Source organism: Pinus tabuliformis, chromosome 2_2 (assembly GCF_031772625.1).
Source record: "Pinus tabuliformis cultivar Carrire ecotype Pingquan chromosome 2_2, CPIR1, whole genome shotgun sequence".
NCBI lineage: Eukaryota > Viridiplantae > Streptophyta > Pinopsida > Pinales > Pinaceae > Pinus > Pinus tabuliformis.
In genome coordinates this window covers 64,970,854-65,042,942 of record NC_142300.1, presented here as the reverse complement: position 1 = coordinate 65,042,942, position 72,089 = coordinate 64,970,854, and positions in this window count along the sequence as shown.

Below are 72,089 nucleotides of genomic sequence, written 5' to 3'. Positions count from 1 at the left end.
TACTATATGCATCATCAAAAGAATCATCCATAAATATGATCAGTAGCATCAAAACAACTATGTGGCTCAAGAAATATATAAGTATCATCTATGATTTCATCATAGGCAACCCATGACCGCAACATAGCATGATGCATCATTTAAACACTTCAGCAACATAAGCATCATCACCATTGATAAGAATCATTACATACCAAGGACTTCTAAAGAAAACATAATGCCAATAATGCATTATTAGAAGCATAGAAAATGCTCCCCCTGAACTTGCACCAACTGTTCACTGTCAGATCTGATCATTTCATATATCAGTAAGAATCATCAAGGCATCATCATCAACTAGTTATACATCAAGTCATCAACAACTTATGAGGGCCAAAATAAATTCTAAATAGCATCAACAAATTGTAATCATCAACCATCAAAATAGAAAAGATAATTGATAATTTACTAAACCATATCAGACCCTTTTCTTGAGTTTCTCCCATTGTTTCTTCATCCAACCAAAGTATACATGACTGTGTAGTTTAGAACTCGTGTATACACACGACATGTCTTCATAAGATCCGTGTACATAAAGTGAAATGCTGAAATTTCACCCTTTCAACTCCCCCTTAGTCTATTATGACTGTACCATGATGGTTCTTCATGAGAGACTCCATTTTACTCATATCTCCAGTCATGTGATGAGAACATCCACTATCTATGTACCATTCCTCTTCGTCTTCAAATGAGCAGAGAGAAAAACCACACCTTTTTGTTCTTCCTTTTCTTGCTTATTGGTGGATCCATCTTTTTCATATTTTCTGATATCAATGTTCTTTTTTGGTTTCTTACCATATTTTCTACGACAATCCATAGGCTTGTTCCTGCATTCTTTTACTACCTGACCAAAATTGTTACACAGATAACATCTTATATGTTTCATATTCCTTCTATTGCAATCAATGGCTTTGTGACCAAACATATTGCAAGAAAAACAATATCCCTTAAAGTACCTGGAAGCTGATGATCTTTCTGTGAGACGGTTATTAGCTTGAAACATTATACTTCTGCAAATAGCTGCAACATATCCAAAATTATGACATATAGAAAATTCAACATTATTGATCATAGGAAAAAATCAATTAACACTTCTATAGTTAGGAGTAAATGATTTCCTTTGAAGACTTTCTTTCCTTGGTTGTTGATGGGGTTGACTTCTTATCTCCTTGTTGAGAATTTCAAATTTTTCAATAGAATTCCTTGCCTCAGATTGTGAGCTAGATTCACCTTTAATGGTTTCATGAAAACCAAGACTAAATTTTGCATTAGAATTCCTTGCTTTAGCTTGTGAGCTAGATTCACCTTTAACAGTTTCATGAAAACCAAGACCAGATTTCATGGCAAGAGACCTTTGAATACTAAGAATATTATCCAAAATCTTAGTACTATCTTGAAATCACAAAAGTTTATCCTTTTCTTCTAATTTATCTTTTAGGATGTTTACCTCAACTTGATATTGTTTTTCTTTTTCTAGATACTGCTTCTTCATGATATTTCTTCAACCTTTCTTCCTTCCTCCACTTGTTCTTTTAATTTGAAAATCTCGTTTTCTTGTTCTTCAAATGCTTGAAGTAGTTATTCATTATGCTTATTTGATATTTCAAGATCTTGTTTTAGAGAGACAACCTTAACCTCAATACCTTTACAATAACCTATTCTTCCTTTAAGTTCCTTAGTTGTTGTATCCTTTTCATTCACTTGATTTCTTAATGATGTTACTTCATCCTACAACCTTTGACAATGATCTTCCTTTTCCTTGTACTACTTCCTTATGTTGTTTCCTTCCTCCAATTGAGTTTTTAACCTAGTAACCTCTTCTTTGTAGGTAAATTCCCTTTTATCAAATAGATCTTGTTGATCTCTAATTTTATCTGTGACCCTTTTAACTTCTACTTCTATGGTCATTAGATTTCTTTCACTTTTACCCATAAGAGAAACTTCAGTTCTTTGATTTTCATATTCATTATCTTCAATATTGCATGAACAGGGAAAGGTATCACCACAGGACCAAAAATCAGTACCTCATAATTCTTTTGCTTGACCATATTCATTTTGAGGTGATTCTAAATTTGAATACTTGCTTCCATCTAATAGCCAATCATCTCTATCTCTGTCATTGTCTCTTTGAGATGTCTTCTTCTTTTGAGGTGATTTATTCTTTTTCTTCTTTCCCATTGTCTTGATGGATCTCCTTCAAGTGATCAAGCTTCTGCCAAATGACATGCTTGGATTCCAATTGTTGGGAAAAAAACTTAGAAGGGGGGTGAATCAGTATTTTAAAAACTCACAATAATAATTTTCTTTTCTGAAATATATAAGTGACTTCATTGAACCCAACTCATTTATGTATGTGATTGTTGCAAAAGAAACTAGTGTATGCTTATTAAAATTGTAAAACAACTAATTATTTATATGTTAAACTTAAACCAGAATGTAAGAGTTTTATTAGGCATTTCATAAGAAGTAAGTAGGTGCAGTAAGAATACAATAAAGTATCACACATAAGAAACACACATGAACACCAGGATTTAAGGTGGAAACCCAATGCGGGAAAAAAACCACCTATTGTTGTCGTCTCTGACTTATTTTTAATATAAAAAAAAAATATTTTTACAATCTTGTACTATGCAGACTCATACCAGTACGCAGGCACCCACCTGCAGAAGGCTACAACCTTTGTTCATTCTCCAGCTCCTACTGGAAGGGAGCTCCAACTCCTTGGCTCTTGTATTGGCGTAAACCTGTACTAGTACGCATGCAACAACCTGTAGAATGCTACTACCTTCACTCGTTCTCCAGTTGCTACTGGAAGGGAAATCCAACCCCCTGATATGATTTACCAACTACCACTAGCAAGAAGCTTCAAATTCCTCATTCATGGCTCCAACCCTCAACAACATCCGTAGACCACATTTCATAAATTTTCACCCTGGATCCACTTGCTACAACACATCATAACTTGTAGGACACATTTCATCAAATTTTCAGACTGGACCCACTACCAACACTTAAGCTCAATATCAATAATGAAACTGTAACTCATCAATGTAACACCATTAGGGGAATTTTGAGGTCTAAAATGGGCCTCCTAAGGAAATTATAAAATAATAGTGGAAATAATAAAATAAGATTAGATTACATCATCAAATTTTACAGGGAAAAAAGACAAAACTATCTTTTCAACTCGTATTTTCAACTTATCTCCTTATGGGTTTACTCAAATTTTGAGTGGAAACACTCGTTGGATACAAAATTTGATTCCTCATCAAAGTATTACCCATGTTGCATACTTTCAATGGACCTTGCTACACAAATAATGAGAAATACATGAAAAACGTGATTGCAATCACGTTTTTCATGCATTTCTTATTTTTCGTGTAGCAAGGTCCATCGAAAGTATGTAACATGGGTGATCCTTGGATGAGGAATTAAATTTTTCATCAAGCGAGTAATCCCGCTCAAAATTTGAGTAAAACCTTAGGGAGATAATTTTAAAATACAAGTTGAAAAAGTAGTTTTATTATTTTATTACTTTTTTTACTCCAAAAATGGTGAATCATCCCTCTTGGTTGAAATCATCATCTTGAATCCTATTGGTTATTATAAATATTATTTTGGTTGTACATTTTTCTTAGGAGGCCCATTTTAAACCTCAAAATTCTCCTAATGAATCATCAATCTCTGACACAACTGAATCAACCAATCACTGAAACCCAATCAACTGAAACTTAATCAAAACTAAATGAATCAACTCGAACAGTTAGATCACTATTTCCAGAATATCAAACATCATACTGCACATCACAGAAACCAAATTCTATTACTACAATTCCTAATCAACCATCTGTCAAAATGTATACGCTACTTTTCTTAAGGCAACCCGTGTGTATATGCGTATTCATGTAGAGAAACCTACGTACAAATCTCAATATGCTAAAAACTTGTAATTCTGAATAAAAAATAGAGTTGACCATAGTTATTATGAAATATTCTGTTATCTTACAGAACCCTCATACAGTTAGCAACATCAATAATATTATCAACCAATCAACATGTAACGAAATTCAACTTCATCATTCAATCAGTTCTACTTTAGACATTATCACTCAACCTAGATCAACATGAGAACATCATTGACAAAAAACAGAGATACAACAAAACCAATAAGGTTGATCATTCATTTATGAAAAAAAAAACACTTCCTTTATAGACGCGACTTTGAAGAAACGAACTGCGTGTATACGCGACTTCATTGAGACCAACCTACGTACAGATCTGCAAATTTTGTAGAAACCCTTCCTTTATGTACGTGAATTTGAAGAAATGAACTTGTGTGTATATGCGACTTCACCGAGACTAGCCTGCATACATATCTACAAATTTTGCAGAAACCCTTCCTTTATGTACGCAACTTTGAAGAAGCGAATTCACGTGTATACTCGACTTCACTGAGACCAACCTGCGTACAAATGTGCAAATTTTGACCTACAATTGCGTAGCTCTTTAGAACTTTAGAGAGACCTAGATCATAATATTCTGAGATAAAAAAATGTGTCAGTACTTATATCTAGTCAATCCATGAGCAGATCATACAATGGAGAGTCATTTTAGGTCTCATGATCCCGATCCATCATTGTATTCATCGGTGCATAATTATTTTAGATCTATGTGCCAACTATGGCCCTTACAATGCAAATATACTTCAGATTGAAGTATTCATCAAAAACCCTTTCACATGCACACTTAGCACTTTGATCTTCACCTCCTTATATAGTTAGAGCCTTAGCCAATACCATGGGTCAAACCCTTAGTTATGCCGATGGTATTCTTTGACAGGATCAATATCCATTGTTGCACTCATTACTATGGGCCAATACCATGGTAAAGACCCCTGGTATTTAGAATACCATGGTGAAAAAACTGTACGCGACTTTTCTTCACCAAACCTATGTGTATACGTGACTTGGCCTTGACGAACCCACATATAGATCTTCAAATATTCACCTTTATCAAACTTCTGATTCTGATCTATAAACGTTTGTTACATCACTCTGTTATTCTGTTCCATCACTCTGTTACCTCAAAACTAACCTGTGGATTCGTCTAGTTACCGTATACTTGTTCCGTTACAAGTGATTTGCCATCAAGGACAACACATGCATCATAATTCCAATAGATATAGACGATGACGATGATGATGTTGATATGGTGAATCCTTTGTACATGAATTATGAACTGGATGATACAGTTGATGAGATTGATGAGGAAGAAGATTAATGATATCAAAATGTTGAAAAGTATGAGATATTTATTTATATGTTTTTAGTTGGTTTGTTCTCTTTCGTTCACCTTAAATTTTTATTTTCCTAGTTTTTATGTTTGAATGTTATTGTGATTGTTTCAAATATATTATAGTAGATAGATTACATATGGGGAATTGAGAGCAATGTGAGGGGGAGGGGGTGGGGGGGGGGGGGGGGGGTTTGGGAGAGAGGGGCCATATGAGCTTCCACCTTCATGTGGTTTTCCTTGTTAAGTAGAGAATATATTATTCTTGAAACGAAGAGAAGCTCATTTACGTTTATACCATAATTTCCAATTTTCACTTTAATGGTTCATTAAGCAGACGTACTAGATGAGTTGGGTGATGGGTGAACCAGGTGATATGGCGGTCGGGGAGAAATGAGAAGTAAGGTTGGCCCATGAATGCCCATGAATTGAGTTCCCATCACGGTGTCTCATAATGAGTTTTAGAAAATTGACAAAATTAATGTTTAGGTGTTAAAAATCGGTTTATAATTGATTGATTTTGCAACATGGATGTACTAACAAATGATAATATTTTGTTTTCATTGATGGGCTAATGATTTTCTTTGATTGATTTACACAGTAGGGTGAATGCCCATGCCCTAGATGCACTTGCATGGAGGCAAAGTGCTCAGGGTCCCCTGGGGGTGTCACGAGTTGGTCACGCCATGACATCCTCCCGGTAGGGGCACCAACATAAAAGAAGTAAGTTCGGCCCATGACTGCCCATGAACAAAGTTCCCACCAATGGGTCTCATAATAATTTTTAGAAAATTAACTAGATTAATGTCTGGGTGTCAAAATTCGGTTTATAGTTGATTGATTATGCAACATGGTACTAAAAAATTATAATATTTTGTTTTCATTGATGAGTGAACGAAGGCGGGGCACTCGAGCGCCCATGGGGGCATCTCGTATTGGGCATGCTATGGTGCTCGACATCCATGGGGGCGTCACGTGCTGGGCATGCTACGGTGCTCGACGCCCATGGGGGCGTCACGTGCTGGGAAAACAAGGGCACCTGATGCCCATCATGGCATTGCATGCTGGGCACGCCAGGGCACCTATGTGATGTGTTGGCCTAACTTGGCAAGGGGCGCCCACATAAAAGAAGTAATGTAAAAGGGGCCATGACTACATACAAAAATGTAGGTTAGTGTAAAAAATGTAACAACTAAGCACCAACGACCAAAGATATTTGGATGCAAATGAAATTGGGTTAGTGTAACAAATGATAATATTTTGTTGTGATTTATAAGCTAATGATTTGTGTTGACTGATATATTTGTTGCTGTACTACCAGGAGGTGTCACCATTATTCTCATTGCCATCATCATCATCTGAAAGTGTTATCAATTGATTATATCATTTATTATTTTGCACTATCTATTCTTTGCAAGTTTTAGTGAATTGATTTCCATAGGGCTGCAAAAGTCTCTTGAGCTAGCCATGATGTGACTTGAGAATGAGGCCAACGTTGAATTTTTTTCCTTCAGTTTTTGCCTATCTGCACTGAATGAAATTTGACATGGTTATGTTATATTCATGCATTGACGATATGGAAGCGGGTGATAGCAACACTGTTATGCCAATCATTAATGATTTATTTTTCATCTTGCTCATTCTTTATACCAATCTTGTTAATGAAATTGGAAACATATACTTTGTTGGGCCGTGCAATAGGTATAAATTTACTCTTGATTACACTATCTTTTTCCTCCTTTTTATGCATTTGTGCCATGATGTAATAAGGTTTTGATAGAATTTCGATAAGAAGTGAACGAAACTTCTTTTGATGTGATTTGGCTGTCAAAACTAACTTTCATTGCTTTTTATGCAGAAATTAGCGAATGGAACAACTGTTTTTCAAACTATTGAACAACAAAGGCTAAACAAGGAGAAAAGAGCGCAATCAAATCGAGAAGCGAATCAGGAGGATCAACACAAGATGGAAGATTGTTTGATAATAGTATTTGGTTGCGAATTCCTCAGGATCTCCTTATCCTGAGGAATCACATTTATCTCTTTTCCTCTTTGACTATAAGAGGGGAAAAACGAATAGAATAGAGGGACTTAACTTTTCGCCTTTTTACTTCAGTTGTAATTTTAATATACAGAGCGTTATTTTGAAGGATACATCGTGCTGTAATGACATTTGGATTTGATGAATAATATATAATTCATGTTGCTGTTCATTCGCGATATTTTGAAGTAATTAAGCAGTAATCACTGGCATCTTGGGCCCGGTCACTGGTGGATGTCATTGCTATTCCCTGTGTTATATTTTTACCTTTCTTTTACTGCAAGTTTAATTGCTCTATTTTATAGCTTTACGATTGATTTACTTTCACTAGTGTTGAGTTTTTTGCATTAATTCTTATTTCTGTTGATTGGATTCATTTATTTATATCGTAGATTGATTTGATTGTTATATAAGAATCATTTATTGTTAATTGAAAGCCAGACTGTTATTGATTAGATCAAGTGTATTACATTTATGCAGAAGTTTAGATTCAATTGAAAGAGCTCTGTTATCGCTACAGTGCACTCAGTTGATGTAATTGCAATTAGAACTTTTTGATTAAGATTGAGTTTTGGTTTTGATCAAGATTGAGTTTTGATGCTTGAATAGGTTAATTTCCTTGAAGTTACAAGCTTGATATTTATGGTTTGATCCGTTTACTCTTGTATTGAAATTAATAAGATATTTTAAAAGCATTACTCTCTATAGATATAATGATTTCCATCACTTGCACATATTGTGTACACTCTTGAAACAAAAAGACTTACCCAGGTTGATAATTAATGTGAGGCATTTAGGAGTTCTAAAAGACACCTTATATGCGCCCAACATTTTGGCACCATTGTCAGGGAGAGTGTTTCCATTTCATAGAAGGTGATGTATGTTTGATAATTGTTTACTGTGAAAGAATTGGGTATTAAAAATGGAAGGTAAGAACCTGCGTACGAGTAAGTAAAGTGCTTGCTCCCTTGCTCGCTTTTCAACACAATTGCGTAGGGATTGAAGTAGAAATATATGTTTGATGTTTGTTTGCTGTGAAAGAATTGGGTATTAAAAATGGAAGGTAAGAACCTGGGTATGACTAAGTAAAGTGCTTGATCCTTTTCCCGCTTTTAAGCAAAATTGCATAGGAATTAAAGTAGAAATAAATGTTTGAATTTTTGTATGAATGACTAAGAAGAAAAGAGTAGAAAAAGATATAATTCCTCTGCCCAGATCTGAAAAATATAAGGGATCGGTGTCCCTTGGACGATCAACCTTCATTGATGAAATCATCAGGAAAGCTGAGTCTCAGTCATTAGTAGGATCCCGAACCGTTTCTACAAGTAATCCTACTGTAACCCTTCAGGCCACAGGATCACCATCTGTAGCTGACGCTAAGATTCACAGTGAGATTGAAGGGTCTGAACAGATTCTTGCAACCTCCATGAAGGATAAGGAGAAATAGGTAGTGCTGAAAAGATTAAATCATCAGAACCCAAATCTCCTGAAGTAGTAGTTGAAGAGAGGACACCCAGTATTCTGGACCAAGGTAGTTCTATTAAAATCATTCTAAAAGTCTCTTCTGAATCCCCTAGAAAGAAATATCCAGCTCCGGAAATCCCTGAAGAATATTGGCATGTTTTTGATCAAATGGCTAATAATCAACAATAACCTTAGACCTATACATTACAATACTCTATGGTTGATACAGATGTCAATGCTCCCATGAAAGCTATTCCATTACAAAATATTCCTACCTTTCATGGGCTAACTTCAAAGGATCCTAAGGCATTCCTTTTCGAATTCGATGTTTTATGTAGGGGGTATGATTACACTACCGACCCCTAGAAGCTGAAGTTGTTCCCCTCTACTTTGAAGGGAGAAGCTCTGCGTTGGTTTATGGGGCTTGGTGGAGGTACCATCAATAATTGGGACCAAGTGAAAACAACCTTTCTAAAAAAGTACAAAGATTATTGCTGAACTAGAGAACTGAAGGATGAAATCTTTCAAATGGTATCTAAGACTAATGAGACTCTTGAAGAATATGTAGAACGTTTTCAATATAATCTGCAAAGATCTCCTTATGCAAATTTTCCTCTTGAAGTTCTTAAAACTATGATGATCAAAGGTATGAAAGACCAATAGGTAGAAACACTAAATTTAATGGGGAAGGGTGATATTTATCAATAGGATTTTGACAATATTATACAATTGTGCTTCAGGTGTTCCAGAGGCAGTACAAGGCTGAAACCAACTAGACGTGATGTGGTCACCAGAGACAACAAAGCCTCAGGAGGGAGCATTACACGAGTTGAAATCGGTAATTTTCTGGAAGATTTCAAGACCGATATCTTGGGGACCCTGACGACACAATTGGATATCATGCAGGCCAAACAAAAGCAGGCTAAAGCAGAACATAATATGGCTATTTTCTGTCCACGTTGCAAAAAGAAACAAAATCATAGAGAATGTCCATTAGATATGATACAAACGTGTGCCATTTGCACTAAGGATCATGCTACGGAAAGTTGTCCATCGCTTCCTGGATTAAAAAAAGTTTGCAAGGAAGCAAAAGAGGAAGTGGAACCAATATATTTGCTGAACCAATGCTGTCAATGGCAAACACATCCAACATGTATGCCTATAGAACCATCTTCGTTCTTTCCTTCTTCACAATTTAATTCTCAGTAGTATTTAGGAGTAGCATGGCAGAAGCAACCACCTTTCTCTACTTGGCCACCTCAAGAATTTTCTATGCCACCTTTGCCCAACCAATCAAATCCAAATAATAATTGGCCAAATTCCTCTTACCCTCCACCATTCTGCCTAAACACCCCCTATTCCTCTCAATGGTCTCCTTCTACCTCGTAAAATCAGAAATGGAAACCAAATTGGCAATGATCCGCAAACCAGCCTATGGGAACAGTTCCTCTGCCTCAACCAACCTTACCAGCACCTTACACGTTGCAGCAAAATCCTCAACCTAATATACGACCGCAACTCCCAGCTCAACCCAACCCAAATCCTAACAACAGACCAATCCAGTCAGTACAAATTATTGAGAGTCTGGACCCTGAAGTTGAGTTGAGAGAATGTAATGAACTTAAGTTAAGATCTGGACATGTAATTTCTCCAGATGAGGACAAAAATATACAACCCGGAGTTAAAGAAATGCATCTGGATAAGCCTTCGACTGTAGATGACCAGAAAATAAAATAGGGAGAAGATACAGTCAGGCAGAAAGATCTCGAGCAAATTATAATTACTTCTCCCCCGTTCCTAGAAAGATTGATAATACCTCAACCAATTGAATATCCTGACTTTGATCTTCTGGGTGAACTCAAAAATCTCTATATAAAAATACCCCTCCTCCAGGCCATTCAAGATATTCTGATATATGCTAAAACCATTAAAGAATTGTGTGCAAAGAAGTTTGTGAGGAAAACAAAAATAACACCAATTGTCCATGTCATCAGAACTTTGTCTGATTTATTACTAGGCAAAGAGACACCTATAAAATACAAAGACCCAGGGAATCCCATTGTCATAGTCCAAATAAATGGCCGCTCTTTTCCTAATGCTTTAGTTGACTTAGGGGCAGCCATTAACATTCTTACAATAGAAACTTGCGAAGTGCTTGGCATCATAGCCTTAGAACCAACCACTACCTTGCTGGAACTAGCCGACCATTCAATCATTAGTCTAGAAGGAACATTACAAGATGTGATGGTTTCTATGGACTCTTAGGAATATCTGCAAGATTTTTTTGTCTTTAACCCCATTAATCGACTAGATGGACATCCCTCAATACTGGGAAGGCCTTGGCTAGCAACAACTGATGCTTATATAGGCTGCCAAACAGGTAGTATGACCATAACTAGAGGGAATGATGTAAAGAATCTAGCTTTATACCCTCCTGCTCAGCCAAGCCTAACCATTGTAAAAACTAGGAAACAACCAACAACATATTTAAAAGAAAATATTCGTTCACCATTGACTATGGCAGATGCGCTTGAATTCAAAAACCAAACAGAAGACGATGTCATTAACACCTTTATCAATCACCCTGCTACAATGTCTAATTTGAGATGTCACATAATTGAAGCAGTCCTTGATAATGAGATTGAAGAAGATTCCTTGAGAGACATTAATGACCAACCGATACCAACAACCACTATCTATAATAGCAAGCCTATTAAAATCGAGCAAGGGAAAATCCTGAACATTAATAGTAATTTGAGTAATGACCAACAACATAAACTAATCCAAGTCCTTAGGAAATATAAAGGTTTTCATGGGACTACCCAAACATGAAAGGGATTGACCCTCAGTTATGCATGCACCACATCTACACTGAAAAATATGCAAGACCCATTTGACAGCCACAACTTAGATTAAATCCTCATCTAAAGATTGTTAAAGAAGAGCTTCAAAAACTGTTAGATGTGAATTTTATTTATCCTATATCTGATAGTAAATGGGTTTCTCCATTAGTAGTTGTCCCCAAAAAGAATGGAAAATGGGAGATATGCATTGACTACAGAGAACTCAACAAAGCAACACAAAAATACCATTTTCCTCTTCCATTTATCGACCAGTCCTTGATACACTAGCAGGAAAGAAATTATTCTCTTTCCTGGATGGCTTCAGTGGCTAAAACCAAATTCAAATTGCCCCTGAAGACCAGGATAAAACTACTTTCACTTGCCCCTGGGGAACATTTTCTTACAGGTTATTTCCTTTCAGATTGTGTAACGTACTTGCTACATTCCAAAGAGCTATACTCAATATTTTTGTAGACTTGGTAAATGAAGGATTGGAGGTGTACATGGATGATTTCACACCCTATGGAGATGACTTTGTTCAGGGATTACAAACATTGGAGAAAGTCCTAGAACAATGTATTTCTACTAGGTTATGCTTAAGTCATGAGAAATTCCATATGATGATGACAGAAGGCCTGATTCTGGGTCATTACATTTCAGCAGCTGGAATTTAGGTAGATCTAGCAAAGATACAGGTAATCCTCTTATTAGCTACTCCCTGCACTCAAACAGAGGTACATAGTTTTTTGGGATTTGCTGGATATTATCGTAGATTTATAAAGAACTTTTCACAAATTGCTGCACCTTTATATGCCTTGACAGGAAATGTTGATTTTATATGGACTGATAAATGTGACACTGCCTTCACAGATCTGAAATGGTTAGTATCGACAACACCAGTATTACGAGGCCCAAATTGGGATATACCTTTCCAGATTTCATCAAATGCATCAGATACAGCTATTGGAGTTATTCTTGGCCAAGAAGAAGACAAGAAACCCTACACTATATATTACATCAGCAAAAACCTAACTCCTACTGAGTTGAATTACACAGTAACAGAAAAGGAGTTTCTAGCTGTTATTTATGCTATCAACAAATTTAGACACTATATAACTGGATACCCTGTATTTCTATATACTGATCACTCTGATATTAAATATTTAGCCAATAAACCAATTACAAATGGATGAGTGACTCGCTGGTTACTACTTTTGCAGGAATTTGACTTAACTATAAGGGATCAACTAGGGAAGGAGAACCTTGTGGCAGACTTCCTCTCCCGAGTGCCAAGAATAGATGATACAATGGCAGTAGAGGATCGGTTCTCGGATGAATATTTGTTTGATGTGACCATAAAAATGCCATGGTATGCAGATGTGGTGAATTAGTTAGCAGTGGGAAAATTTACCAAACATCTGACACCCAGAGAAAGGAAATTGATCGTGTAGTGTAGTAATCATTTCACCTGGATTAGAGGATACCTTTTCCACATGGGAGCTGATATGCACATCCGTAGGTGCATCAGGGAGGACAAAATTTATGATATCTTAAAAGCCTGCCATGATAGACCTTACGGTGGACAATTTGCAGATCGTAGAACTGGACATAAAATTCTATAGATGGGCTACCACTGGCCCACTATTTTTAAAGATTCTAAGAAATTTGTTCAGGCATGTGATAGTTTCCAAAGGATGGGCCGCCCTGGCCAATTTTATGAAATTCCCCTGCATCCACAGTTGGTGATAGAATCCTTTGAGTGTTGGGCATTAGATTTAGTTGGGCCATTCAAACCACTATCCAACCAAAATTCGTATATATTGGTTGCAACAGATTACGTAACTAAGTGGGTGGAAGCAGTAGCGTTACCAAGAGCAACAGAGGAAACTGTTATTAATTTTCTTTTCAAAATTTTTGTGTGGTACGGCTTACCCAGAGAAGTAATTACTGATGGGGGGAAACAATTCGTGGGGCACAAGGTTGCTGCTACACTGAAAAATCATCACATCACACATAGAATTACTTCTCCGTATCACCCGTAGGCGAATGGGCAGGTGGAGTGCACCAACAAAGTTATCAAAGCTATTCTAACAAAGACAATCTCATCACATTGACGAGACTGGACTGCTTCACTGCTAGAGGCCTTGTGGGTGTATCGCACAACTTGGAGAAACACTACTGGATACTCTTCGTATCAACTGGTATTTGGTAAGGAACCCATTTTTCCCATAGAATTTGAAATACAAACACTAAAGACAACCCAGGAAGTGGGACTGGATTTAAATGAAGCCCAGGTTAATAGGTTACAACAGATGAACAAATTAGATCAAATTAGGCTATTGGCTCTACAGTGTACGACACTTAGCCAACAACAAAGAGCCAAATGGCATGATGCCCTGATTAAGAAAAAGACATTTCATGAGGGCAACTGGGCACTTCTTTACGATTCCAGGTTTCAAGACTTCCTTGGCAAACTGCAGACTAGATGGTTAGGCCCCTATGAAATAAAGCAAGTACATGACAATGGCACTCTTATGCTGGCCACCATTGATGGGTCTGGTTCTTCTTTTAAATCAAATGGGCATCGGGTGCACCTCTACCAAAAACCACTTACCAGAGAATCTTTCTATCAGTAGATACGTGAGGACCCCACCATGCAAGTTTTAGCTGCAGAAGGCAATCCTTTGACAGCTTCATCTTTATAAATTTTATTTCTTCTCTGTAAAATATGTAAATATGATTGCTGATTTGATTTGATTTTTTTTTTCTTTTTCTCTGCTTGTTTTGTTGTTCAGTTAATTGAACAGCTGCTGTTCAATATATTGAACAGCCACTGTTCAATCGAATTGAACATAACTTTCTTTCTTTTTATTTTTTTGTTATTCAGTTAATTGAACAACTGCTGTTCAATCTATTGAACAACAATTTCTTTCTTTTCGTCGTTTTGTTGTTTAGTTAATTGAACAACTACTATTCAATCTATTGAACAACTGCTGTTCAATCTATTGAACAACCATTGTTCAATCCAATTGAACAACACTTTCTTTCTTTTTGTTGTTTTGATGTTCAATCTATTAAACAACACTTTCTTTCTTTTTGTCATTTTGCTGTTTAGTTAATTGAAAAGCTGCTATTCAATCTATTGAACTGTTCAATCCAATTGAACAACCACTGTTCAATCCAATTGAACAGCCACTATTCAATCTAATTGAATAGACACTGTTCAATCCAATTGAACAGCCGCTGTTCACAATCCAATTGAACAACACTTCTTTTCTTTTTACGTTGTTTTGTTGTTTAATCTATTGAACAACACTTCTTTTCTTTTTACGTTGTTTTGTTGTTCATTTAATTTAACAGCTATTGTTCAATCTATTGAACAACACTTCTTTTCTTTTTCTGTTGTTTTGTTGTTCATTTAATTGAACAGTTGCTATTCAATCTTTTGAACAACCACTATTCAACCACTGTTCAACCCAATTGAACAACAAAATTTTTCTTTTGTGTGATTTCTCTTCGCTTATCTCAGCCCCATTTTTCTTTTGTTTTCTTTTCATGGCATGAAGTACACTACTTTTACGAGGACACGAATTTATGGATTCTATTGAAGGGAGTTAATACCATTAATGTTATGATTTTTAATAGGACAACTTCTTGATGATAGATTCTTTTCAAAAAAAAGGGACACAATTATTTATATACAACTTTACTACATCATTTTCTGCTGTACATGATACTTATTGATCATCTTAAATACCATGTCGGTTCCACCCTTCCTGGTTATAATCTTCTCTATCTATAACAAATAAGACTCTGGGTATAATTTTCTATTGACATGTACAACTTCTTCCACCATCCTTGCTCTTAAGGAGTATTTATCCTCCCTCTGTTTATCATAAAAATGTGTAATAACAGAAAAATTTTGTTTTTAGATGGAGGATAGGGGGTCTCATTACGAGCCAGCCTACCATGTTCATAAGGCTGTAGAAATGTGACATTCCCATTATGGCCACCACACTAGGGTTATGATCCAGTGGATAGCCAAAATATACATGGAACAGGAGGTCCCATCACGAGCTAGCCTGATCACTTTTGCTACATCCCAGTGAATGGCAGTGTGGTTATCTGGTTACCATGCCAGTACACTGGTCTCTTTTGTAGAACAACATTGGAACTCTCCATCTATAAACTGAGGATCCTGGCTCATATGGGTTAAAAAGAAACCCTGGCGAGGCTATGGACGCTTGTTGGTTGCAGAGGCTCTTCTTATGGTATTGAAGTTATATCTTATCGTCAATTATTACTATGATACCCTCTTCTTATTCTTTCTTTTCATTGGAGAAATTATTTCCTTAATTTTTCCTTGTTTCGAACCTTTATGCATGAGATACTATTTTTCGATCAATTGTATCATTCTCGGCTAGAATACCATCAGCAGAGCATATTTTTGGCATATTGTTGTCCTTTTCTTTCTCACATAACTTATCATCAATCCAAAGCATTCTATCTCTTATTCATAACTATATTTACACACTCCACTCTCATTATAACCATACCTCTTATCGTCCTATCATTGATATGCGTGCTCTATTTCATTTACTGCCATACTATTCACCCCCTTGCCTTGCTGTCAGAACAACCATTTCCCTGTCTACTCGGTCATAGGCGACCTCTCATTTTAAGTAGGGGGAGGACTCCCATTACACCTTTGCATGTGATTTATTTATTTCACTTATTGGACTTGATATGTTGCTATGATATCCCATGATCAAACGACATGTGGCAGTATGATAGTCCTCGAATTAATATTATTAATTCTCATGGAAATTCCGCTTAACATTATGGAATTTAGTTGTTACATCTGCTTGCTGTTTTATTTCACCAAAGAAATTGCTGTTCTCTGCTATGTTTTTTCTGCTGTGTTAATATTAGAAATTTTAGGGCGAATATTGGAAGAATTCGAGCATTATGGGTGGAAAATCAGTTCGCCGAGAACCCTTAGTGTTGGAAATTTTTGACAGAACCAGGGAAATTATGATGCATGCAGGATGGATTTCAGGTGGGGGAGAAATGCGAAGTAATGTCGGCCCATGAATGCCCATGAATTGAGTTCCCATCATGGTGTCTCATAATGAGTTTTAGAAAATTGACAAAATTAATGTTTAGGTGTTAAAAATCGGTTTATAATTGATTGATTATGCAACATGGATGTACTAAAAAATGATAATATTTTGTTTTCATTGATGGGCTAATGATTTGCGTTGATTGATTTACACAACAGGGCGAATGTCCATGCCCTAGATGCACCCGCATGGAGGCAGAGTGCTCGGGGTCCCCTAGGGGTGTCATGAGTTGGGCACACCATGGCATCCTCCCGATAGGGGCACCAACATAAAAGAAGTAAGTTCGGCCCATGAATGCCCATGAACAAAGTTCCCACCAATGGGTCTCATAATAAATTTTAGAAAATTAACTAAATTAATGTTTGGGTGTCAAAAGTCGGTTTATAATTGATTGATTATGCAACATGGTACTAAAAAATTATAATATTTTGTTTTCATTGATGAGTGAATGAAGGCAGGGCACTCGAGCACCCATGGGGGCATCTCGTGTTGGGAATGAAATGGTGCCCAACATCCACGGGCATGTCACGTGCTGGGCACGCTACGGTGCTCGACGCCCATGGGGGCGTCACGTGCTGGGAAAACAAGGGCGCTTGATGCCCATCAGGTCATTGCATGCTGGGCATGCCAGGGTTCCTGTGTGATGAGTTGGCCTAACTTGGCAAGGGGTGCCCACATAAAAGAAGTAATGTCGGGCCATGACTACATCCAAAAATGTAGGTTAGTGTAAACAATGTAACAACTAAGCACCAATGACCAAATATAATATGATGCAAATGAAATTAGGTTAGTGTAACAAATGATAATATTTTGTTGTGATTGATGAGCTAATGATTTGTGTTGATTGATATATTTGTTGCTCTACTACCGGGAGGTGTCACCATTATTATCATTGCCATCATCATCATATGAAAGTGTTATCGATTGATTATATCATTTATTATTTTGCACTATCTATTCTTTGCAAGTTTTAGTGAATTGATTTCCAGAGGGATGCAAAAGTCTCTTGAGCTAGCTGTGATGTGACTTGAGAATGAGGCCAAAGTTGAATTTTTTTCTTCAGTTTATGCTTGTCTTCATTGAATGAAATTTGACATGGTTATGTTATATTCATGCATTGACGATATGGAAGTGGGCGATAGCAACACTATTATGCCAATCATTAATGTTTTATTTTTCATCTTGCTTATTCTTCATACTAAGATTGTTAATGAAATTGGAAACATATACTTTATTACTATCTTGCCCTTTTATTGCATTGTAGACTTGATTCATTGTATTTTGATATAAAATAAGCATATGAACAAAATCATTATCACCATATCATCCTCTCCTTGCAGTCTAGTCAAACTTCTTTCTTTTGATGAGATTCTTCTTTTCTTCGCTACTGTGGTTTCTTGTCTTCTAGCCTCCTCACACTACTTTTCTATGGCAAATTAAATGCCAAGATGTGTGTCAGTAGATGAGGTTGAAGTCCTCATATTTATAGTCTTCACAAGGGCTAGAGTGGGCCTCTCTAGGACGAATTTATCATGGATGACCGACTTGGTCATGGGGTCTTTCTAGAATTTTATAAACGTCAAAATAATATTTTCTTCCTTGATATAAGAGCCCAATCGGGTCTATTATATCATGAGATAAACTTTAACTCAAGATAGAAACCCTAGAGAACTCAATGGGTGCTTAGAGCTAGGAACCAAAAAATTTGAGCATGAAACCCATGATTTTGTAAAGAAATTTTATTCTACAATAATTTTATTTTTCTTTTGATAAGTCCATAAGAGATACATCATGTCATGATCTAAATACAATTATGAAGACCAATACTAGTTACAACTTTCAATACGAACTTCACATGTTATGGAACTTCAATGTCTTCTAGGGAAATGAAGTGCATGTGTGATGTCTCTCAAAGGAGGTCAAATTTCTACTTTATATAGCCTTCCAAGGGCTCTTTAAGCCCAATGGGAGGCCAACTTCAGCTAGCTAGATGACCTATTCTTGGGAGCACTATAAACATTTTTCCAAAATACAAAATGATTTTCTTTCTTTGATACAAGTGCCCAAATGGGTCTTTACATAATGACAATGACCTTTTGACTCAAGAAAATCCTATAGGCATGCAATGGATGCCTGACATATTAACCAAAGACTCAAGCATGAAACCCATGCTTTATAAATTTTTCTTTCTTCTTTTGATCAATATATAATAATTACATCATGACATGAGACAAATGAAAATTATGAAGATCGAAACTAGTTACATTTCCCAACATATAGGAGCATGTTGATTCAACTAAGTCATAGGAGAAACACCAATTATGTTGCCATTTTGAGTTTCTCGCTCAGTTTGGGACAAAGTTTCATTTGATACACAATGACAAAAAGAGAACTATGGTTCATGATATATGTTTCATGATGAGATTGTCCAGTCCTCCAAGTGCAGTGAAACAATATATCTTCAAGATGATGGATCTTCTAGCCTTTCGTGCTCACCAAGGCAACCTACAACACCTCCTGCAATTTTGGACCTAAGGAAACCCTAGAAACCCTAGGGTATTCACATGTGTGAACATTAGAAGACAAATTAAAAACTTTCAAAATATTGATGTGTCTCTCAATAGGTCAAATATCCATATTTATATAGCCTTTTCAAGAGGCTCCATTAGTCCTCTTTAGGTTGACTTTTCCTTGGCTAGCCAACCTGGCCTTGGGAGCCTTCTAGACATTTCTAATTTAAAAATAATTTTTATTTCCTTGATACAAATTCCCGAAAGGGTCTTTTATAATATGACAAGAACTATTGAATCGTGACAAACCCTATGAGCATTCAATGTATACTGGACCTAATGATAAAGTGACTTTAGCATGAAACCCATGCTTTACAAAAATCATTTTTTTCTTGTTTTGATATATACATAAGAATTACATCATGACATGAGTCAAATGAAAATTATGAATATCGAAACTAGTTACATTCTTCAACATATCAAAGTACGTGGGTATTTTTTTGTAATGGAAGAGTAAATGTTATCAGATAATGTTGAGTTATCAAGTTATTGAGTAAGTTCATTGGTTAGGATGAATAGGTTCTCAAGTTCTCAATTTTTTAAATATTACTTGAATATTTTAAATGCAAAGAACTTCCTTATAACTCACTTGTACTAATATAATGTTCTTGTGGTTTTGTCAAGACGTTTCTCAACATCCCTTATGACACTCGCTAACAGTTTCTCTCATTTGATGGAGTGTTATAGGACATTCAACCAAACAGGTATTTTTCAGATCTATCTTCATTGAGTGACAAAAGTTCAGGTAGGATAGAATAAATTGACCAAACATTTGCTACATCATCTAGCAGGCGAAGATCAACTAGAGGTGAAAAGATTAGAAGAAAATTCCATAGACGCATGGAAATTTTTCTCGCTAAAGGGGGGTCATGTTCTTATGATAATGAGAGAATAAATGACATCGATGTGCCCTTGAGGTACAAAAATTTAGTGAAACAATGGGCACCCAAGGATCTTCCTGAAATAAACATTGATTTTTCTATCTGTGAAAGGATATATTGCATTTCCCCATCGTCAATACATGGTTTGGGGCTATTTTCCATGGATGGCATAAAGGTGTGTTATGAAGGATTAACTGAATTGATGGAGTATGATAGACCCTATTACAACTATGTTAAGTTATGTTATGTTATATTCTTATAACAATTTACTTATTTTTCTTATTATATTCCATAGATTAGCAATCACATGTACATAAAGTAAAGTGCAGATAGAACATTAAACGATCAACAGAAAACAAGCCAAGACAAGAGACACAAGATGTGGCGGCTAGCCAGGGACAAACCCCACAATGTGTGGGGAAACCCTTTGATCAAATCTTCTTTTATCTTCAATAATTCAGTAGAGAGAAATAGTACAATAAATATGATTTATATCAATAGTAGAAAACCCTAGATCAGTAGCATCGGCATTAGTGGCTTCATCATCAAACTAGGGCATACGATATCTCACAAACCAATCGTCGGATCGGTTTGATTCCACCACCAAAAGTTGTAGCTTCCAGAGGAGGTTCAGATGAACCTACAACGTAGTTCAGATGAAAATATCTTCTAGTCCACATAGGTCAAACTTTACTTCTGCAGTTGCAGCTTCAGTTTCGGTAGCTTCCGGCTTCAAACTAGGGCAGTCGATATCTTGCAAACCATCCATCGGATTGACTTGATTCCACCACCAAAAGTTGTGGATTCTAGAGGAGGTTTAGATGAACCTAAAACATAGTTCATATGAGGAAATCTTCTAGTCCACACAGGTAAAACTTTACTTCTACAGTTGCAGCTTCAGTTTCGGCAGCTTCCGGCTTCAAACTAGGGTAGTTGATATCTTGCAAACCGTCCATCGGATTGACTTGATTCCACCACCAAAATTTACGACTTCCAGAGGAGGTTCAGATGAACCTATAGTGTAGTTTAGATGAGGATATCTTCTAGTCCACGCAGGTCAAACTTTACTTCTACAGTTGCAGCTTCAATTTCGGCAGCTTCCAGCTGCACATGTGTGAGAGAGAGACCCTTTTTTGCACAGTAAAGAAGAGACTCTTTTCTGCGCAGTAGAGAGAGAGAGAGATGTGATGAGATGAGTGAGTCCAAATGAGGAAAATTCCTCCTATATTTATACACAATGTTGGTGTTTGAATAGATGCAACTGTTGGTCTTCTGAGCCTACATGAGTTGTAGGTCGGCTTGATAATAATTCCATAATCAAGATAAATTCATATCTCCATGAATACTTATCGGAATCGGATGATCTTTATATCAATCCTACACCTCTCAATGAGGGGAATCTAATAAAAATATTATCAACCATGAATAAGATGACCCACATGAATTTTTTCCCTGGTTGCCAATTTTAACACTCCCTCTCAACTAGGGAGAACTTCATCTGCAATCTGTCTATCGGTCGTTACTATTCATCAATCAAATGCACTGCCCTGTACAACCTAACCCTTGCCCTGCTCTGCTCTATTCTACCTGTTCTTCTTTGCCTTGTTCTTCCCTGTACTGATCTGTATGACTCTGCTCTGTTATGCACTGCTCTGCATTGTTCTGTTCTGCTCTTATTTTGTCCGAATTATGAAGAAGAAGAAATGATCGAGGATGTATCATGCTGACTCAAAGTCAGTCTCAGAGTATGTACCACTGGTCCCAGACCAGTCTCAACCAACCTGAAGTCAGCATCATAGTGAGTATAACTCCACTGATCCCAGACCAATATCATCCTCCACTGACTCAAAGTCAGTCTCAGAGTGCGTACCACTGGTCCCAGACCAGTCTCAACCAACCCCAAGTCAACTTCATAGTAGGTAGCACTCCTACCACTAGTCCCAAACCAGTCTCAACTGACCTGAAGTCAGTGTCATAGTATGTACCACTCTCACTGGTCCTAGACTAGTAATGCACTGACACAAAGTCAGTCTCAGAGTATGTACCACTAGTCCGAGACTAGTCTCAACCGACCCGAAGTCGGTGTCATAGTATGGTACAACTCCTACCACTGGTCCCAGACCAATATCATTGATCCTAGATCAAGGGAGGTCATCCTAGCATAGGGAGTATGGTAGATACAACGATGCGTCCATTAGTACTACTATGGTCCCTAACTTCATTTCCCTACTCATTGATAAGATGAGAGGTACTTCCCATGAGTCCCAGAATGCATGGGTAGGATGCCTCGACAAGAGAACTAATCAATCCTATTCTCACAAGAGAACACATCAATCCTACTATAATCACCATGGAGAACACATCAATCCAGGCCGCCATGGAGAACACATCAATCTAGGCCTCATAGGAGAACACATCAATCCTGCTACAATGGCCATGGAGAACACATCAATCCAGGCCTCACAGGAGAACACATCAATCCTTTTACAATCGCCATGGAGAACACATCAATCTAGGCCTCACAGGAGAACACATCAATCCTGCTACAATCGCCATGGGGAACACATCAATCTATGCCTCACAGGAGAACTAATCATCCTACTACACAGGAGAGCGAATCATCCTGTTCCACAAGTGAGCGAATCATCTTGTCCCAAAAGAGAGTGAATCATCTTGTTCCAGTGTGCACCACGAGGGGAGGGTGAGTCACCCTGTGGTCATATGTTGCTCCAGTAAGAACCAAGCCCTCAGAGCTCCCAGAGCTCAATGTATGCAACATGCAGGACCCTTGTACAAGGGTTTCTTGACGACTCCAAGTCGTTTGGGAAAATCACAGATTAGATCTTTCCTCGAGGCTTTGACAAGGTGTATCGACCTATACGTCATCTTAATGCGATGGAGCCTCCTTTCTCATTGACTTACCATATCCCAGATGATGTCTATCTATTGGAGAAATCGACGAACATGGGATTCCTCAATAATTGAATCCCACCTCTAGTTGTTACAGAGAATCACAGTGGTATCCAATGTAAATCCAAACAGCTCACTAAAGAGCTTTCACAACCAAACTGCCTCACATGAGGCCATTCTAGCAGCAATATATTCTGCTTCGGCAGTGCTTAAAGCCACCGACTTCTGCTTCCTGCTCATACAGGATATCGAAGCAAATCCCAAGGTGAAACAACACCCTGAAGTGCTCTTACGGTCCACCACACTGTTATAGACATTTTTGGGCACTACAACCCCAAGCATGAAATGTCCATAAACCAAGGGCTCCTAAGTCCCTAAAAGTGTTGTTCTAACCCCTAAAGGAACAAGGTCAACTGATTACAACTTCTCCCAGAAGTTCTCCATGAAAAACTGCTCAGAACTGGTCAAAACAGGATCATTTCAGCTGCTCCATAGGCAAAGTGCGTTGCATCTCACCTAAATACACTATGTGGGTGCATTGCATTTCAAAAAGCCCTTCTATGGGGTGCGATGGGCGAGAAGTGACAAATGGCAGTGTCATTCCGCGAGGTGGAGAGGCATGGAAACTTCCAGAAACTTCTCCTGTGACACTTGCCTCTCTGAATTCGACCAAGGATGAGTAAGAGATCATCAATCTCCAAGTGGAAGCAAGAACTATCAGAGGGAAGACACTAATCAAGTCACAAGCTGACTCATCTCCCTTACAGATATCTATTTATGGATCCCTCATCCCAGAGATCCATAGGCTAGAATTTTGCGTATTGTAACGAATTGTTGGTTTCTTGAGACAACATCAGATTTTTGGGTGATCTAAGCTTCGTATGAGGTGAAGAGGGGCTTCCTTGCTGAGAGGATGATGCTGGGTCAGAACAATTGGTTGTAACTCCCTTGGCTCTTTCTTGTTTATCAATAAAAGCTATTCAAGTTTTCCTCCATACTCTTGTGTAATTTATGTTTTATGCATTTGTATGGTCAATTTACATCTGATCCTAGATTGTTTATGATTATAGACCCATGTTCTTGTATAGTGCTATGCTACTGTGATCTTACAGGTACTTTGTGAAGCTGGGCGTGCAAGGGAACAAGTAGCGAAAGACTATCAAGAGAGAGAGGAATCGAACTAGGAGATTAGCGCAAGACAGAGGTTTGTCTTCTTTGTTCTTCTCTCATCTATACTTCATAAAGGAAAAATGAAAGTAGCTTTACTTTGTTTGTTTCTAAGGTAGCTATCACACCTTAGTGGGATAAGCAGTTCTGTGTAGACACTTTTCCCTGTAACAAAATGGCGACTCAGCTGGGGACGAATTAGTTTGTTTATTTATCTTCCTTGTTGTCTATTTTATAAACTTATAAATGGAGCCTGAAGTCGAGCCAGGTAGCTTTCAAACTACATTTGCTATGCAAATGTAAAGTAGATAAATGCTGCTTCAGTCAATCTCCGGGATTTGTTTATAAATTAAACAACTGATTTACAAACTTTCTGATTGCCCCTTGTGGTAGCTCTTAGATCCTCTTTAGATCTACCCCTGATTGTTGCATTATTCTCGTCTTCCACTTTCGGGAAGTGATGCCAAAAAAGTATGGTCCAGATCGTTGAAGCTTTATATCCCCCTCGATCGGGACCGCTCCATTTGCTTGCGGTTCTTGGTGCCAGCAGCGACCCCGTGTAAGGAGGTTAGTGTGTTGAATAAGTAAACGAACTGAGCGTGTGTTGGATGATGCCCATTCGGTAATATCAGGTCTGACGAGCACTGTCCCATCGCATTCCCGAACGCCCAGCCAAAACCCATGAACTGAACTGCAAACTGTGACCTGAAACCCAAGCAAAGTCTCGTCTCTGGCCCAGCACAGGTACTGTTCTGTGAATCTGAAATTCAGTGCACTTCGCGAGTGTAGTAGGTGCGTTGCATTTCAAATTCCCTGTGTTACAGGTGCGCTGATCAAACTAGGCATTGTTCAGTTTTGGTTTCTGTGATTCATTCTTTCCAGTTCTATTCATGAATTTTGCTGCTTGTGATCAGTATATCTCTGTTTGAAACCCCTTTTCCTTGTTGTTATTCCGCCTCCTTTGTACAAAAGAACTGTAAATGTTTTTGTGTATTTGTTGAGTCATTTTCGGTTCTCCTTTGCAAAAGTAACGCAATCGTACTGTCGTCCTTTGATTTGAAAGCGTCGAAAGTGTCGTTTTTAGCCATAGGAAAGAGTTTGGTTGCTGTAGATAGTCGATTATCCTGTTACTATTGTATTTGGTCTGAATTTGTAATTTTTCTAGTGTCGAAAGCAAGTATTCATTTCCAAATCATAAAGTGTTGTGATTGTCTCCATTTTTTATTTCGAAAAGAAACTTGTTGGTAATTGTCGCTTGAAAAGTAATTCAGATTTGTGCATCAGCTTTCTTTTCTCCATTCACATACTAAGAAAGCTGAAAACAAATACATGCATGTGCATTTGCATTTAGACTGTTTGATTGGTTTGATTTAGGAAAGTGCATCTAGAGTGTGCTCTTTGCTCTTTGTGAAAGAATACTGTCTCTCTTTCCTTAGTAGCTAGGATTTTCATTGCACAAAGAAGATAAAAGGCTGTTTATCATCTTAGATTGCATTTTAGGAATTATACATCTACATCTTGCGGTGAACCTGAAAGGCAAACTTCATAAACAAGATCAACTATAAAATAAATTCAATGAATCTAATAATGCTTTGGAACCTAACGCACAACATTTAGAAGTCTAGGCTAGAGACGTATTCCAGCGTCGTAAAGCCTGGTAACTGTTGTTCTCACTGATGGTTGGGTGATTCCTCCATTTTGAGACGATAAGTGCCAGTACGGACTTGTTCTCCCACGTACCGTCGAGTATATTTTGGGAGACCACAATAGGCTTAATCCTTTATCCATAGGAAGCCGTGTCTGCCGCCCTATCGATCGCAATGCACTGAACACAGCATTCGGGAAGATTGACTGCCGTACCGTAAAAAGTATTCTGCAGTTTTGTGATTGGTTTGGTAATCCCTCTACCTAGATTTCTAGAGCAGTCCCTTTTGTTCCTTTTCAGACTCCTTAACGGAAAAGGTCCATCTGAGCAATTGTCACTTCAGGCTCATTAAAAATCGAAGGCGACTAGAGTCATCTTTTGTTTTTTCTCGACTCTTAAAAATTGAAAAAACAAGTTGTGTCAAAGCGTCTAAAATTTATTTTAAACGGAATAATCATCACCCTTTCCTACGTTGATCTTAGGTTGAGAAAATGGAATCCACCAATCAAGGAATTCCCCTTGGAGGAAATCCTAGTCCCTTCTCCTCTTGGGGAGATGTTGGTGTGCCCCATATGGCCACATTGTCGCTTCCGGGATTGACAATCGGCTTGCCCGTATGGCTCTTCTCAACCTCTGTCATTCAGAACACCGCAATTCCTGAACAACCGAGTCAGCAACTAGATGAATCCAGAGTTACCCACCAACCTTCTACTTCCTCCAATTGTTCCTCTCCTCCTTCTTCTTCGCTTGATGGGGTTGGTAAAGCCAAAAATCAAGTACCTGAGAAGAAGAAGGAAAAGAAGAAGAAAGAGAAGAAGAAGAAGGAGCCAAAAGCGAAAGGGGGAAACCAAGCGTCGTCTAGAGAAAATCCACACACTGCACCGACCAGGACTAAATCACCATGTGTCATTTGCAAAGGAGACCACTATCATTGAGATTGTCCCTGCATCCCTCGAATCTTAAGGGACTGGTCTCCTCGTTTACACAACCCGGTGTCGTCAACCTCTGATGATCATGTTGAAAGCACACTGTCAACTAGTGAAAGTGAAGCCCCAGGACAAAAAGGAAAATATAGATTTCCTTGTAAACTGTGCGAAGGCGACCATGCCGTCCACCGTTGTCCCTTCTTAGACGAGGCTAAAAGAGTTTTGGACGATCGTCCAGTCTTACCGTTACGACTTCCTCCTGGATATAAAAAGCTCTTGCCGAGTTCGTCACTAGTTGAAAAGCCAACTGACCTGCTCAGGTGGTAGGCCGAAGTATCTATCATTGAAGACAAACCATATGAACCCATACCAGATGAAAGTCAAAAGGTCGAGGCGACAGTTGACCCGGTCTTGCCTTCAGAGGTTCCATCTTCAGATGATATAGTCACAGAAGAGAATAAGGATGACACCGACCAAATTCTCTTTGTAAGCACAGACTCCGATGAACATGGGGATAATTTACCCATTCCTTTACCGCAGGAAGGAAGTTCGTCAGAGTCGTACCCGGCTGTCTATTCGGTCCCACCTCCAAGCAACCTAGTTGTCTCCTTCGACTGGAATCAACTAGGCAGACCCTGTTTACCAGCTAGTGTACCATTCTGAATTATTGCTCAAGTATATAGAATGGTTATGGCTGGTACCATCATAGATGAAGAGGCTTCTGTGAGTATCCTTTCCTCGACTGCTTGGAAAGCGCTTGGTTTGCCATTGCTTTTGCCTGAGATGAGAAATCTAACAGGCTTTGACAAAGGAACCAGTCGACCGTTAGGGATCCTTCCCAATGTGCCCATAACATTGAGAGGGAAAACCGTTCAAATGAACGTAATGGTAGTTCAAGGACCCCTGGATTATAATCTACTCCTTGGACGAGACTATATTTATTGCATGGGAGTGATTGTCTCCTCACTCTTTATAGTAATGTGTTTTCCGCATGAAGGAAGAGTGGTCAAGCTCATAGACCAGCTTTCATTTCCCGGATCACACAGAGCAAATAGTCATATGCCATCCCTGAATGGTCTTTTCACACAAGGAATGTCTCATCAATCTCCAGTTTGTCCACCTGATGAGCGTGAGTGATTCGGGGGACATGACTGAAACCCAGGGGGCATGCACCCTGGTCTGCTTCGGCAGGAAAACTTTGGGTATAGGATAGGTTTCCGCGAGAGATATATGACTGGTCTGTACTCCCGTCCGTGATTGGAAGAGGGAGTTATTCTGGAACAAGATTCTCTTGTCAAAGTTATGTGAGTGGAGGCGTCTGCACCGCTCACCTTTGTCTACTTCGGTAGACATCGCCGAAGAAATGTTTTGTTTGCGCTGTGAATAGAACAATCTTTGGTAACCTGAAAGAGGATTACCTTTCCTAATAAAAAAAATGTTTTGTCGGTAAGAACAAAAGGTAACCTTGAAACTTTATTTTATACCTGGGGGCATGCAAGCCTTTTGGCATACAAGCAACGAGCGATTATTTATCTGTTTTTTGGATTGGTCATTTCCTAACTTGCATAAAGAAAGGATGTGGGGCAAAACTCTAAAAATTGCCGTTTTTAAATGGGACATTCTTATTATACGACTGGATTAATCGAGCAGTTTTAGCGAATAGTTCAAGCTCGTTAAAAAATAAACATAAGCCATGAGCAAATGTTTCCCCCCGCATTTAAGCTCATTAGAAAATGAACTATTTCCTGGTAAATAACCATCGTGAATGTAGTACTTCAGCCTTTAAAAGCCTTGGTCGTGTTCTCATCATCACCTCCACTCTGTATTAGCCGATCATTCACCTCCATTTGATTGTTTACCCCTTTTGAGGAACAGCTGCGAAGAGTGATCTCACTAGCCATCCTTGTAACACTGCCGTGATTGGAACATTCCAAACCTTACCTGGAATCAGCTGCTACCCAATTTTATCACTCGTTCCTCAAAAGACGAGTCTCCTTTAAGCTCTTTTCAACTGAATCACAAAATATGAAAATATTGCCGAGCCATTGGCCTCTCCAGCTCGTTAAAGGGACCGGAAGAGCTATCCCTCCTCTAAATTTTAATCTTTTTGGACCTGAGGGATTATTACACAAAAAGATCAAGCGCTTGTTTTGTTCGGCTCGTTAAAAGTATCGAAAATTCATCCCTTCTGTATTGTTTTATACTTTTTCGGACTTAAGGGATTAGATGACAAAAAAGGAATTTTGGAGTTTCCTTTAAGTTCCTTTTCAGACTCTCTAAAATTGAAAAGGATCGAGTTATCTTTGTCGTTAAACTCATTAAAACTTAATAACGACAAACTTGTCCATAGCAGACAAGAACGAGTTTCACTATCGCTAGGCTCATTAAAACATAGCGATGGGTTTGCCCGAAGGGAAAATTATAGAACAAGCATATGTTATCCTCCTCAAGCTTGACAAAAATAAAGAGGTACTGGTCAGCAATGACTGGGGAAAATTGGGAAGAAAACTTGAAGAAACTTTGTTGGTAGCAAGTCGCTCTTGAACATGACACTTTCACTCCGCATCCAAGTCGGGTTGGGTTATTTCATTCACTGGTCACATCACCATGGTCCCATCACACCATCCACATTTGGGGTAATGCTACCAATCCATCATGTCAGTGTTGCCGATATGTTCAAGAGAAGTCATTCAGAGAATTCACCTGTGTCTCACCCGCTACAATACATTTACACTCCATTCTTTCATGACCGCCACCCTGAACCGTATGTCATCAGATCGTTTTCACCTCCATTAAAATCATTTGCTCCGTTCCGTGTCATTGATGTGGGATTCATTAAGGCCCTCCTGTGACGGATCGCTTCTTGTCGACATCAGCTCATTATCCATGAAGTCGATCTAGGAACACCCCGTTCAGTACTTTGAAGCTTGCATGCCTCAATGGCAAGTTTGTCACTTCCGGCGACGGGTTTACATCAATGGCCTTCGACTGAAAGATTTTGCGTGGTGTTCGACGCCAAGTCCTTTATTCACACTACGTGAATTGTACTGCAGTACCTTGAGGGTCTGTTGTGGCCAGCAACACCACCCCTAGTTCATTTAAGTATCAACCAAGATACTTAAATGAATGGGGACCCTTAATTAATTTTTAGGAAAAGCAAGAGTTTCTTTTTGAGGTTACAATCATATGCTTAGGAAAAGCCTCTTGGATATTTTAAGCCTAAGTTTATGATGAAAAGAAAATCTTTAAAGTCGTGTTGCAAAAGGATAGGAAATATCTTCATTTCTCTTTAAAAATCGATATGCGCACGACCCTTGTGTTAACAATAAAATCGCATCGCAACAAAGTAGTGCCCATAAAGAAAAACTTAAAGATTCACCGATCTGCGATAACGCCGATCGCTAGATCGCATATCGCAGAAATGAGCCGACAAGATTTGACAAACATCAAAATTCTGCGATTTGTGATGATGCGATTAGCGATCGCTACGATGCTACATCCTTGCGATTTGCGATGATGCGATTAGCGATCGCGCGAAATGTGAGGTTACGTCAGCAAATCATAAATCACTCCAGTACGAATCCTTCGGGCACACCATTCAAAGAAAAGCCACTTACCATAATCTGACCCGAAATCATGCGCTTTTAATGATAGTAAATGAATTAGTTGTCAGTTATTAAATGGGTTAAAGACGCGTGCCTTGGTAGAGATTTGCTTCACGTAAGGTGGCATATTTGATTGATCTGTTGCATTTAAAACTCTCCCATCACCTTTCTGGATCAGTCATTTCCATTTCACTCGTAATCTGCAGGAACGAAGAGCTAAGACGACTCAGACCCAAACGCAGAGAGAAATGGGAAAGAAAAATAAAGCTCAAAGCTCTGAAGCAAAGGAGAAGACTAAGGAGATGGCACCTCTGTATACAGACACAGACTGTAACAGAGATGTAGGGATATCAACATGGGAAAGCATGTACAGGCTGCTAGAAGAGGAAAAACCTAGAATAATGAAGGTTGCTGCTGTCGCGGGTGCACCACGCTCTTCTGAGGCGTCCTTAGAGGACCTAGCATGTTCATTCCTTCACAGAATAGCGGCAAGACCCAAAATTCTACCATATACAGACATGATCAAGTGGATACTGGATGATGTAGACTTGAACAACAGACAATTCAAAGTTCATGGACATGGGCTCATCGGATCGTTTGCTGCGCAAGATTTGAAGCTTATGTATCATCTTCATGAACCACAAGCGACCTATAACGCACAATTTGTTAAGAAGTTCGCAGCTGAGAACCCAGATCTATCAGACACCACTAAAGAATGGTCTAGAAGAGACGAGCCGCTAAAAAAGGATAAAAACGGTATGTACAGCACTGGTTCCCTCACCTCTCCATATTGTTTTGCTGCGGCCATGCTCTGTAGGTTATTTGGGATGCCGGATATCAACAAGTTTTCATATGAATGGCTACCATTAATTGATGCTGCCACAAATGCCGACATTATAGATTGGGCCAAAATTCTTTCTGATAATCTATACACAGTTGTTATCAATTACCGGTCTAAAAGATCCTTGTCTCAAAGGGTCTATCTTCCTTTTTATCTGGCTGCATATGTTATGGATTCTATTTGTCTTGTATCTAAATTTCCTACTATGGGTTGGAAATGGACTACCCAAGACCCATTGCCCATCCATGTTTATCATAAGGTATTATGGGATTCCCAGTTTGCCCCTCACTTTTACCAGATTTGCCATGGGCTTATTTTGCCCCTATATAGAATAATGTATGATAAAGACCCCCCAAGGTGCTCTCACGAGGCCCAAATTGACATCATCCCCATCGCGAGATGGTTCAGGGAAGAATGGTTTACTTACATTAGAGTTTTTGGAAGCACTGTACCTCCACATGTCCTACCCCTATATGTCCCTGATAAACTTTTGGCTCGGGAAATTGCTTATCAAACCTGTTCTGAAGGCGGCCTGACCAAAGACCTAAAGGACAAGAAGAAGGCCATATGGCCTCAATTTCCCGTAACTTGTGGGGCCTTCTCTTTGTTCGATGTAGGACACGCTTTTGGCGAAGTGGAGAATGTGACGTGTCTTCAATTATTTAAATTCCCAGCGAGGCCATTCGACCCAAATGATGTGGCCCAAGAATTCACAACGAATGTCAAGATAAGAGTGTTCTCTGGAAAGAAAGATTTGTTTGATGATCTGTTTCAGAATAAGAGTTCGCTCCAAGAAATTTTGCGGGAAGCTCAGTCGAGGTTGTCTCCAGGTGACCTCCAAAAATTCACGTTATACAAAGAAAGAAGGCTGGCCAGTATTCTGCTAGAGAAGCTGCGACTGCCTGCTAGAGAACCAACTCCAAGCATCAGCCTCAGTGAAAACTCTAGCACTTCCAGATCTAAGTCCAACGCCGTGCAAGAAGTATCTGAGCATCCTGAAGAGTCTGTTTACGACCAAGAAAAGAACAAAGAAACAACCAAAGATACAGCTCAGTCAAGTGCAATGTCTCAACAGCAAGTTATCGCCTCCCCACCAAGAAATCTCCCCCCTCCTGTCATCGAAGCACCACTTGTCACAACAGAGCTAGATAAAGAGTGGGAAACCTTCAATGAATTGATCAATCTTGAAGGGCAAGCCCCGAAAACACCTGTGAATAATACACAGGTGGTGCAAGAAGTGTTTTTGACCATAGTCAGTAGTGCCGCAGAAGCAAAACACCTTCCTATCGCTCCATCTTCAGAGCTTCTACTTAACGTAGAAGAAATTCCCCCACTGGATGTATTCTATAGTCCCCAACACAAAGCAGTTTTAAGGAGACAGAGAAAGAAAAGAAAACTAGAGAATACACTGTCGCAAGATGCTGAACATTTGGACGTCTTATGGAAAGACCCCAATAATAATCTGACTGAAAATCTCATGAAGCTGTCTCAGATTGCAGGAGCATATGCTTCTGCAACTATTGACAAGGCCTCGGAAGTTCAGCAACTATTGAAGGAACAAGAAAATCATATACAGCTATTACAACAACAGTTGCAACAAGCCAACGCTAACACTGAAGCTTCCAGACAGCTCGAGAAACTACAGGAAGACTTTCAACAAATGCAGATAGGCTATCAAAGGAGTCTCGAAGAGAAAGAAAAACAATTGCAGACTTTACAAGAAATGCATAAAGATGAGCCCAAGCTGGCAGAATTCATTTCAGAATCTATTGGCTTGAACGAGCAACTACTGCAGCAACAGGAAGAGTTGGGATGTAAAATATCACAGTGGAGTCACTATTGTGAGCTGAGCGACAAAATCACCAGTCAAGTGGTGGACTTGCGGAGTGACTATGATCAGAATGACAAGAAGGTGACAGAATATTTGACTTGGCAAGATGATGATGAAGGCAAAAGGGCAGGTGCACCCAGGATAAATGAAAATCATAAGGAGTTGCTCTTTAATAAATGGGACGATCAAATCAGGCAGGCGGAGCGAGCAGCAGAGACAGCGGTAACACAGGCAAGCATTCTTATCGACTGTGTAAATGAGAATTTACACAGGGCCAATTTAATTACAGAGACCACCCCGGGGTACCTACCAAACAAGTTGCAACTGGAAACAGAATGGAGGCAGAAAGTGCAGGCAAAAGGGAAAGCAATCCAAGCATTGGCCAGGTTGAATTGGGAATGTTACTGGATGTACTTGGTTAAACCGCACAGCCAATGGATGACGGTGAAATGCATTACAAACGCAGCTGAAAAGGTAGCGCCAACTCTCATAGATGCCGTTTTTGCAGCCCAGCTCAGCATAGAAATCAGTCAGCCGACTCTTCTCAAACCTATGCTGAACACTTGCAACTTTAAGGACCAAGTTCATAAGTGACTTCATTTAGAATGTTGTTTTTTCCTTCAACTAGATTAGAAAAAGGAACGTCGTTTGAAAACCGCATCCTAAATTTTGTAATAATACTATTATTAGAATTAGGAATTAGTATTTTAACCCTTCTCATTGCATTGGAGAAGGGTCCAGAAATTTTTCAAAAACTTGTCCTCGGAACATGCACTTCTGCACCCTCAGAGGAGGTTTTGATGAATGAATGGATCGAGGCTTATTAATGTTTGCATTTTAATGTCTGCTACTGATGTTGCACTTCTGTACTCTTAGTAGATGTTAGAACAAGTAGAGATAAATCGTTATTGCTTGAAGTTTGTGAGTGAAATCAGTCATAAATGGTACTTTTATCTCTTGACCAATTTCTGCTTATATTCTTAGAGTGATATGCAGTTTTAGTTGTTTATATGTTAATGTATGAATGTGTGGGTTACCATTTGGCACTTCTGTACGGTGGAGTCATTTATTTGTTCTTGACATATGAATAACTTATTATGCGATATGCTGTTCACAACTATTTTGCTTAACTTTTTATGCAGAATGGTTTATCTTAATTGATTTATATTCTTATGATAGCTGAATGATCTTTATTACCAGTTATTGTTCGAAATCTTTTTAGATCGCATAATAGAAGAAATATACCCCGAGTTAGCGTAGATTAGATGTGTTGTTTTCATTAGATTACAATAGCATAGAGTCAGTTTAGGAGTTAGAATTGAATTAGCTCTAAAATTACTTCTAGATCAGCATCATCAAACTCTACACACACACACACCCCTTACATTGGGAAACTGGTCCCATTATCCCCAGTCGGACCCGCTATACCAAATGGACAAGGAGCTGCCAACCAAGTTCTGGACCGGGTGGGTATCCCCCTTGTTGTTGACCCGATTTTCGAGCCCTCAACAGGGTCATTATCATTATCAGTGATTCCTCTCGCGCCTGTTAACATCTTACATCATTGGCTGGTAATCAGGCGATGTCTTTCCATGTTCGACTCCAGAACATCTCTCACATGGATAGACTTGTACTTCAAGTGAAGATCGAACGAGATTGAAGACCCCAGATCTAGTTTCATCCATCCGGGCTGTGATATATATTCAAGGAAATAAAGACATCAAATGTACATCATTGCTGCACAGATAATCATCCAATCAAAGGGATGATGACTCTACAAGAATCATCAGTCTACACTCAGACGATTGTCTATCCTATGTACATGAAAATGAATTTATAAAGTTGAGCATGGGAATGCCCGCCTCAGCTAGATCATGAAAATATTATGAATATAATGTATTGTATTGTATCTTATTACAGGTCTCCTCCCAACTTGAAAGAACTTCGGATCCTCATAATAAAGCATTTCACCTGACATCAAAAGATTAACGACCTCATGCTTTAGGGGGCAACTGCTGTAGACATTTTTGGGCACTACAACCCCAAGCATGAAATGTCCATAAACCAAGGGCTCCTAAGTCCCTAAAAGTGTTGTTCTAACCCCTAAAGGAACAAGGTGAACTGATTACAGCTTCTCCCAGAAGTTCTCCATGAAAAACTTCTTAGAACTGGTCAAAACAGGATCATTTCAGTTGCTCCATAGGCAAAGTGCGTTACATCTCACCTAAATACACTGTGTGGGTGCATTTCATTTCAAAAAGCCCTTTTATGGGGTGCGATGGGCGAGAAGTGACAAATGGAAGTGTCATTTCGCGAGGTGGGGAGGCATGGAAACTTCCAGAAACTTCTCCTGTGACACTTGCCTCTCTGAATTCGACCAAGGATGAGTAAGAGATCATCAATCTCCAAGTGGAAGCAAGAACTATCAGAGGGAAGACACTAATCAAGTCAAAAGCTGACTCATCTCCCTTACAGATATCTATATATGGATCCCTCATCCCAGAGATCCAGAGGCTGGAATTTTGCATATTGTAAGGAATTGCTGTTGGTTTCTTGAGACAACATCAAATTGTTGGGTGATCTAAGCTTTGTATGAGGTGAAGAGGGGCTTCCTTGCTGAGAGGATGATGCTGGGTCAGAACAACTGGTTGTAACTCCCTTGGATCTTTCTTGTTTATCAATAAAAGCTATTCAAGTTTTCCTCCATACTCTTGTGTAATTTATGTTTTATGCATTTGTATGGTCAATTTACATCTGATCCTAGATTTTTTATGATTATAGATCCATGTTCTTGTATAGTGCTATGCTACTATGATCTTACGGGTACTCTGTGAAGCTGGGCGTGCAAGGGAACAAGTAGCGAAAGACTATCAAGAGAGAGAGGAATCCAACTAGGCGATTAGCGCAAGACAGAGGTTGGTCTTCTTTGTTCTTCTCTCATCTATACTTCATAAAGGAAAAATGAAAGTAGCTTTACTTTGTTTGTTTCTAAGGTAGCTATCACACCTTAGTGGGATAAGCAGTTCTATGTAGACACTTTTCCCTGTAACACACACTGCCTGCCCAATTAGCATCGGTATATCCAAGTAGTCCACATCTCTAGCAGTGTATCTTAACCCATGAGAGATTGTGTCCTGAAGACATCTCAGAAGATTCTTGGCACCAATCTAGTGAGGCTCAACCAAATATGAGCTCAAAATGCTAACTGCAAAACATATGTTCGGACGGAGGTTCACTAAGAACATCAATGCAAATGAGTTTATGTAACTCAAAGGAATTTCCCAAATCTGGTCTGACATCACTACCATATAACTTCTAAAAGTTAAGATCCTCGAGGTAGTCACAGGATTGTAGTCCATCATACCGAATCTTTCCAATATCTTTACCACATATTTTCCTTGAGATAGGAAAATTTCCCTTGGCTTCTGCCACACTTCAAGTCCTTGGTTCTTCATTTCAAATTCAGAAGCCAACTCCCTCTTATATTTGTGAATGAGAGGGTATGCACCTGTTAGAAAGAGGTCATCCACATACAACACTAGTATGAGAGGCTTGTCATCTTCAACCTTAAGGTAAAGGTTAGGATCGGCTTCACTCCTAATGAATCCCAGCTTCATCAAGTACCTATCGATCCTCTCATATCATGCTTAGGGTGCTTTCTTCGGCCCATAGAGAGTCTTCTTCAACCTGCATACATGAGATTTTCAATCATAAATCTCAAATCCTTCGGGTTGCTCCACATAGACCTCTTATTTGATCGAACCATGCAAGAACACAGTCTTGACATCCATCTGATGTAGGTTCCATCCTTGTGAAGCCATAAGGGCTATGATCAAGCGAATGGTCATATATCTAGCAATAGGTGCATATGTCACATCATAGTCTATACCTTCCTTTTGGGAGAAACCACGAGCAACAAAACAAGCCTTATACTATTCCGTACTTCCATTTGCTGCAGCTTTATCTTGTAAAGCCATTTAGAAGTGACAATTGTCTTGTCCTAGGGTTTGGGAGCTACTTCCCAGACATCATTCTCCATAATAGACTCATATTCTTTGGTCATAGCATCCTTCCATACTTGATGCTTGACGATATCTGAGAATGATGAAGGCTCATTTTGTATGATCGTGTTCATGATGGTCAGGTATCCCTGATACCTGTTAGGTTTCTTACTTTGATAGAAGGTTCCTTGGGGTGCAACATGTCCTTCAGCATCATCAAGTATCCCCCTAAGCCATGAAGGCCTCTTCCTAGAAGAGGAAGGCTCAGGTGGATAAATAGGATCCATGGGTTCCTCCAATCAGGCATTGTTACATCATCTACCCATAGAGACAACTTCCACAATTGTACAGTTCTTCCTTTCCGCCACACCATTGTGCTCAGGAGTATATGGTGTAGTAGTCTCCCTCTTAATGCCAGCCTTAGATATGCCTGAGTGAACCAATTGTAGTATATCAGAGGTCTTGTTTTGGCTTGAGGGGAATGGTCCCCTTTTGAGCTTTCCTTCGGCATATCCTAGACATACACCTTCTTTATCTACTTAGAATTCGGGCATCCATGTCACCATTTGTCTTACACGGACTAAAGCTTTATAATAAAGGGGGGCAAGCCTCCAATGCCAAAGTTCGAACTGAAGAGATGTGTCTTAATATATGACACCTAGCAGACTTCCATCGACCTGATATAATAAATCAACACGAAACCCAAGAGTAAAGACATCTTTAACATTATTTTTCCATATACGTACCTTGCCATCACTGAAGGTTACCTTGTAGCCATTGTCTTCCATTGCCCAGATGGACACCAGGTTCTTTTTGAGGTCAGGTGCATTTAATACATCCTGGAATTTCTAGCCTTCTTGAATGGTTGTCCTCTTCCTTGATTTCTAGCATTCCTTTTACCTTTACTATTGAATTTTCCATCCCTTTGATTACCATGAGAGGGATTTTGATCATCGTCACGGTGAGAGTCCTTTCTATCTGGGCATTCTCTTGCATAGTGACCTGCTTTATTGCAAATGTAACATCATCCTTTTCTTCCACCCTTAGGTCCAGCCTTTCCTTTTGATTTAGTCCCGAAATTATTTATTTTCTTACCATGAGAAGAAAAGGCAGTAGGAGGACCTTTAGGCATGGGAATTTCTTGCTCTTCTACCCTTGTTTCTTCTTGAATGCATCTAGCCATTAATTCCTCAAAACCAGGAATTACATTATTATTCAGAAGAGTAGTCTTGAACATGTACCATTCGGATGGTAATCCTCCAAGAGTCGTGAGTGCCATTTCCCTATCAGTAATAGTATCCCCAATAGACAGGATATCATTCTTGATCTCGGTGATTCTTAAGAAGTATGCTTGCATACTCTCATCTTTACCCTTCTTGATTTTCCTCAGTTTATTTCTAAGAAACAAAACTTGATTTGCATCATTAACTTTAAATAAACTCACTAGTCTATCGTAGATTTCCTTGGAGGTGTCCAGTTTAGAGATGTAGGCCACCAAGTGCTTGTCGATAGAGTCCCGGATGATCTTCTTCACTTTAACTTCTTCGTTCTTCCATTTTTTCCTGGCAGTAGGAGGTGCATTTGATGGAGGCTCAACAATATTTCCTCTCACATGATCCAACACTCCTTGATCCTCAAGGGTTAGATTGATAGACATCTTCCATCCGTGATAGTCAGCTTTCTTAAGGAGCTTGTCTTTGGCAGGAAAGAGTGTTGAGGACCCCATCGTTCTTTTAGGATAGCCTTGCCAATCTTCTCTTTGGTGATTGCTCTTGCTCTTGCTCGGGCTTTGTCTTCACCTCAGATCTGATACCATGTTAAATTATGGTATGTTCTATGCTTATAAAAGTTTACTTCTTTTTCTTATTATATTCCACAGATTAGTAATCACATGTACATAAAGTAAAGTGCAGATAGAACATTAAATGATCGATAGAAAACAAGCCAAGACAAGAGACACAAGATGTGGCGGCTAGCCAGGGACAAACCCCACAATGTGTGGGGAAACCATTTGATCAACTATTCTTTTATCTTCAATAAATCAGCAAAGATAAATAGTACAATAAATCTGATTTATATCAGTAGTAGCAAACCCTAGATCAGCAACATCAGCATTAGTGGCTTCATCATCAAACTAGGGCAGACGATATCTCACAAACCGACCGTCGGATCGGCTTGATTCCACCACCAAAAGTTGTGGCTTCCAGAGGAGGTTTAGATGAACCTATAGCATAGTTAAAATGAGGAGATCTTCTAGTCCACGCAGGTCAAACTTTACTTCTGCAGTTGTAGCTTCAATTTTGGTAGCTTCCGGCTTCAAACTAGGGCAGTCGATATCTTGCAAACCATTCGTCAGATTGACTTGATTCCACCACCAAAAGTTGTGGCTTCTAGAGGAGGTTTAGGTGAACCTATAGTGTAGTTTAGAAGAGGAGATATTATAGTCCACGTAGGTCAAACTTTACTTCTGCAGTTGTAGCTTCAGTTTCAGCAGCTTCCGGCTTCAAACTAGGGCAGTCGATATCTTGCAAACTGTTCTTTGGATTGACTTGATTCCACCACCAAAAGTTGTGGCTTCTAGAGGAGGTTTAGATGAACCTACAATGTAGTTCAGATGAGGATATATTCTAGTCCATGCAGGTCAAACTTTAATTCTGCAGTTGCAGCTTCAGTTTCAGCAACTTTTGGCTTCACATGTGTGAGAGAGAGACCCTTTTCTGCGCAGTAGAGAAGAGACTCTTTTCTATGTAGTAGAGAGAGAGAGAGAGATGTGATGAGATGAGTGAGTCCAAATGAGGAAAAGTCCTCCTATATTTATACATAACGTTGGTGTTTGAATAGATGCGACTGTTGGGCTTCTGAGCCTACATGAGTTGTAGGTCGGCTTGATAATAATTCCATAACCAGGATAAATTCATATCTCCATGAATACTTATCAGAATCGGATGATCTTTATATCAATCCTACACCTCTCGACGAGAGGAATCTAATAAAAATATTATCAACCATGAATAAGATGACCCACATGAAGTTTTTCCCTGGTTGCCAATTTTAAAAAACTATAATGATTGGGTACAACGAGTCCAATATACCAAAATTATGTGAAGATATGGAGTGGCCGCAAAATATATACAATTAAAAGAAAATGATGAAAATAAATAGACAACTAAGTATATTGATGGAAGGCAAAAAGCAACAGGGAATATTGCAGGGTTTATAAATAGTACATGGACCATCACCACAATAAGAAACCCAATTGCATATTTGAAGGATGTGAAGGAAAATGTGTATTCGTATGTGCCATTAACTCAATAGATGCAGGGGAAGAGTTGCTCATTGATTACAATTTGAATAGAATAAATACAAATATTGCTATTATGGGGGTGGTATGTATGTATTCAATTTTACCCAACTTGTAAGAAATGTCTATTATATGTCATGATTGTCATTTACTACATGAAGCTTCTATATAAATTTAGACGTATGTCAATAATGGTTTTCTTATTAATATAATGATGATTAATTGTGGATGAATTGCAATTACACTTTTTTGATAAACAAGGTGATAAGGGGGAGGCACCAGACTTAGAGTAGTCCACAGATGCTCATGAGGAATATGTTATTGATGATGTAATTCTTATGTCCATCGATCCAATGCAAGCAATAAGGAATCTTAAATTCAAATCAAACAATAAATTTAATTCTTTAGTTCTGATTGAGCCTTAGACAGATGAGATAAAAGGTGAAATCAGAACCTTGCTACAACAAGTGTGTTAGTATGGGGTGAGAAACTCATTTGATTATCGCAATTATTTTTTTATGGTTTAGTTATTTCATCCTTTGTAAAAACACTCTTTATTTTATAGGGGTTTTTGGTGGAGTTTGATCCTCATGCTATGACTATGGGCCAAGCCGACATTGGTAGCAACACTAATGCTCCACCTGTGAGTGAGTCACTGGTCATTGAGAGTGGTACAACCACTCAACCACCCAAAACAGGATTTGCACCCCTTGAACAACGTACATCAGGATCTACACATGATGGTGTGGATTCAGAGCATGATACAATTGCACAATTTGAAAAGATCTTTATTGAATTCTCTCGTGTTACTAGCATGAGATCACTACCTATCATGTTTTTGGTAGATGATGACAATGTCCCTATGAAAATAGAGAAACTTCCAGGAATTTAAGAAGTGTTTTAAATATTAAGTACAACCTAATGAAATTAATGAATAGTTTGTGATTACTTTGAACTAATGATAATATCATTTTGCAGGAAATTATGTATTTTATAAGCGTTTGCATGACATAGTCTTGGAAATATTTTGGCTGACTATTCTCACAAACTAGAAATCCAAAAGTTCCAAGTTAAAAGAGGATCTTATTAACAATATGGTTCACCTGTTCGGTGACAGTACCTTCAACAAATATGGATTTACCTCAAAGACAAACCTACATTTAAAATATTTGTGGGACAAGTATAGGTCTCAATTAGAAAGGGCAAGATCACATGAGCACCCTCCATCGATTCCAGAGATGTAGTAGAGAGTGACAGTGGAAAATGCACATGAGAAGGAACTCCAAAAATCATGGGAAGACTCCACCCAAACCAGGAAGGTATGAGACACGTTTAATAATGTAATTATGATGCTTTATCATCATTGCGACATCTAATTAAATTTTTCAATGTTTTAAATATAGGCTCACAAATATTTTCAAAGCCACATAGGCTAGAATAGCCAAACATGGGCAACATCATCTTGGCCTGGGTGGTTACTAGAAACTGGACACAAAAATTGTAAGTATATAAAAAAATAATTTGCATACAAATTATAAATTGTTAACAATTTTAATTTAATATCATAGAAGAAGAAAAATTGATGTTCTAATGAAAATTATAGGGGAAATAATTCAAAGAGGCTCCCACAGAGGAAGACCTAAAGCTTTCTTTCAAGTATGAATGTCAAGTCATGGCTGAATGAATGAAAAGATTGGAATCTTCATAGTCTTCCAACATCGAAAATAACACTCAGGAAAATAAAAGCAGCACATAAAATTTATAAATCATTACTTGTACAATCTATTAGTTATTATTTTTGGCCATAAAGTAATGTTCTTTATTGTAAAAAGTAGGCGAGAAATGTAGATACAACACATGCGCCTACTGGTGGTGGAGTGCCTGATCTTGAGATTGATGTTAAACTCAGTACTGGAGGTATTTCGTGTGTTATAAAAAAATGTAGTATGGAATATAATTAAAAATATTTAAATGCAAATGGTGTATTAATTACAACCTTTCTTGTTTCTACACTAGATCATGTACAATATGTGGCTAGAGAAGAGGAGTAACATATGGCCACAACTAAAAGTATTCCGCTTCCCTCCACTACTGAAGCAGGTAAAGAACACTATACTACTCTTTTTATTAATAAAAAATTTATAATAATAATTATGATAAATATGAATTTAACATTTCTTTCTTATTGCAGTTGATGCTCGACCCCACTTGTAGCAACATAGTCGTAGGACTAGGTTAGCAACAAGAAATATTACACTAGAGACCACAACAACTGAAGGGGGCCAAGATCAAGACATCCTGGCTAATTACATGTTAAAAAAGAGAAAGAAAGTTGATAAAAAATTACTGAACTTGTTTATTTAGAGCCCGTTTTTTTGAGTACCACATTTTTGACTAAGAGGTTGAATGCCTCATGGCATGTGCACATGTAAATTTAGACTATCTTAATAAAAGTTGTGATTTTTCCATTGTAAAAAATTAGAATGATTTTGTTTCGTATTGTGTAAACATATTTTTTGTGATACAAGGAGGGTGTAGAATACCATATATTTGATAAATTTGTGGTATAAGTCAATTAACTCCATTACAAACACCAAGAGCCTATAATCAGATTCCCGTGTTAAACTAAGCCTTTACAAAATCCGTGCTCATGATAAGTCAACCATCTACTAATTTGTATGCCTATCCCACTCCACCATACACTACCACACTCCTAATTTAGATGCTAGCTACTCCTGCTTCAATGACTAATCACAACAATTTATGATTATGATGAAAAATTAAGTACATATATGTGTACTTTCCAAGGTGGAACGTATGAATTGTCATCCCCAAATTTCCCGTCAATGATTACAACCTTAAATGGGCTAGCACTAGTCTATCTCATCATCTCAAAATGACCCGACATATGAAATTTACAATTTATATCATCATAGCTTCACACCATCTCATGAATGACCCTTTCTACTGATTATATGCATGAATTTATGGAAGGTCATCCCCTATACCTATCCTATGATTGATTGTGATAGCAAGTAAATAAAGGAAAATTGGCGAATCTTTGTTGACAAGATCACCTACTTATGAATTGTACTTTTTTCACTTGTTCTCACAATAAATCATAGGCTAGGTAGAGGGGATGGGCTGCCATAAATTCATGCATATAAATTGTAGAAGGGGTCCTCTATGAGACAATGTGAAGTGATGATGACAAACATGGTAAATTTTCATCTTCCAGGTCATTTTTAGATGGTGATGACAGACCAATGCTAACCCATTCAAGGTTATAATCATTGATGGGCAATGTGCAGAGTGTTGAAATATGTAACTAGGTTTGGTATTCATAATGACATATGTAATCATGATTTTATGTAATGAGACAAATAGATTTATTATTGTTATTCTTGAGGCATAGGTTTCATGCTCAAGGGAAATTTATTTTTAGGTCAAGCACCCATTGAGTGTTCCTAAGGCTTGTCATTGAGTCTACAAGTCAAATGAGTCATTGTCATGTATGAAAGACCCTTTTGGGCATGTTACATATTGAAAATTGAAATATATTTGAGTCAAAATAGAGTCATAAGACCGTCCAAGACCTTGTCATCAAGTCGACCTACACAAGTGGACAAGTTAGTCTAAAGGAATCAATTTGTACCCCTAAAAAGTCTATAAATAAGAAGGAACTCGACCTCATTAACACACACACTCAAGAAATTTCGATCTCCTCAAGATAGAAGATGGAAAAGGATGAAAAAGGAGAAGAAAAGTAAGATTGAAGTTTTGGGTCTCTCTTTCTCTCTTGTGTTAGGGTTTATACTGTTGTTGGGAAAGTCAAAGTGCTATTGGGAATGTCAAAGTATTGTTGGGAAGTCAAAGTGTTATAAGAAATTCAAAGTGTTAGGAAGAAATTGTTGGGTCAAAATTCCAAAAGAATTTGCTGGGAAGGTCAAAGTTGCAGAAGAATTTTTTGGGAAAGTCAAAGTTGTAGAACAATCTGTTGGGTAGGTCAAAGTTGCAAAATAATCTGCTAGGCAGGTCAAAGTTGCAGAGGAATCTACTAGAAGATCAAAATTACAAAATTTACTAGAAGGAAATTGCATTAAGGAAGAAATGTTTGACTTGTTCTTGGAGGGTGTTGGTCAAGGGTCATAGGTCTTGGAATTCGTCAATTGAAGATTCTATAGTAAGAGAAGAATTGTTGCTGGTTTTCCTCTCAGTTGGAGAGGTTTTGGCCCCGAATGATTGCCTCTATATTTTTTCCTTCGTCTCATTGTTATTTATGGTTTGGTAGAAGATAATACTAATAATAATCAAGAGAAAGAAGAAGATAATCAATTTAAGTAAAAATACATCACAAGCAGTTATCAAAGTAAGATAAATCACCTACACTTACTACCCCTATATTTCTCAACATGTTATTAGAGCTAAGGTGACTACATCAAGGAAGGGCATAAAAAAGAAGGATACTCAAGGGCCTAAGTATATAAAAAAAGATCATCTTGGAAACATTAATAGCATCAATCATCAAGAAGGACTAACCCTCACATCATATTGAAATAAATAGTTAAGGAGCATCAAAGAAGACCTAAAAACCCTAGCTCATCCAAAAAGAAGGGTTGCACACTTGAAGTGTTCTTGAGAAACTCACATATTCTATAATCATTATTACAAGGAAGGAAGAACTAAGAACTTTTCGGTTTGTTTTCTAGGCTATATTCTTAACACGTATGAAGTATTAGGACACCCTTCTGCATCAACACGTATTGAATTGAAACCACCATCAAGGGTCAATTTTTTTGCCAAGAAAGGTATCCTTTGCAAACTGAAATAACAAGAAAAAGAATTCAACTCAAGTGGAAACTTTGTCCATCTTCTAACCACTCGTATGATCTAGGATTACTACAGAAAAGGAAAAAATCACAGAACTGCTACAACAAGATGAAATTTTGAAGAAGGCCTAAATTTGAGGTTGTGAAACAAGTTTTACTAGCATTTACATGAAGGAAGAGAAGTAGGAAAATTGTTTGCATCATCATCAATGAATTAATGTGATCTCCCTCTGAGCCAAGGATCACTTTTGAAGAAAGACATCTTCATCAAGAAGACATCTTTTATTATCTACATCATCATTAAAATCAAGAAGGAATCACATTGAAGATTTCATCATCTAGAAGTATCTTCATTTGACAATGAAGTATCATTATATCTATATTTGAATATGTCAAAATGACTTCATTTTGCAAGGAGAGAAACAAATTGGTTAGGTTGTCAAACTTTATTGCATGTAAGAAGATGATAGATTTGATCCTTCTTCTTTTGGTGGTTCAACAATTAAACCCTTAATATGACCAACAAATTAATTTTCAGGGGAAAATATACAGACAAGATAAAGATATCAAAGGAAGAAGGAATAACCTCTTACTTCATGAGGGTGTTAGAAATACGAGACCAACTGCAAGAGTTGGGGGAAATAATGTCAAATGGATAAATGACCACCGTGGTACTCAATTCACTTCCTGATAAATGGGGAAAATTCGTATCAAACATTTTGGAAAGAAGGAAGCCAACATATTCAGTTAACTTTGGTCACTATATAAAAAAATAAGGTTAAAATAAAAGAGCAATGTAGGAGTAGGTGGTTCAAGCATTGTTGCCATGACTAAGAGAAAAGGAAGGTTTGGAATATTTGGTCCTCAAAAAAAGAAGAAGAAGGATATATTGAAGATCTAAAACTAAGGTTGTTAGGAACCTGGGCATCACAAGAGATATTTTCTGAAATTGAAGAAGGAAAAAAAAAGGAAAGAAACAAATGTTCATATCACCGAAGAAGTGGAAGAACCCGATGAGAAGAAATCCAAGGGGATAGATATTCACTATTAGGGTTTCTCTAATGCATGGAAAGGAGAAGTGGGAGGTGAGAAGACCTCTACCATGGAATTCAAGATGAGAAGAATTATGACTAGATGCATATTAGTAGAAGATGAAATAATATTAGAAGCATACTGTTAAAACAAGAGCTCATCAGAAAAGTTTGAAAGGATAGCTAATGTAGAAGTCTACGTGATTGTAGTGGTCATCTTAGAAAGGAAGTAACTCTTAGTAACCTAATTGAAATAATAAGTAGTACTCATGGAAAAATAATAGTCATCTAGCATAGAAAGAGCACATCATGTGTCATCATCATTAGGAAGGAGCATTTGTAGGATGAGGATAATCAAGATCCTCCATTCGAAACTTCATTAGAAGGTTCACCTCTCTTGGAAGAAGCAAGTGTCTCGCTGAGAATTCCATCTTGTATGGGAGTTGTGGGATGATGGTATGATGAAAAATGAGTGTAGCAGGTCAAGATGGTTGAACTAATTTGAATAAAGGAAGTTTTCAAAGTAAGTGTAGATGACCAGAAATAAGAAATGAGGTATGTATGCATGTATTTGATAAGATTAAGTCATATAGTTGCAAAGAGTATGGATGAATTCTCTTCCTCATGAGCATGATCAAAGAAAAGGGATCTATTTCATTGGAAATAAGCATGAAGGCATGGTTCACATATTGACAAGATGAAATCAACATAATATGTCCTCATATGGAATATGAAGATGAAGGAACTACGAATGGATGTTATTGAGGTACAATATGTGAAGAAAGAAAAAAGAGACCGTGAAAGCTGCAACTATGGTTACAAGGAATCAAAATTCAATGAATATGCTATGAAATCTCCATGGAAAAGGTATGAAGTCCTTGATAAAGTCTGAAAAAGAAGAAGACCATTGACATTGAAAGTCTTGGAGATGTGTTTATGAATATGAAGGATGTGGATGTCTCTAGCAACATATGTCACGATGAAAGACCATCACAAAAGGAAATTTTGCTTTAATGTTCAACATCTGGATGGGTTAGTATAGGTCTATTGAAAAAGGATTTGTAGATGTCACCTACAACTAGCACTCATGTGGTGGGATGGAAGATCCTAAAAGAAACATGACATGGAAAAGGTAGTGGTATGCAAGAAATCCAAATGTGGGCTAGAAGTTCACTTTCCGATAAGGAGAAGGATGAAATGACTGAATTGAGGAAAGTTATGGATGGCCAATTCACTACAAGATAAAGGCTCCATAATAATGAAGATGAAAATTCATTATATCGAAAGGAGGAGCTCAAAGAGAAGTTAAAGGTCCCATGATCTCCACTAAAGAAGAAATCTACTATTGGAAACAAGTCCATGGTTAAGAGGGAGCTTGGAGCAAGTCCCTAAGTAATAGGGAGCTTGGAAAAAGTCCGTAGATAAGAGGGAACTTGGATACATTCCTTTTACAAGAACGGGTGCATTTCTTTATTTGAATAGGTATGTGCTCCCTAGTTGAGAGGGAGAGATAGACACATCATTCTTGTATTCACTTTGGGAAGAAGGAATGGAGTATTTGGTAAGAATCTGACATCCGATACTCTTTCAGGATGTGGTAGGGAATCCAAGATAAGAGTAGTCATAGAGAACTGATATTCTTTGAGGACTGGGAATCCAATATAAGAATAGTCCTAGAAGGACATACCTTATGAACACCTGGGTGGGGTATGTTCCTTGAGAGACAATGATGATGGTTTCTATAAATCAATGGAATTGCCAACATTGTGTTCTAATCTCATGGAGATATAAAGTTGTTAGTGAATGCCTTGGTATGTGAAAATTCTATATGATATGGTGCTAAAAAAATGGGGTACCAATCTGACTCTTCTTATAAGAACTCTTCAGATTGAGAATTTCCTAGTACCTTGTATGGATTATGAATACCTCCCTAGTTAAGAGGGAGTGTTGAAATATGTAACTAGGTTTGATCTTCATAATGATATATGTAATCATGATTTTATGTATTTGATGTAATGAGAAAATTACATTTCTTATTTTTATTCTTGAGGCATAGGTTTCATGCTCAAGGGAAATTTATTTTTAGGTAAAGAACCCATTGAGTGATTCTAGGGCTTGTCATTGAGTCTACAAGTCAAATGAGTTTTTGTCATGTATGAAAGACCCTTTTGGGCATGTTACATATTGAAAAGAAAAATTTATTTGAGTCAAAATAGAGTTAAAATACCCTCCAAGACCTTGTCATCAAGTTGGACTACACAAGTGGACAAATCGGACTCAAGGAAGAAATTTGTACCCCTCAAAAGCCTATAAATAAGAAGGAACTCAACCTCATTAGCAGACTCACTCAAGAACGTTTGATGTTATCAATATGGAGGCGAGAAAAGGATGAAAAAGGAGAAGAAAAGAAATATCGAAGTTTTGGGCCTCTCTCTCTCTCTCTATCTCTCTCTTGTGTTAGGGTTTATATTGTTGCTGGGAAAGCTAAAATGATACTGGGAAAATAAAATTATTGGAGGGGAAGTCGAAGTATTGTTGGGCAAGTCGAAGTGTTGCTGGGAAAGTTGAAGTGCTAGGAAGAAACTTCTGGGTCGAAATTCCAGAATAATTTTATAAGCAAGTCAAAGTTGCAGAAGAATTTGCTAGGCAGGTTGAGGTCGCAGAAGAATCTACTGGGTAGGTAAAAGTTACAGAAGAATCTGTCAGGCAGGTTGAAGTTGCAAAAGAATTTGATAGGAGATCAAAATTACAAAATTTTCTAGAAGGAAAGCTCATTAAGGAAGAAAGGTTTGACTTGGTCTTGGAGGATCTTGGTTAAGGGTCATAGGTCTTGGAATTCGTCAATTGAAGATTCTATAAGAAGAGAAAAATTCTTGTAGATTTTGCACTCAGTTGGAGAGGTTTTGGCCCTGACTGATTGCCTATATCTTGTGTCCTTTGTATCATTTTTATTTACAATTTCGTACAATTTTGATGAATATTATACTAATAATAATCAAGAGAAAGAATGAAGATAATGAAGTTAAGTAAAAATACATCACAAGCAGTTATCAAACTAGGAGAAATCACCTACACTTGTTGCCCCTAGATTTCTCAACATGGAGGACAATTCATACATCCCATCATGGAAATTATACTCATGTATACTTAAGTTGTCATCATAATCACAAATTGTTGTGAATTGAAAACTAATATACGTTATAATATTGTTAGACTAATATAGATTAAAAAATGAAACCAATATATAGATTAGTTACAATAAATATAGTAGAAATTAATATAGTAGCCATTCCAACAATGTTGACTAGTCTATATGGAGACTAATATTTATGCTTCATGGGATGGTGTATCAACTCGTCTCATGCTTTATCCCAATAATCATTGAATATCAAAATATTTCTCTGAGGTTATATTCAAACTTTGGCAATTTATAAGATTGTAGCCCTCAACTATTTGCACGAATCTCTAGCTTCAAGTGGTACACTAAGTTTAGGTTAATTAATATACATTTAATGAAGGTAGTTTATTGTCCTCAGTCCATATTTTGAATATCTTGCAAACATTCTCTCATAGGTATGGGATCCTATAGGTTATTCATATTCTATATTTTCTTAGTTTGATCGATATTAGAAGTCTCATGCTCATAACGCACACATATACACATATGCCAATGTTTATCCAATATTAGTCATTAAGAAATATGCACCAAAAATATCTCTTGACTTCTATACTCATGTTAGAACTTCAGATATTATATATGTATGTGCAAGACTACTTTGTCCTATTCAAGTACGATGCCTATAGTTTTCATACTAGGTCTAATATTTTAACAATGCGTTTTCAAACTTAATTTAGATACCTTGTTCAAAAAGTAAATTTCAGTCTTTAATCAGGATCAATGTTTGTTTCTGGATTTTTGAAATGGTGCAACAAATTACACTTTTACATTACACAAATGAACAATTCTTGGATGATACAAATGACAATACCTTCTTTTTATATATAGGAGTCTAAGGGGTCCCAATACAATCAGAGCCTACATAACAATAATATTGTAGGGGCACAACAATAATAATAGTGGGCTTCTATGGGGCATAATAATAACAACATGGGGTTGCACTAATAACAATAAGGGGTTACACTAGTAGTATAGGGACCTAACATACCTAATCTATTGAAGGGTAAATGTGCAATTATTAATTTTCCAATGCTATTAAATTTCTCATTTTATGCATCTAAAAACATCATCAACTACACTCTTCCCTAAATATTTTATACAAACCCCTCTTATCTATTCCCCTATAACCCTAAGTATTTTGTGTCTTTCATTAATTAATGAATGAATGAATGAATGCTATATGTTAATGAATAATTTCTATATGTCTCTTTATGTACATGACATTGTTTCATATTATGTAAACATATTTTTTATGATAAAATTTATTGAGATGAAATATTTTGTGGATTTACGAATGAATGAATGAATGAATGTTTGTTATTTTTTTTATGTATCTTAATTTCTTGCTTTCAACTATTTCATATATAGTATATATATTGGGTATTGAAGAATTGAGAGTGATGTGAGGGGGGAGGGGGGCGAGGAGGTATGAAATCTTCCACCTTCACGTGGTTGGCCATGTTCAGTAGAGAATAAATTAGGATTTGGATAATCTTGGAGAAAAACATCCTTAATGCAACAGAGCAACAACAAAGTCAATGTTGAGTTCGCTGTTGCTTTATCAAGTGGAGAGGTTTTCTTGACCAATATTAAACTACTCCAACAATTTATTCTTGAAACCAAGAGGATCTCAATTGTAGAGTTGAGGCTTCTGTGATCCATAACAAGTTTATGATAGATTTTTCGGCGAAAATCACATGAGAGACCATTTGTCGACGTGTTTCGAACCAACCAGTGTGGTTCATCGTCAGGAGATGGGTGCCTCCCATTCCTTGATATTCTTATTTCGAAGAATGGTGATGGTTCCATGGCCCACCAGGTTTTTCGGAAGAAAACTCATACTGAGCAGTATCTTCATGCCAGTTCTCACCATTTCCCAGATCAAAAGATGGGTGTTCTCAATACCCTTGCTACTCGGGCGCTAAGGATCTCGGATAATAAGATTTTTGAGAAAGAAAAATCCCATCTCCTTGATGTCTTTGTTGAGAATGGTTATAGTAGATACTTGAGTCAGAAGGCTTTCCGAAAAGCCGCCAAGAATTCTCTGACAAAAAGGGAACCTAAGGAACGGATTCCAGGTGTCCATCTTCCTTACGTTTAAGGGACCACTGATAAGGTTGCAAGGATTCTCAGGATGCATAGTGTCCCCGTGACCTTTAGGCCCCTTAGCACCATTCGTTCGTCCCTCAGATCAGTTAAGGATCCTATTGACCCCAAAGATATGAAAGGGGTTTATGATGATGATGATGATGATGATGGTTAACGTCCGCTGAGACCAAATAATGATCTATCGGACCTAAAAAGACAAATTATTTATTTTGATTTAAGATTTTATTCCTATGCTCAAAAAGCTTGGAGAGAAGCCTCCCGAGTTCACTATAATTTTGGCATTGTAAAAGGCTAGGGAGGTCAGTATTGTAAAAAAGGTTGTGAAATTGAGATCTAATGTGGTTGTATGCAGGGCACTCTAAGAGGAAGTGGTTTTCATCCTCGATGCTCCTATTCTCACAAATATGGCAGATCCTTTCCATCCATGGCGTTTTAGGAACTGCCCAACGGCCAGTTTCACTATGGAGCTCATGAGAATTTGTTCTAATATTTGCTATATTAATTTTCTTCTTTGAGCTAGTTAAAATAGAGAGATACTTTTGATCTTCAAGGGTGGGGTTGATGACCTTCTTATAATAACTTAATTTTCTTTTAGACACTAAATCTTTCTCACACCACAATTTTTATTTGAACTTAGAAGTAACAATATCTTTAATGTTATTTATGTTTTGCAAAGCATCATTCTCATTGATCTCCCAATAGTTTAACCAAGCCCTTGTGTCCTTATGCCATCCTCGGTTAAGCCTTAGGTGGTTTTGGCTGGAATTTAAAGCTAGCTTAGGAAGTCTATGATTGTCTATGTTATTGAGCTTGTGCTTGTACAACAGAAACCTGAGCATAGCTAGGCTCTCAATAGGAGAAAGACCTGCTTCTATAAGGAGAATAGGATAGGATAGAATAGGATAGAATATTATCCCCTGCTCCTGTGGGACCCCTTATATTGGTGAAACCGGTCGCTCCATTAATCAGAGGATTAGAGAGCACGCTGCTGACCTTAAGCATAGGAGAGCTAAGTCTTTCGCTTTAGCTGAACATGTAAAAAAAACCAATCATCATGTTTACATTGAGGAAGCTAGTGTTATCGCTAAGATTTCGCATTTCCATCATAGGAAATTTAGGGAAGCTATTGAGATTGAAAAGAGACCCAACAATCTCAATAGAGATGATGGCTGGAAAATCAGTAGGTGCTGGGTCCCAGCGCTTTCTTCTTAGTCGTTTTTCTTGTCTCTTATTATTATTTATTAATCCATTAATATTATTTATTAAACGATTACTATTAAAAATACAAATAAGAAACTATTAGGCTATTACTTTATTAAACAGTTATTATTATAAATACAAATAATAAACTATTACTAAATTCTATTATATAATAAACGATTACTAAATACTATTATCTAGTAATCGTTTTTCTTGTCTCTTATTTTATTTATATTTTTATTATTATTTATTTATTTATTTTATTATTTATTTATTTATTTTTAATAGCTTAATTCTATTATTATTATTATTATTATTTATTTATTTAATAACTTAATTATTAATTATTATATTTTTAATTATTATTTATTTATTTATAAACTATTACTAAATACTTTTAATTATTTATTTTTAATAGCTTAATTCTATTATTATTATTATTATTATAACTTAATTATTAATTATTATATTTTTAATTATTATTTATTTATTTATAAACTATTACTAAATACTATTATTTGGTAATATAATAAACGATTATGAAATACTATTATCGTTTTTCTTATTTTTTATATTTTTATTATTTATTTATTTTAATTATTATTTATTTATTTATTTTCTATAACTTAATTCTATTATTATTATTATTATTATAGTTATAATTATTATAATTATAATTATAATTATTATTATGTATTCTATTATTATTATGGTTATTATTTTTATTTATTTCCAAATAACCCTTTTATATGTTTATTACTTTTAATATTTTTAACTTTTAATTATTCTTGCATTTTTATTTTATTTTATTTTATTAATTAATTTTATTTATTTATTTATCAGTTATATAACCACTTTCCTTCTAGTTTTTAATACCTATAACTAACTATAATTATTTTATTTTATTTTCTAATCCTTATTTCCTCTTTTTTTTTTGATTTATTGGATTATTTAATTTATTTATTCTACTGTTCTAATTTATTTATTTATTAATTCTAACTAATTAACCCATTAATTTGTTTACATATTTATATATTATAAGAGAAGTTCCGTTATGTAACTACTTCCCTTTAGTTTTACCTAACTAATGATACCATTTATAATTTATTTTTATTTTTTCATTTATATATTTATTTATTTATTTTATACCTAATATAACTAAATTTGACCTTGCTCCTTAAGTCAACTTTTTGCCCAGGTAACCGTTGGTGTCTCTGCTCTAGCTATTTAAACAGGCTATGCTAGATCTGTTTTTCAACTTGTCCTGACGATGAACCACACTGGTTGGTTCGAAACGCGTCGACAAATGGTCTCTCATGTGATTTTTGCCGAAAAATCTATCATAAACAAGAGGATCTCATTCAGGTATTCATATTGTCTATATTAAAATCTCCATATTAGAATGATTTTATTTCATATTGTCCACATTAGAATCTCCATTTTTCCTTTGTTGTCTTCTTCTTGGAAAATACAACGTTTAACCATTGTAGAATCTCCACAATCCATTAGTGATTAATGTTTAAAAAAAATGACAGATGTTAACAAAACCTAAAACTGATCTTCAAAACTTTAAAAAGGAAACAGTTACCACAATATCAAAATGGAAAAGTATAATTTTGCAGATAATTCTCAAACAAAGCATCAATATTGATCAAGACAATCAATATTTTCTCCCGTCTTCACCAGTAGCATTTGGGGCATCTATGAATTCCATACATACTCCTGCATAGATGCCATACACGCTATTGAGGAAGATGGGAGGTAATATTAGTTGCCTTGACCAGTATTAACACTCTATATGAGAAGTATCTACAAAATTACACTTTTATGTTTTGATATTATGGTAATTGTTTCCTTTTATAAATTATAGTGTTGACTAGTGCACGAAGTAAAGGAAACTCTAATGATATCTTTATTAATGAATAATACTAAAAAATATCAATTTAACATTTCTTTTTTGTTATAGATGATGATCCACCCTTCTTGCAATAACCTCAACAATGTCATGAGTACTCGAACATGCCATAAAAAAAAAAATGGTTGTAATAATTATATCATTAGAGACATCACGAACCATATTATGAAAGCATATTTTTGATGATAATTTTTTATAGAAGTGAATTGTGTCTATGATTAATGAATGAATGAATTATATATGTTAATGAATAATTGTTATATGTCCCTTTATGTACATGGCATTGTTTCATATTATGTAAACATATTTTTTATGATATTATTTATTGAGATGAAATATTTTGTGGATTTACGAATGAATGAATGCTATTTGTTTGTTTTTATGTATTTTAAGGACTTGCTTTAAACTATTTCCTATATAGTAGATAGATTGGGTATTGGGGAATTGAGAGTGATGTTGGGGGGGGGGGGGGGGGGGGGGGGGGAGGTGCGGCGGGGGGTTCCATGAGAGATTCCACCTTCACATGGTTGGCCTTGTTCAATAGAGAATAAATTGGGATTTGGATAATCTTGGAGCAAAATATCTTCAATCCAATGCAACAACAACAAAGTCAATGTTGACTTTGTTGTTGCTTCGTCAAGTGGAGGGAGGTTTTCTCCAAGATTAAACTACACCAACAATTTATTATCGAAACCAAGAGGATCTCATTCAAGTATTCATGCACAAAAGTTTTTCTAATTATTATTTATTCATGCAATTAAATTTAATATTTGGTCAAATTTATTCTAAGTTTGCCTCATTGGTCTCATGAATATTTGAAGGGAAACTAGTTTCAATTCAGATGTTGAAGTGAAATAACTATCTGAAGAAAATAACTCAAAATGGTAAGGGTGTTGGCACTGATGTTGTAATCAGGTGATAGTTTTCATTGATGTCAACATGGTAGTGTAATGTTGCAGTGATTGATGGTTGGCATTTATGTCAACCTAGGATTATGTTGAAGATGATATGCATATGCTTGATTTCTTGATGGTGTTAGTTTTGATGGTTGGTTGGCCAACTAGGTCTCCATGTATATGATGTTTGTGGTGTTTCCCTTGAGATTCCTTTGATGCTCCTAAGTTATGGATTGGAATCCTAATGATGTCTAAAGGTGTTAAAGATGATGTCATGATGTATCAAGTTCCCCTCTATAGTTGAGCTTCATGGTTGATGCCACTTGATACAGTTTCTGCACTCATGAGTTGGTTCTTGCACTTATGTTGAATACATCATGTATAAGCTCAAAAGGAGTTTAGATAGATGGTTTTGAGGCTTGTCATGGCTTGGAAAATATTTACAGATGCTAGAGATGTTGAGCAAGAAGTTGGAGGCAGTTTTGAGTTGAAGTTTTTGTGTTTTCCTTGATCCTCTTCTCCAGTTGTTCCCTTGTAGGCTTGTCCATGCGACTGGGAGCTCCATTCTATGGGAACAAGGATTACCCATGAAACTATAGTCGAGAATCGGTAGTGTTGTGCTACAACCTGTGTTTATAAGACAATATTTCTCAAATTCCTCGTGCATCCCAGATGATTTAATTGTTTTTATTATATTTCTTATTTAGGAATTTTCATAAAAGGTTCTAATTGACTAAATCAACATGTTTGAATGAAGTTTGAAGTGTGAATTCCTTAATGGAGTGAGTAGTGGAAAGAGTGGCACAAATTATTTAAAAATAGGAGTAGATCGACCATTGTGTATGTGAAATGAGCATAAATTTGTGTAGAGAACAAAGGGTGACCTCCTATAGAAGATAATGATACATAGTTCGAATTTATAGAGTTGTGCACAAACATAAAACATCTATTGAGAGTAGAAAATAGTGAGGTGCATGAGGCCAGTTCTCACTGATTGTAGAGAAAGAGTTTGATCTACAACCAAAGACAGAGTTTGTAGAGTCTATTGTAGAGGTTATACAACATGTATGGAGCACATGGATAAGAGATTGTTGGAGCACAATATAGTTTGATGGTCATGTCACTGATATTTGTGTTTGTAGGGATTATTTGTTGTTGTATCCTTTATGTGAGAATGTTGTCATGATTTTTTGTAAGGTTTTAAGTCTATATGATAAATGTGTTGGATATGTATAGGTGTTACTGTTACTTGATTGCCAATACTTGAGTTGTTTGATTGTTTGAGTCAATGCTTGAGAATTGGTTTGATGAGTTGATGTTGATGAATTGATTGAAGTTGAGTTGCATAGATTGTGGTGCAGGTGGCCCATGTATTGATTGTTTTAATGTAGAGGTTGTTGTTGTTTTGCCAAGGGGTCCAGTTTGAAACATTATGAAATGAGGCCCTAGATGATCAAAAAATCGAGATATCTTAATGAATAAGGGATGGACATTCCTTTTCGATGGTGGTTGATAGATTTAGTTGAGGAATTAGCATTCTCATAGTCCAATGGGTGTTGGGTGAGGCTTGTTGGGGGTTGAGGCTTCCAGTGGATGGGTGTTCACAAAGTCAATTTAATATGAGAAACTTCCTTGCTGGACATAGCCAACTATGATGATGTAAAATGATTTGTTTGATTAATGAAATTTGAAGTAGAGCAACAACAACAATAAAGGGTGGTTTTTGACCTGGAGGGGGTTTTCCCCCAAAGATCCTTGTGTTCATTGTGAACGTGATTGTTTTGATTATTTTATGGCTTTCATGTGATAATCGTGGAATTTAGACTTTTTATTTACTAAGCTGGTTAATGCATTATATGAGCTAATCTACTAATGGCGTAATGTGTGATTGTGAATCAATAAATAAAAGAATAATTTTAAAAAATATACATATAGAACTTGTCACTAATGATTCAACCCCCCTGTAGTAGCACATTTCCAACAAAGGGTTTAGGTGAGACAACAAACTTTGTTTGATATTTGTGTTGTATGTCTTGGCCAAGTGGGAGTTACATACAATTTTATAAGAAATAACAAAATTTTGCATGAAAAAAATTCATGTAGTGTTAGTCTTTCTTTGATAATTGTGTTTTTATTTGAGTGAAAGACCATAAACTATCAATTTTCATGTAGGGAAATAGGAGAAACTATTACTTTGTTAATTGGACATAAGGCACTGGTATGATTTTTCTTCTATTCTATTAATTATTTATCACATCTAACTTCTCCTTCTGCCTTAATTTGAAGGTACTTTCATTCACATATCTGCATTTGAAATAATAACTATGATTGGAGTCATATACATGAAAAGAATTCATCAAAGTACTGCTCAACTTTTGCCCACCAAGCACTTGGCTACCAGGTGCATCATTTAGTTTTGCGGTGCATTTGATTTCAAGCAATTTTTTATTTCTACATTGAAAATCTTCCAAGACCATAGATGTTGAGAAAAACTAGGGAAACCATAATTAGGGTTACTTTTTTAATGTTTTTTCTTGTTATATTGAAAATTATTTTCATATAATGTTAGTTCATCATCATCATTATTATTTTGTGTTCATCATCAACACAATGCTAATAAATAAGATCACAATGCAAACAAGAACACTAGAAATAGGCTCCAAGATAGGGAAAAACTCTAGAAATTCTCTTCTTATAGAAAATCAAGGAAAAATTCCAAGACCTTTGATCGAGACAACTCACCAATTGATAGGCCAGCTACCCAAACAACAATTCTTCTCTCTATAACTCGGCATGTTTCTCTTCTCTAGCTCGAAATCTAAACGGAGATAGATATCTTCCCATACATGTGAGCTTTCCAAACAAAGAAATTATGCATAAGCCAAACAAATAAACCTTCTTGATTTCCTCACTATCCTTCACCTCTTTCTTGCGCTGAATTTTCCTCAAACTTCTTGAAGAGACTGAATTTCTTGTGTGACTCAAATGAGGTCCAATACCTCTTTTTTGTTAAGAAATATAGGGCATTATGTGAGCTATATTCTTCAATTTGATTTCTCTTATCTTGAAATTTACTTGTGAAATTATATGTTGGTTATGCTAGTGTTCCTTTCATCAAATAAATGGAAACATGAATATCACAAAGACAAGAACATAAGATGTAGTGCACAACCAAGGAAAAACCCCTACGGAGGAGAAAACCCAGTCAACTCTTTCTCTAATAGATTAAATTAGGTTGAGACACACTTGACCCTTTATCTAAAGAAATAGACTTACTCCAACCACCATACCAGTTCCTCCTGCAATTGTCTCTGCAATCATATATCTTGGCTCCTTCTGTTTCAACTTCAAAATTTCGACACTCCTTCTGCAATAGTCTTGACCCTCCTACTTTAGAAATATCAGCCTTCCTACTTCAAAAATATTGGCCTTCCTTCCGTAATAGTATAAGCCGTTTCTATAATCATCTCTGCAATAAGGATCTTCGACCTCCATTTAATTGTTTTTGAAATTCACATTTCTGGTTTCCTCTCTATAATAGTCTTCTAAAATTGTCAATGTCCTCTCCATTTCTCAGTCCTGTAATAGTTTCCCTTACTTATTGAACAAATTATTCACTTATCTCCTTCAAATGGTGAAACAGTAGTCTATTTATACTTATTGGTCACTGTTGGCTTAGTGGGGCTTGACCCAGGTTCAGAGGTGATTTAGCCAAGCAAATCCTAGTACTACTGGCCCTTTCGGCAACAGTTTGCGCAGAGCGGACTGAGGTCTCACTCGAAGTAGTATAGGAGGGTGATAGAACCAATTTTCCACACCCTGAGGATGTCTGATATGTTGGAATTGGTACGCGGTCCAACCTTCGCGCTCACTGTGATGCGCACACCAGTGGGCACGTCACGGCCTGTGGTGCTATCTTCACGCAGTTCTATTCGCAGTGCGACCCTTGTTATTTGCCCAAGTCTTTCCTAATTATGCACTGTTAGTTGATTACTTAGATTATTTTCACATATAAGTATTCTAAACCATACAAGCATCTACTCAACTACACGCAGTAAATAAACAGAGTAAAAGTAATACATAACAACAGAATAATGATTCAAGACTAGATACACATAATTATGGTAAAATTCTATTTATTAGATTTCTGTTCCTATTACAGACTCGACTCTTCCCTGTGCACTCAGTTGCAGGGGTCTGCGCACTCATCTGCAGACTCTACTAGGCCTCTGTGCACTCAGCTGCAGAGCCTCTTCCTACTACTACAACCCAAGACACTTAGAATTCCACTCTAAGCTTCAACCATTCCTTCGCTACTCTCTATCTTCTACTCCCTTTACAACTTAGAGCCTCACTCTATTTATAAAATCCCATGGTCTGCGGACCATGGGTAGGCCGACTTTACACTAGTTTACAATACAATGTTTAGGGCGGACAACCCTATGACTCAATTGTACACTTTGCACTCTGCGCCCACAATTCATGGAGTTTTACAACATCTTTGACTAAAACTTGGGCTTTGAGCCCCAAAACCCGTTGTGGGGTGATTCCATGCCCAATAAGCCCCCAACACAATCATCGTGACTCGTCCCGAGTCACTCTGCTGGTGCAACGATCTTTCCATGGAGCCCCTCCAACCGATCCTGCACTTCCTAGAGGTCTGTGACGCACTATTCTGCAGTCTGTTGGATCTGCTCCACTCTCTCGGCTGAATTCTCACTATCAGGGGAAAATCCCTGTCTTAAGGCATGCATCGTCTTCATCTATGCAAGCTTTCCTTCAATGTCTGTAGTGATGAGGAAGGCCTCATCAATCCAAGGTTGGATGCGTGCTTTAAGGACTGCCTCTTTCTGCCACGCGGCATCCACCTGTTCCTTCAACGCCTTTGCCTGTTGTAGCTTCGCAAGTCATTGGGTCAGGAAAACTATCTGTGCCATTCCGAGCACAATGTCATACTACACTTGAAGCTCCCATGCCTTTGTTTCCAAGTGCTATATGTTGGGGTCCTCCTGTAATGAAGTGAGGACCATGAAGGATTCTTCCAACATAGTGGTGTAGTTCTGTACTGCCTGTCCTATTTCCTCCAACCCTTTTTGAATAGCGCCAACGCACTATTCCCTAACTTCCAGGGGCGTAGAGGACTGTGCCTTTAATCACAACTCGACAATATGAAGGTTGAAGTCCAGCTGTACCCTCGTTGCTTCCTCCTTTGCCTTGTGAAATCTAGTCGCCAATCGGTGGATCCGCTCCGCTACTGGTAGATCTGCCAGGAGGGCCAATTCCGAGATGTTTCTACAAGCATTATTTACCAACTGCTCTAGTCCTTGAGTTTGAGCAACCAATTCATTATGCTGCTGGCTAAGTTGTTCCATATTGATCTTTTGTTCGCTTAATACCTGTAGCGCATGACCTTATTTGGCATGGAGCTCGGCTATGATCCCATCCTACAATTGGTACAAGGTTTCTCGCAGGAGGGCGGCCAAGTTTAAGCTTAGTCCCTTAATCTTGCCCACCACAGCTTGGTCAACTTCGTTCACTGCAGCTAACATGCCCTCGAGGAACATGAAAGTGTTGGTCATTTGGGTGTGCAAGATTTGTTTTGCCTCTGATGTACCTACTGCGATATATGGGGCGATCATTCTTGTTTGTGGGGGTTGCACCTATAGTTCCTGTAACTACACTCTTAGTTTCCCCAACACAGGGTTTTTCTCCGTCATCACCTCTTGGAGCGCGTCCTTAGTGACATCGTGAACCGTTTCACCGATGTAAAAAAGATCACCTTCTATAAGCATGATCGGGTCGATGGACGTCTTCAATGCCTTAACCTTGTTTCTGGGGACTGGTATCTCAAGGATGCGCAGTCATTTCAACTGTTGCGAGGTGGTTTCTGGGTCTGTGCATTCTTCAGTCAGGTCTATGTCCTCAACCCCTTTCCCTATGGACATCTCATGGCCTGCCTTGGCCCCTTATGTTGGCGCTTTTGTTGTTTCTGCTGTCTGTGTTGCTGCTGCTACATCGGCTATCTTTTGCTGTGCGGTTGCTTCTACTGCTTCTTTTTCTTGGCGCCTCTTTTCGACCAAATATTTTTTCCTTTGTTGAGCTATAGCCCTTTCCATTCCTGCCAAGTCCGAGGCTCGCCACTTCGGAGGCCATGTTTCCAACGCTGTGAAGATGGCATCGTCAGTAGCAATGAATGGAAGCTTCATCCATTCCTTTTTCGGATCCTTCCACGCCTGGACATAAATGTTGTGCATGTTAGTTTTAAACTCAGCAAAGCTCTGTAGAGTGGCATACACTATGGGAGACAACTGTGGTCTTCTATTGATCCACATTCGGATGCTCACCTCCATCAGCACCTAAAAAACCTTAGTTGCATGAATATGCTTTGCATCCTTAGTGGCCTAGAGTGAAGCATACTTTGTGGCCTTAGGTAGGTCCTGGTCGATATTCGGGAATTGGCTATCTTCCGGTAGTTTTCCCTCTACCAACAAGATGGATAAGAGCAACCAAGCGTAGTGGAAGGTCTTACCCTACTCTTGGGCCTCCTTGCAGTTTGTAAAAAATTCCTCACAGAGGAACTCAGCCTAGTTGAACTGGACCCCCTCCACACACTATTCGGCCAGGCGCTGGTACTTCATCGGCGCAACACTTCCGCATTAATTTTCTAGCCAGGAGCTGGGTGCCTACGCGCACGCCTTTGTCCTTGATAATCGCAATTGTATAGCCTTGCTTCTTCTTTTTTAGCTTTTATTTAGTTTTCATGGCTTCTGCGAGAGCCAAATCGCTGCTTTTGCCCGCCATCATTGCGGGGTCCTTTCCCTTACAGGGAAGTCAAGAAATCCGGTGAATAAGCTCCGCCATGATGGGAATAGGCTCCTCCAGCCATAGATACCCATCATGCACCAGGCACAACAACTGCCTGATGATGAAAATGGTGATGGGTGTGTGGTGAAAGTGGGGTATCCATCGTAGATGAAGTAACTCAGCCTTCTCCACACTGTGCAACCATTTTCGTAGCTCCAATGTGATTATTGGCCCGTCCAAATTTTGTTTCATCAAGCTCTTCATTGCTAGGTGCGGGAACTTCTTGTTGTCCGCGAGGTCCCAACCTTTGAATTTCAGGGTAGGCACCTGGCCTAGGAGCGGAGCTTCAAAAGTAATTCCGTTGGGGAGGAGCGGGGTCTGGAGTGCACTCTTCGTGGCTTCTAGGTCTGTGGGTGCCCTAACTTTCCCTTTCCATGGAGGGATGTATGTGGGTAACTTCGCTGCAGAAGGCATTGGTGGGACGTCCTCCTCCATGTCTTCTTGCTCCTCTATTTGATCAATTAGAGCCTGTAAGTCCTTCTCCTCTTCGTCTGATTGAATGGTGACAGCCTTGCCTTTTTCTTCCATTGACATCTTACTGAACCGTAGGTTTCTTGGGGACACGCGAACTAGTCCCATAGTTTGTTTATCTTTCTTCGGCCGCGACGCCTGTGGTAATTTTGGAGCTTCTGGGGCAACCGCCGTGTCTCTAGGCTGCTCAGTGGTATCTTTGGCAAATTTCACACTTGGCTTGGTAGCAATCATTGTGTTTGCCCGACATATGTTCTGTCGTGTACTTAAAGATGGTAAGATTGTTTGGCGCTCAATACTCTGCAACTGCTCAAATATCAAACAACCAAGTGTTGTCTTGTGGTTAGTCCTTGGAGTTTTATAGTGCCTTTTGAATTTGAATTTGGCCGTTCCCCCCACTTCTGAGTCATTAATGCATTCTTGGTGGTAGATTGTCCCAAATCTAGCTCTTAATTTGTGTCTTAATTGCCTGCTACCCACTCCCTTTTGCCTTAAATTAGACATCTCATCATGAACAATGACGTTAACGGTTACTTCCCAGTTAACCTGTGTGGCAGTGCAGCCCCCCGTTCATGAGCGCAAACCTTGTACCATGCTGATTCTGTGCGCACCTCTTTCACTGTGCAGTTCCCAAACAGACTCTTTTAGAGTCCCATGCTCTCTTTCAACTGTTTGGAGTGTTGAGACTATGCTCCTTACGGCTAGTCAGGTGGTCGCACCATTTGTTCGAGACTTCAATTCACCTTCCAATATAGTCTGTGGAGAGACTTCAATTCACCTTCCAATATAGTCTTTGGACTCTCCTTAATTACCTTCGTGACACTCGACGCCGCGTGTTTTATCTTATGTGGTGCGCTTCCCTTGTTACTGCGTTTGGTAAGGTGCGGTCTCAGCCATGGTAATAGAATCACAAATTCTCGGTGACACTCTTCCAATGCAGTGGTATGACCATCTATATCTTGCCTTGTCATCCTTGGTTTATCGACGAGACATGCTTGCGTGACCTCGTTTTCTAGTCTTTTGATCTCAACATCCTTTAACATGCTTTTCTTCCTCAATCGTACCTGATCTTCTTCGAGTTTGCGAAGTCTAAGGTTCCCTCATCGAATGGCTTATCAAATCCTTATATGGTTGTCCTCGCGTATCTGTGTGATTCCTTCATCCTGGTCTTCGCGCTCTTCCATAACTGCGAGAGTTAGTACTTGTGGAATCCTTTTGGTATTCCCTTCAGAAATCTCGGTTTCTACTCTGTTTCGCACCTTTGGGATCATCTCTGCACTCAGGTTTTTGCACATGGTCCTATAAGCCCAACGAACCACTGGCATGCGCAGGTCCCAATCAGTTCATCTTGTCTGGTGAACCTTGTCCAGTACTCCGTGCACCCTATGGAATGCCTCATCATGGAGAATTGGTAATGCGCGTCACCCTTCCTACGGCTGTGGTTTGTTCTGATTCCCTAGGCTGGGGGTGGGGTGCGCTTGTGCAGATTGTACAACATATGTCTGTACCCATCGAGAAAGGTGGGCACACAAGTTGTTCTGCCCCAGCTAATTGGCTTTCGTTCGAAGTTGGGGTTTTCCAAAACGTAGGCACATCATCCTTCTGCATTCGTGCCAGTATTCAAAAATTCCTTGATGCGTACCCCACCATCATGTGGGTGTTGCGCGTAGTGCCCACTTTAGTGCATTGAACCGCTATTGCTCTAGTATTGCACTTTCGAATTTTCTCATAAATTCATCCACCGCTGACAATCCATCATATCTCAGCAGCTCCCTTGCCTCTGTTGTTACGCAATGCAATGATCTGATCATCATGTTGCAGTTCAGTGTTGTTACTTCGTGTAGCTGATTCTGCCATCACTCTATCTCTTCGTCTGAATCTGAAGTGCAAGAGCTTTCACGCTCCCACAAAATCCTTCCATCCATAGTCGGATTCACCAAATCCTCTCCTTATGCAGTTATCTTATAGATACAGTCGAGATTGTCATCACTATTGTCGTCGCGCACCGATTCAGTGTATCACGTTCCCTTGGCTGGGTCCAGTGTTACTACTACGCGTAATGACTTTTTCTCAAAGATCATTTTGCGCTTCTTCAGATTTATGACCCCGTTCATATCAGTAGCCCAGTCTATTCCTAGTAGCACGGGATAGGGATTACTGTCATCGACAATCTCTATCACTTCAAAATCCTCCTGCGCGCTTGCGCCTTCAATATCGACTATCACCCCTTGCAATCTTCCAATGGGAAAAATATTTTGTTGGTTCGCCATTCGTAACTGAATAGGGGACCATTGTAACGCAGGTCTGCCCATGCATTCCCATGTTTGCTTTGGTAGTACATTCGCATCCGATCCTAGATCTAGGATTACTTGATCCATTTCGTACTCGCCTATTTGTGCAGTCAACCTCATCTCCCTTCCTGTGCACAATGCATGCTTTCCAAATTTTCAGACCACGCGCGGTTCTCCTGACCCTAGGCACCTAGTGATAAGTTCCTGTAGCCTTTTGACTGCCTTGCTGTCGCGTAGCAGTTTCATGCATGTCTCTGGAAAGGTAGTGAGCATGGAAGGATCCATCCCTGGTTCTAGTTGATCCTTACTACCTGAAGTGGAGGCCTCCGTGAAGCTCTTCTTAGCTTCCATGAATGTCTCCTTTGCACGTTCTAAATCAAACTTAAGTTCCTTGTAGAATCCTTGCGAACCCACATGCTTTCTTCTGGCTACTTCCCTTTATCATCTCCCATTCTCATATCGCTCCTGAGCATCATGTTTACATTTGGGTGTTCTTCGTGTAGTTTAGACCTCATCATTTGTAAATTCTGGGTCGGAGGGGGCTGGAGTACCCCCTTTTCACGCATCTTCACTATCAGCGAAGGGTAATCTTCTACCTCATGATCAAACTGATTACAATACCAACATGATATCCTAGTCGGGTTCGTACAATCGCGGGCATAATGCCCTGGTCCTCCGCAATTGTAACAAATAATCTGTTCGCGACCCCTTCCTGGTCCCATCCCACCTTGACCCCGACCGCGTCCCTAAAACCCAGTGCGCACCATCCCTACATTTGAATTGAGGGCTCACATTTCAGCCTACACCCTGTAGGTAGGAGTTTGATCCATCATTAGTTCATAGCTTTGGTAGGTGCGTTCATCATGGCTTACTAACCTGCAGAAATTACAAAACAACTACTGGTACGCCTGCGTATATTTATGAAACCGATGACAATTATCCGTGGTATGTTTTCTTCCTATCTGGAAGATTGTGCACCATAATGTAGATGCCGTGCTCGGCCCCACCTGTGCCTCCGATCTTAATGGCATTGGCCCTCCTCTTGCCAAGTAGTTCGTGAACACTGGACAATGATATTTGTTGTGACCCTTGCCTTTGCATTTTATGCACATACTTCCTCGCGCGCCTCTGGCCGAGGTGCCCTATCCTATTTCAAACTCTACATTTCTAGACACAGATTTTGTAGCTGCAGGTGGATCTATTGGACTCCCAATCCAGGGTCTTGTATAGGTGTCTCATGCAACCTTATTTCCATCTCCAATGCTTCGGCCTGGGTGGAAAGTTTTTGCTGTGATAGTTCCGTCCTTAAGTGTTGCGTAAGTGAGGCCACAAACCATGCACGATGTTGTGCATCCATTAATGTCATATTGGCTTCGCGGATAGTACTCTTCAGCCTTTGGTCCAGATCCCATGGGGTCTCGCCCGGGAGCATTGCAATCTCTTGAAACCCGATGATTAATTTTGTCTCTGATTTTGGCTTGCTAAATTCCCTGTTCAATGCAGTCTGGATCTCTGCAATTCCTACGTTCGGGTGGTCATTAGAATTCTTGATATACCACGTTAATGCGAGATCATGCAGCACAGTCACCAGTGTAGCCTTTTTGATATTACCATCCACGACACCCTGTGCTTCCCATACTGCTCTTACTACGAACCAGAATTGCTCCAGATCTTTATTCCCTACTCCTTTGAATATTAGTAGTTTGATCATGCTCGCCGTACTGAACTGTGGAGGTGGTGGAGGTGGAGTGGGTGGAGATGGAGGTGAGGGGGGTGAAGTAGGTGGCAGTGTGGGTGGAGGTGGTAAACGCAGAATTCACTGCCTTATCAAACTGACCGCGCTTCTCGAAGAAACCTTCAAGAGCTCGTCTGCACTCTCCTGTGAGGGTGAAATTAAGGGACTGTTTTCTAACTCTTCACTACTTCCGCTTCTGTAGATCTTTCCGCTCTGCATAGTCCCAAACATTAATTTATTCGCATAACCCGATTTTCACACAATAGCATCTTAATCAAAGTGTTCAAATATTTAACATACTTACCTCACGGTCCCTTGAGAAAATGTTGCTCTGCCTCGCTATAGTTGATGGTCGTGTCTATTGCAAACTCAGTATAAATCCTCCTATTATTCAGTCAAGCCAGTGGTCTACAACTCATGCTATCTTCTCTTCCGAGGCTTATAGCCTGCGCACTAGTTCCGAAGTCCACACTATTGGTTTGTCGAGCCTACACCTTCCCTGGCTATTTGCTAACTTTGCGATCCACTCATACAACTCGGATGGAAAAGATGCAAAGAAAAGTTCGTGGATTTTAGTGTAAAAGTAGCGATCCAACCACTGTTACTTAGATACTCGCGGATTTCTATTTTCCTACGCTGTGAACTCGTGAATTTTCTTGTCCAACCACTCTTCAATTTCTTTCTCTGTAGGGTTCCAGTGGCATGACATCAGACATCCTTTCTATAAATCCTGGTCTCGGTAACAGAACCATTTGTTGGCTTAGTGGGGCTTGACCCAGGTTCAGAGGTGATTTAGCCAAGCAAATCCCAGTACTACTGGCCCTTTCAGCAACAGTCTATGGAGCGCGGACTGAGGTCTCACCCAAAGTAGTATAGGAGGGTGCTAGAACCAAGTTTTCGCACCCTAAGGATGTCTGATATGTTGGGATTGGTACGCGGTCCAACCTTTGTGCTCACTGTGCTACGTGTACCAGTGGGCACCTCGCAGCCTGTGGTGCTATCTTCGCATAGTTCTATTTGCAGCGCGACCCTTGTTATTTACCCAAGTCTTTCCTAATTATGCACTGTTAGCTGATTACTTAGATTTTCACATATAAGTATTCTGAACCATACAAGCATGTACTCAACTGCACGCAGTAAATAAATAGAGTAAAAGTAATACATAACAACAGAATAACGATTCAAGACTAGATACACAGAATTAGAATAAACTTCTCTTTATTAGCTTTCTTTCCCGATTACAGACTCAACTCGACCTTACACACTCAACTGCAGGGGTCCGCGCACTTAGCTGTGGACTCTACTAGGCCTCTGCACACTCAGCTGCAGAGCCTCTTCCTACTACTACAACCCAAGACACTTAGAATTCCACTCTAAGCTTGAACCATTCCTTCGCTACTCTCTATCTTCTACTCCCTTTACAACTTAGAGCCTCGCTCTATTTATACAATCCCATGGTCCGTGGACCATGGGTCGGCCAACTTTACACTAGTTTACAATACAATGTTTAGGGCGGACAACCCTATGACTCAATTATACACTTTGTGCTCCGCGCCCGCAATTCACAGAGTTTTACAACATATTTTACCAAAACTTGGGCTTTGAGCCCCAAAACCTATTGTGGGTGGATTCCATGCCCAACAGTCACTGTGCATTTGAGTCGACATGAACAATTTCACTTGAACCTGACTTGTAGGCTTGTAATGAAGTTTGACTTGATTATCTTCTATTTGGAGGCCGAATTTGAAGGATGAATGTAAATACTTTTGGGAGAAGGAACTGATTTGGTGGAGGCTATATTCAGACCCAATTTTTTTTTTTTCCTTTATTGACCTTAAGGAGCCCATGAAGGGTCTCTTACAAAAATGACTTTGACTTTAACTCAACAAAAATTTGGCTTCACAATGCCCAAAAAAAGTATTTGAAGGCAAACATTTAAGCAATTACATTTCAGAGGCCTGCCTCTTTCTCATTCAATGTTGTTTTTTCTATAATGGCTATTCAATCAAAGGAACATTTCTTGTTAACAAAAGATTTCCATGTAAAACGATCCATTTTCGAGAGTCCATGATAAAATTTGAAAGCGATCAAAATTATGTTCGTTACCCAGGTAAAAAATCCTTGGAAATCTGTGGAATGAGCTATACGTCGAGCATAAAATCCCTTTTAAGACATTTGATTGAATTTCTTACTTATGGAGAGGTTCTAAAATGTTTCTTTTCTAAGCTTGTGATCAATGCTATAGAAAAAATTCAGAATGAACTTAAAGATGAAACAAAAGCTTGGAAAGTTGTCAACCAATATAGGGATTTAGATGATGGCCACATACGTGTTAGAATGTTATCATGTGGAAGTAGTTTGCATGAATTAATGCTTATTGGATTGACCAAAACCACCATTGGGGTACCATGAATGAAATGTGAAGAAACTATCTCAAAGTAGGTATCTGGAATAAGCACATGCTCCTAGGGACGATGCAGGGGAAACACTAAGATAGGTATACACATAGAGCCTATTAGATTTTACACAAAACTAGGCTGTTAGATTTTTGGCTGATAGGAAAGAGATAGGAAAAACATATAATCCCACCAGTTAGAGAAAGATTCCCATGCTAATGGTAAAATACCCTAATAATTAAATATAAGGTTAGTCTATGTGTTGCATTCCTGGTACCTTTATGTGTTTCATTTCACATGGTATTCAAACATTTATGATCATTCAATGTCCAAGACTTGTATCCATTTCACTTGAATGAATCAACTTATCTATGTGAAGTCATTTATGGATCTATTTGATCCCTGTTGACTCAATCATAAAATACAAGCTCCTAGGGACCTCTTGATCAACTCAAAGTTTTATTGAAGTGTTTATTCTCTAATTTCCATTATTGGCATAGTGTTTATCTGTGATTAGTCATAGTTCACATTTACAGTATGGTTCACACTTATTTTTTGGCTCTTTCTCTCATGTCTTGTAGCTCACGAATAGTATGGTTCACACTTATGATTTGAAGTTTTCAGTCTGTAGCTCTATTTCTAAGGTTCACTCTTTAAGGTTTGTGACCATCTCATAATGATCCTGTAGCGTATATATACCGTGATATTGCTTTATTTACGAAAGGATCTTCTAGGAGATTGAAGTATTACTCTTTATATAGTATTCCAAGGGCTTAACTAGGCCTTTCCAGGCCAACTTCATATTTATTGGCTGAATTCATATTTGTTGGTTGAGATGTCACTTTTGTCCACCAAGAATAGTCTAAATAAGAGGGATGAATTGAATTCCTAAAGTCACTATCAAGGAGGGTTAAATTCACCATTGTAATAACCAACAAACTACCTAGAAAATGTACTCGGTAAACTTCAAAAGTGATCATAAGAGAGAGAGAGAAGCTCTTTGCAATTCTTGGCTACAGTATAAACTCAAATAGATATATAAGCAATCCAAGTCATTATATCATCAAACCCTTGAGGAGAACCAAACTGCAGCCAATATTACCTTATTAACCTTCTTTACACTTGTAGATATACCCTATAATACAAGACCTAAATATTTGTAATTTCAGACTGAATTTGACAAGATTGATGCTAGTCAAAATGATGCCAATGCCCCCTCCCAACCCTGCTCTAAGCACAATTGAGGAGTATCCTAGTTAATGAGTCTTGGAATTTTTTAACGATATTAGGTACTAATATATAACATACATAAAACATAATGTTAGGTAAGGAGGAAAAATATAGTGGGAATAACTCCCCCACTCAAAATAAGAGTGCTTCTGTCAAAAAGTTCAACTACTAAGAACCTGTGTACTTCACTCCTAAGATCTCCCAAAAAAATTTGAACCTTTTTTACATGAAAATATTGGTTAGATGTCTATATAATACTCAAAATAATGGAAACACTTCATATCATTTACTCATTTATTCATCTTCTCTCTGATGTAGTGCATGTGAACCTTAATGTGCTTGCTCTGTTGTCTCTAATCTCACTCTCCATAAAACTTGAGTGAATTTTGGTTAATGCATCATATCGCTATAGGAATTTTAATTTGTACACTAATATCTACCAAAATGTCTTAGAAGCAATGGCTTGAACAAAACTGTTCATTACACCCCTATAGTCTTCCTCTACTAATGAAAGATAAGTAGTTGTATGCTTCTTGCTTGACCAACACATGGGATTGAAACCAAGGTAGAGAACATATCTTAATGTGGATTTTCAATATGTTATATAACTATCCTAACATGAATCTACGTAACCAACAATATCCAAGGAAGACCCTACTGCATAGTGTAAACCATAACTTGTAGTCACATGTCTAAGAATCATCTTAGCTTCTTTCTAGTTTAGCTCATATTGCTCATGCATGTATCCAAAAAGTGCTCCAACTATGTAGGAGATTATTATTATAGAATGTGTAAGGTATAAAATAATCCTAATCAACTATTTATATCTAGTAGAGTACACTAATGTTGTAGCATTTCCATCCTCTAGATTAACTCTCAAAAGAAAATAAGTGGGAACCTCCTTGCAACTAATCATCTAAAATATGTCAAAAATGTCACTAGCATTTATGGAATGAATCAAATTGATCCTATAATCATCTTGGATGATCTCCAAACAAAGAAACAATGAAAAAAATCCCATATTAGTCATGGTGGACCTATATGTAGGAAGAGGTGCCAATTCCCAAGTGTTGATCTCCATTAAGTAGTTGTACTACTCTCTCGTAGTTGCTTCACAAGAGGGGTTCCCCTGAACCTCTACATAGGTTTGAAGTTTTGATCCAAAAATAAAATAACAATTGATATCACGTTAAAGATCCATGATGGCTATATCTTATAAGGGCTCCACAAACTATGAGTAACATATAGTTTCTTTCATATAATAATCAGTGCCAAGATTGTATTATATGTATTTTTTAAAAACATAGAGCTCTAATTAATATTCGACGACAATAGTTGGTCGTCGAATGTTCAACAGCTATTTGTTGGAGTACTCATTGGATAATTTATGTTTGAATCGAAGATTGAAGCATTTGTACTTTAATACTCCCGTCAGACAAAACTCTCATCCATCACATATCTGAT